Here is a 72,089-nt window from a genome sequence, read left to right on the forward strand (position 1 = left end):
CTGAAGAACACTCTACCTTTGCTGTTCTTACTCTCTGTTTATAAATAACTGTTTGGTGTTCTGCTTTTCCTTTTCATTCCCCTAAGATTACCTATTAAAAAAAAAAAAAAGTTTTTGAAATAATAAGAAAAATTATACTCAGAAACAGATTTTCAGAGACATGGCAGACTTTTAAAGAAGTTAAATATACACTTGTTTGGATCAGTAGTAAATTAGTCCTTATTTTAGGATAGAGGCATAAACCTTATGTTCCCTGATATTGTTTATCTGGGTTTTTTCCCCCCCTCCAACAGACCCCCCTAATCTAATAGAGTCTAAATGCAAGGGAAAAACACTGTAAAATTCCTTTCCTTTGGCATCACTCTGTATTTTCATCCCAATGCTTCTTTTTCTCTTCACATTTCTTCTACTGTTTGAATGTTATCTGAATGTCTTTAAGCATATGATTTTAATCTGTGGATCAAGGGAGTATTTACTCAGGTTTGTACACATATTCACAGTTAACAAAGGAGGCTTGGGATTTTTGGGAGGACAAATTTTACCCCAAGAATGTGCTTTTGTTTCATTAAGAGTTGTTTGCACACATTTTACATGGTTTAGACTACAGACAAATATACATAGATTACAGGGATCTAGAGAGACAGAAATAGATCTTTTCTAACCTATTCCTGGATGTACTTGCAGGTGCAGCTGCTGTAGCTGCCTTTGTTTATCTTGTGTCTGCATTAATTACCTTACACTGAGACAAAAGTTGCCTCACCTCTTAGTCTCTGGTTATTTAGCAACTAATTCAATGTTCTCCTCTTTGATGCCTGTTCCTCTACAGAACAGCTTTTTATTGTACTTACTTGTCAGGGTTGATCCCATACCAGAGTCACTTTTGTTGAGAGAGTACACACACCTAGATATCAAAGTACTTCTATTTTCTCTTATTCTTTGCAATAGAGCAATGGAATCCTAGGATAATTTAGATTGGAAGGAATCCTTTGAGGTTGTCTGGTTCCATCCGTTTTGCCATGGGCAGGCAAATCTCCTATTAGATCAGGTTTCCCAAGATACTATCCAACCCTTCTGTCTTGGGTTATGTAAACAAAAAATACGTATTCTATTTCATCTGCTGAAAGCTGTTGGGGAGATGTTTTTTCCTTATCTTTTGTAACTCCAGGGGGGAGAGGGGCAGATGCCTTCTGATAATGGCCCAGCCATTAAATCCAGCTGGGGCAGTGTTTCTTATCTCTTTCACCACCCCTCCATCCTCCAGGGGGAAATCTTCTGATAATGGAGCATTATGGCTTATCAATGGCACGACACATTCCATCATCCCATTGTGAGATGCTCCACCCAGTGTGGAGCTAGATAAAAACTGGAACTCAAGACCCGCAGGGATCCAGTTTTTCCACTGGATGCCTGGAGGAAGACCAGACCCATCTCATCACCACTGGACTTTCTACAGGACCATCTCTACTCCAAAGAACCACATCTGTTACTCCAGGAGGATTTATTTGGACTGCTTCCAACACCCTGACCAACAGGGGGGCAGGTTGTTTCCCTGACTCTGTCAGGGTTTTTCCAGTTTTGGGGTGTGTGTTTTTTGTTTGTTTGTTTGTTTGTTTGTTTGTTTGTTTGTTTTCCCTTGCTCGTTTCTTTGTTTTGGGGTGTTTTACTCTGTACTACTACATTTGTTTGTGTTTGTTTGTTTGTTTGTTTTTTAATATTCTTGGCAAAGAACTGGTACTTCTATTCCCATATCTTTGACTAAAAGCTTCTACTTGCAAAATTATAAAAATTTGGAGAGAAGGGGGTTTACATTCTCCATTCCAAGGGAGGGTGTAGCTTTCCTTGGCAGACAACTGTCTTTCAAATCCAAGACACTTTCTTAAGTGAATTATTTAAAAATTTATTGCCTGCCTGAGCTGGTGGATTTCTACACTGGAGTAACTACATTAGTGAAAGGGTTTGCTCTGTGGCCATAGAATTTAGGACTCTGCTCATACTAAGGTTAGAAGGACCCTGAAATGCTCCAGGATAAAGAAATTGTGAATTTTGGCCATGAGATTGGGGTGATGCCTTATCTCATGAGCCTTGTACATGGCGAACACTGATATTATCTGCATATGCATTCAGACTGCAGAAAATACATTCATTTCCAGCATTTGTGTATATGAAAGGTAATGAGTTAGATACCCAAACATGCTTTCAACAACAGCAAAATCATTACTAGACATTTTCTTTACAGTTGAGCCACTTATAGTTCTACTGGCATAGTTATTACTAATGAAATGTGAGGAATACAGAATGTCATTCTTTCATTTTTTAATAAATTTAAAGTGACAAATATCAGCTCAGCCTCAGAATTCATTATTCTAGAACTGAATAAAATTATTATGTCAAAATAGTCATAGTGCATAAAACCAAGATGTGAGATAAGCCTGTGTCTTCTCTACCAAAATGACTGGTCAGGCATATATGAGAAAAAAAAAAATAAATTAAAACAATATTTACAAGGATACATCCTCATTTAATCTATAAATCAGTAGTTCAACACATCTGTGATTAAGATTTCTTTTTAATATTCATAATTAATTTGTACTGATAGAATTCTGTTTTCAGGAGTTTATGTAATCTTGTTTGTCTTGGTGGGGGAAGGACAGGCAATGGTCTCTACAACAGTCGATCTCAGTGAGTCCTATAATTTATTTTTCCATTGATAAAACCCTGTGTTTGGTTTTGTTTCAAGCAGATGGCCTGACTATTCTTTGAACTTTTTGTCTTGCTGCTTGTTCAACTCTTCACTTACAGAAGTCAGTGGAAGGATATATATGCCTAATTTAGACAATTGACATTTATGCTTCTTCCCACTTGAAGATGCCATTGCAGCCACTACTGCATCACTGGCAAAACCTCTGTTGTCTCTAAATCAGACCTAATTTTGGTCCAGGAAAAATCTCACTGCAAGTCATGATCCTCTCTTTTCATACCTTTTGTAACCCAGGATAGGGTTAGCAATAGGGAATATTTCAGGGGTGAAAAATAAAAATAAAATAAAATAAAATAAATGATTAAAAAAAAAAAAAAAAAATCTCATTCCTTCCTGCAGGGTAGAAGTCCATTTAAAATCTGGCTAAAGTCAAAATTTTTGTCAGTCCATCAGATTTGTGTGTCCATGTCCAGAGCTGCCCTATGCAGAGCCCCTGGTCTTTATAGCTCCACAAGTTTGCAAGAACCTTGAGCAATCAGGTCTCAGTCAGTCCAGCTGTGACTTGATCTTGTTCACTTCCTTACTCGAGCACATTTCTCCCTCCATGCTACAGAGAAGTGTGTTTTGCATAAAGGGGAAATTGTGCTTGTAAAACAGGAGTTTTGAAGAAGGAATATAGAGCACCTGAGCCTAATTCCATTTTAAAATTTCTTTGAAATCAACACAGTGGTTTCTTATAAGCCAGAAAAATGTTCAACTCTTGAAGGGCTTCCAGATATCCAATGCATAGAGTATGAAATGTGTTGCAGCATTTGATCTTATGCTAATTATTATTGGTCCTAAGACTTCATGCCTCTAGGTCAGAAAAATGAAAAGGACTGATATACTCAGTAACAGGGACTTTCATATATCACTGTAAAACTGCAGTCTTATTAGGAAGAAACATTAGAAATATGTAAAATATATATTTATGTGTCTGGTTCCGTCCCACACTGTGCAGGAGATGACCCCTGGCTAGCTCAGGTCAACACAGCCACAGAAGATCCCAGTTCGTTTCGGCTTCTCAGCTTAGCAGCTGGACCCGATTGTGTCGTGACAGCAACAGCTGCAGAAGAGAAAAGGCTGGCTCTCAGCTTAGCAAGTTAAAAGATGTTTATTAGCTAAAGAGCTGAGGAGCAGAGAGCCTCAGAGCTCCGAGCTGAGAGGGTTTGAATCTCCCTCCTACCCCTTATAAGCGGGAAGGGGTTCAGGGGAGGATACAACAAGACAACAAATCAGGGGATTCAGGGGGTAACAAGGTGTGCCCACCCCCAAGCCTCGGACCACTAAAATCCAGAGCTAAAAGAATTCCCCCCAGGGGGCCCATCACCTGAAGCCCTCTCCCTGAGATTTCGCAACCTGGGAAGGCCCCTCAAAGTGATAGACAAGCTGCCCAGAGAGGGGCGTGGGGCAGAGGGGATGTTACAAGTCAGGTGAGGAGTAGGAGGACTAACACAAAACACCTTATTATACAGACAACACAAAAGGGATACAGAATTGGGGATACAGTGAAATGAACCATAACATAAACTTCTTATAAAAACCTAATAAAACACTTCTGCCCCACCACATATTTATCCATCCTTTATGTTGATAAATAATTAGATTGGATAGATAAACAGACGTAATTGCATTGAAATAATATTTTCTGCAAGAAAAGAAGAAGGAAGAGAGAAAACAGGAGAAACCTAACCCCTTAAAGTTGAACACGGGATAGACGTATGATTTTGTTAAATGCTGAGCTGAGCCCATCCCTGTAGTCTTGTAGTAAACAGACAAATAAAATGTGGGCAGGCATTACTTTTAGCAACCCAGAAAAATCCTCATGCACCTTGAACATACCTAGCTTATTTCATGCCAGTCTTTAAATTTGCTATACAGGTTTTAAAACAGAATTTATGTTTCTAAATGCAGTTATTAAAAATAAATCTGTGATAATCTCCTCAGATTTCTTTTCTGTACACACATTTTCTAAGGTGAGGGACTAGGGAGGAGGTAGTAGGTAGTGTCCTGAAGTAACGAATAACATTTTTTTGAATGCACAGACCCTGCTTTGTCTAAGTAGAAATACCTTCTAATTCTGGGTAAGGAATATTGTCTAGTGGTTTATGTAGTATTTTCATGTCTTTGCATATTTACTGATGAGGGAACAGTTGAAAACATAGCTACAAAAGGATTCCCACAGAGAAACCAATATGGAAAGGAAAAAAGAAAACAAACCAAACTTAAGTATACTACATACACAGTAAGGCATACGAGTAAAACATACTCCACAGAAGGGGAAACTGGACCAGTGGAGGTCATTTATTTTTCATTTTCTCATTAATTTTAATTATGGAATTCAAATGTATTACACTTGCTTTAAAATTTTATGTTATGAATGCATGCTGAGAGCTTTGCAAAAGCACATTTGAAACAATTCAATTTCCAAAATCTGTGCCTAACAAGGTACAGAGGAACTGGGACCATATCCCACCCAGGTTTAAATTATTAATATATTTCTTCATAATTCCCCATTATCCTTCCTGGAAAAAAGCACAATTCAAATATTCTCAAGTGATGACAGATTGTGTTTTTGTTGTTGTTGTTGTTTGTTTTTTGGTGGTGTTTTTTTTGTTTGTTTTGTTTTGTTTTTCTTTCCAGATTCTGCTTTTACTTCCAAGTCTTACTTTTTCCTCATTTCAGAAGTTTGTTGTTATTGTTGCTGTTTTCTGCTGCTGACATTAACAGAGTACATTATTAACGTATTTATATATTGAAAGTGGAATATCTTCCTGAAGTTAAGAACCATCTTGTTTTTCCTACATGTAAACAGAAGTGGACAAAAGTCAGGAGTGTGCAGCATTTAGTAACCCACTCATGCCTAGTGTGAGACAACCCATGCACCCACACTCTCATTCACACAAATGTGCTGGGAAGCTTCACCCCCTAAAAAAGGATGCCTGCATGCTCTTGAGCACCCAGCTCTGTTACATTAGTTTTAATAGTATACACAGCAAATGCACATTCATACATACCCTTAATCATACAGAAGAAGGGCCTCATTTGCATACCCTTCATAATTTAATTTAATTTTTTTTTTTTGTCAAGAGTTGTGAATGCTTCATGTTTGCTTTAATCAGAATGTTGACATTTGCACTGAAGCCAATTTCTCTTTTTCTATTCTATGTTTTGTTTAACCGTGACAAGTGACAGCAAACTGTAAGGAACAGACTTTTTAAATTGGCTCTTTGCCTGGAATGCATCATTTCTCTTATAGGTGTTTCCCCACCGCCCACGCCCTCCCTGCTAGGCACTGCAAAAAGAAATGTGAAAACATACTCGATGAACACAGGAGTGAGGTGTTAGTGCTTTTAGATAAAGATTTGTGTTGTATTTTAAAACTAGATTGCTGTATAGTTTCAAGCTATTAGCAAAACCTATTACACCATCACTTTGGGTCCTTGGAGAGACGTGCTTAGTGTATTTCAGTAATTCAAGGCAAATAGAAAACCTACATGAGAAAATATTTAATGGCAAAGGCACCAACGGCTCAAGGCTGCTGAAGAGAGGCAACATGCTTTCTGTTAACTCTTTCCTTGGGTTTTTCAAGGCAAGAGCTTCTGCTGCTCCCTCCAAGACTCTCTCTTCACCTACCCATAGAGCTTCACTCTGCTCTTAATCTCTATCAAAATTCAGAAATTTCAAGGCACATTCTGAATGGGGAAAAAGAAGAAAAAAATTTAATCATAAAAACAAAGATGAAAGAAATTAAATAACATTAACACACACCACAACTCCTTGCTTCAGCCCAGGGGTAAATTCAAAACTGAAGTCAAGTTTACTAGTTCTAGCAGCTATGTTAGTATGGGTTTACCCATGGTTCAATGCTTTAAGTTTTCTTTCATTGGAATAACATTCTAAATGTATCCAGGACCACTCAGAGACTGTAATACCAGCTCATTTACGCCACAGGACAACAGTTTTAATATTAGTGATCAAATTTCTGAAAGATAAACAGTATTTTTTTCCACAAATACTTTTTAATTTTTTTTCTTTATTTGTATTTCCTTTCTTCTTCCCCCCAAATGAAAATGGAGAAACAACCACATCCATGTAAAAAGTCCTCCCCAAACTGTAATTCGTCTCAGAGGCCTTGCATAGACCATGGAGAGATCTTCCATTGGACTGACTCTCACAAACTTCTAAGTATGGAGATAGCTATTGCACTGTAAAAAACCTGACTTTTTGAAGATGTAGAATCCAGCCTATCAATTCTCTGTTTCAGGGTGAGGTCTGGTCCTGCCATGAACCATGTGAAAAACCTCCTGAGGCACTGCTTCTGTCCACTGCCTGTTGTAATGCGATCCCAACATTCCAGGTACAAAACAGGAACAGAGCACATAGAGGATGTTTGAGATGGTAGAGAGAAGGGGTAAGATATGAGACAGAATCTTCTCTATAATGTGACTAAACGACTGATGGAAGAGTTTACAGTGGTTTGAACATCACTTTTCATTTGCTATGAGTATAAAAGGCATTGGGCATACATAGCCCTCTGTATTACAATCATTTCATATGTATCCATTCTCCTTTCCTAAAACATACCTATGTGTTTAGATTAAAAATATACATATATTTTCTTTAAAATCTCCTTATTGAATATTTCTAACAATCCTTACATGTAAAAAATAATGTACTTGACAGATTATGACAGAACTAGTAGGAAAAAAAGAGACTAGGGGAAAACATGCTGTCTGTTAATCAAAGGAAACACCTGAAACTGACAAAATAACAGCTAAGAAAACAAAATAAATATAAACAAAAACTAACAACAGCCAGGAAACAAGGAAGAAAAGTGATCTTTCTTACATTAGGTGTGAGTCAGGGGAACACAAGGCAATTATTCAGTATCTATCATTTATATTTGTTTTCATTTGCATGATACCTGTCTGAGCTATGTACAGTAAGTGGAATATTTGTTTCTGAGCCAAGATTTTACATGTACTGAAGCAGAGCTGGGAGATTTTGTGTAGCTCAGGAGTTGAATGAGAGAGAATTAAATACCTAATCACTCAATCTGTCTGTCTGCCTGTCAGCCTAAGTCTTGGGCTTCTATGCTGAGCCGAATTCTGCTCTAGACAAGACTAAACTCTTTGATCTTTAAAGGGAACCTAAATTCATGGTAGGGTCTAAGTCTCCAGAACCATTATCTGGGGGAAAAAAGAGCTTAGAATATTTTGGGTGAATATTGTTTTCATATTTAAGACTCTTTACTCTGGACATGCTGTACAAAATGTTAGTGAGGCCAAATTTTTCACAAAAGTGTAGGAAGCCTGCAGTTAAAAAAATATGTATCCAGATAAACAGAACAATAGAATAATGGATGGATCGAGGTGGGAAGGGTACTCTGGAGGTTATCTGTCCCAATCTCCCTGTTCAAGCAGGAATGATAATAGGGAGCTGCCCAATGATGTCTGGACAGCTTCTGTGTATCTCTGAGACTGGAGCTCCCTACAACATCCCTGGGCAACTTGTGCCAGCCCTCATTTATCCTCATGGAAAATAATATTTCCTTATATTCAGGATGAACCCCCTGCTTTTTCACTTTTACCCCTTACCTCTGGTTCTGACAACAAAAGAATCTATCCTTTCCACCTTTCCTGTAGGTATTTATATCCATTGATAAGATCCCTCTGAGCTGTCTCTTGAGGCTTAACAGTCCGAGTTACCCCAGCTTTTCCTCTTATGACAGATGCTCCAGCTCATTTTTACATGCCATCAGCAAACTTGCTGAGGGTGCATTCTGCTCCCTCCTTCAGACAACTGGATTCTTGTCTGTACAACATGGCTCTGAACTGCTCTATGACAAGAGAAAAATAAACCGGTACACTGGTTTCCATGGATAAATGCTCCTTCCTAAAACCCAGAGAACTTGTGGATGTTGTTCCATATGAATAACATAAAAACTAAGCTGCAGATCATTTCTGTGAGTTCCCTCAATGGATAATTTTATATGAAATGCAAAAAAATGAGGATGGATGGATCCAGGGTAAGAATATTTGCAGGGTTGTAATGATAAATCAAAAAAGCAGTTTAAAGTCACTTTATTTCGTAAACAGAAAGGAAGCACACACAATTACTTGCCATTCTAGGTAGAGCAGTGGGAAGCAGACAAACTGTTCTTCCCAGATTCGAAATAGGTGTGTGCCATTTATTTATCAGGCTTTATTCTCAAACATGTAGCTGGGCATTTGCCAGAAAAAAAAACCATTTAAGTCCATTCAGGCATTTTCCTGCTGGTGTAAATTCTACACTTCAAGTGAGGCCTGCAGATGACAGTTTGTTACAGCTGGGAGGAACCTCTGTTCTGGAACAAAGTAGTGTTCTCTTTTTTTAAAGATTAGCTTAAATTCAGAAAAAGGGATTAAAGCTTTTGGGAAACCTGAGTTTTTCAGGGTGATATGGGACTCAACCTTTTTTTTCAGCACCACCTGTGTAGGTCCTACCAGTCAGCATTGAACTTTGTGAATTTCCTTGCTGACTCACGGAGGATTAGTAGCACTTAAGTCTTGTCAGCCACACAAGTGAGGCCAGACAGCTAACTTCCCCTGTGGATTTAGTTTCAAGTAAACAATTTTCCATTCAGGAATTCCTTTCAGAAGGGAAACTGCTACTTCCATGTGAAAAGTTATGAATCTCATCAAGGAACCTGCTGTGGGGCAAGCTGAAAACATTCAGGCGCTCAGAGGACTCATAATTTTGTCCCTCTCCTTTGTTTCAAGGGTTCAGATTATTTCATGTAATTAGTTATTGGAGATTAATTATTGCCCATTAAATAAATACGTAAATAAATACTTGGAGTTTTTTCTTTCCCCTTAGATTTTTCAGCATTGAAGATCTTATGCAGAGCAATACTCTTTATGAGAAAATTGAGATGGTATGAAGTATATTTTTCGCATTTATTATCATTAAACAATATGTATTTTCACGAGAGATATTAGTAGCTTACTCTAATTTCTTGTACAAGTATGTGGTGCATGGTTTAACCATGTGTCATGGTTTAACCCAGCTGGCAGCTCTGGGCTATGCAGCCACTCACTCAGCCCCCACCATTCACCCAACAGGGAGGAAAATGACAAAGAAAAGGTAAATCTCGTGGCTTGAAATAAGAACACCTTAATAACTGAAACAACCCAAATATCATCATCACCGCGCCCCCCTCCCCCCCCCCCCCAAAAAAAAAAAAAAAAAAAAAAAAAAAAAAAAAAAAAAGGGAGGGAGAGGAATAAAACTGAAGAGAAACAAATGATTCACATCATGATTGCTTACATGATTGGGCACTGATCAATGACTAGCCTGTTTTCCAGCAGCGAGCAGTGGCTTCTAGCCAGTTCTGCCAAGTTTGTACATTGGAGTGATGTTCTATAGTAGGGAATATCCCTTTGACCAGTTCAGGTTTGCTGCCCTGTTTGTGCTGCCTCTTGTCTTCTTGTGCATCTGCTCATTGTAGGAGCACTGGAATCTGAGAAGTTCTTGATTTGGCAAGCTCTACTGAGCAGCGACTAAACCATCACTCTGTTATCAAGATTATTCTCATACTCAATACAAACAGCACCACTGTACCATATACTAAGAAACAAATTAACGCTATCTCACGAAAAAAACCTGACACCATGTGATGCAGCATGCACTCACTCACAGCCAGGCAAACTCACATCTAGCCTATTAGATACCAAGAATTCCATGTGGGAAAGCATTTTTCTTAGAATCTTGTCTCGTTTGGAGATATGAAATTTTTTCAAACCAAATACTTCTGCTGTATTCCTCTTCTGAACATATTTAAGGATGAGGGTTAGATAATGAGCACAGTGAGGAGATGTGACCCTTGTATGTCACTTGGTGCAGAGAAAAGATTCCAAAAGGAGTCCAATACAGCTTTCACTAAATGAGAAAATCTTGCATTGATAAACACACAAAAGTGAGTGCACAGAATGAATGAGTTAGCTAGATGAGTTTCTGTAATTGGCCACATATGTATTCTTAGCCTGTATGACATGAGATTAATCTTATTTTGGCTAAAATATTCTTCCTAGAAATGACAGTATTCTGAGAACAAACATGGTTAGTTATAGAGGTGGAGTTAATGAAGATAATTTCTGAAGTTACCAGACATGAACATATTTGATTGGTGCTCATCTTGAGAGATGAAAAATCATCTTTTTCCATGAGTTTTTAAAACATGTGGGGCTGCAGTTTCCTGTTCCAGTGTAAAAGAGCAATGAGTTTCATGCATAGGAGAATGCATGAAATACCAGCTCTTGCTGACATTACTTTCTAGCCTTTCAGAAAATGCTCAGCCCTTCACATTTACTCATGACCTAAAAATTAGCCCAAGTGGTGTAATTTTTCATCCTATTCTCACCATTGCCTGGGGTTATTGCTAGAATGTCAAGGCCTTATTCCTCTTGGCCCTGCAATTTGTGTCATCAGTGACATCTATGTGAAGAGAAATTCATTAATCTCTTAGTGGACAAGTCAGCGCAGCCACCAAGACATTTCAGCCTAAATCTTTGTTACAATTTCTTTGCTGGCATCATAAGAAAAAATGAGGAGTAGTAGCCAATGACATTGGTATCCTCTTTCTCTGTGTTAACAGGGTGTAGACTGTCTTCTTTCAAGATTTCTCAGTCTTCCTCTTCTAGAAGTTGCCAGCCTGAAATAGCAAAAACAACAGCTACTGAGGTAGAGATCTATTTGCCCTCGTTTTACATGACTCTTGATCCACTCATATTAAGCCTCTGAACTGCTCTCTATGAAGAAGTGCTAAGTTGAAGAGAGAGTAAGAGAAGCCTGCCCATGGAAACTAAGAGGAAAAGTTATAAAAAAACTTTTCTTATTATCTTAAGTTCTGCGTGTGGTTGTGATTCTTCAACCTTGACCTTGGTTTAAATAAAAATAAAATTAAAAAGAATCAGCTCTTTCTTTACAGCAGAGACTTATTATGTACTATCTATAATGCTTATACAGTTCATGAAAGTAAATTTGAAAGGGAATGAAGGAGACTTTAACAATGGAGAGCAGCTGAACAAATATATAACAATTCCTTGAATGAATGATTGGATGATACCTAATAGCAGGGAGTTTGCAATAGTACAAGATTATCCTCTGATAATTCTTCAATTCTGGCTGTGGCTGCCTGATAATCCCCGAAGCTTCTAATCTGCAGGATCTGAATCCATAAAGAATGACAAAAACCCCCAACTTTACAATCAATTACAGTAACTGCCACAGAGCCATTAGTGAGCAGGTGAAATAAGTATGACCTTTTTAACTTCAAAGTCATGTCAGAAAGAAAAAATATATACATAAAACCTTTCAACTGAAATAAAGTTTGTGGTGGCGCAAGAATTGTTTTATTAAGTTATTAAGTTATTTTTGTAAGATTTATAAGTTATTGTTGTAATGGTTTATTCCACTGTGCACCCCCCTGTGTTCTGTAATGGTTTCCCCCATGAGTTAGTTATATAACCAGACGTTTTATGCCAATCATTCCTCCCCTGCACCTGTCCCTGTCAATCCCACCTCTCTCCCTGGTTGCCCTGTCTGTCACTTCTAGACCCTTCCCTGGATTCTGGAAAGATCCAGGAGAGGCGTTGAGTGATAGGCTGGTTCCTGGGGAATCCCCTCCTCCCCTCTTGTGATTCGTTCTTTGTTCAGAAGTTGACACCCCCTGTTACACCCCCATGTTCCCTGGTTGGCTGACCCATTATCGCTGCCCCTAGATCCTCCCCTGTTTATAACTGGCCACAAGGCTTTGATCTGGGCTCTCTCTGGGCAGCAAGGGTCTGAGGCTGAGCTCCTTGCCAGACTCCCCTTAATAAACTACCTTTTACCCTGCTCAAAGAGAGTCGACACTTTTTCCGTCACCGCAGTCGTGACACCAACAGGTCCACCCACCAGTGTGGGGAACTAAGAACCCACCGGGAGGAGGTTACTCGTCCTGCCTGTAACCCCGACCGATCCACATTGCCGCAGCGCAGAACTGAGCTAGCCTGTGGTCAACACCTGCTAGGCGTGAAGGACACTGCAACAGTGTGTCGGTGCCCAACGTGTGGACCCCGCGGCATGGACTGGGGCTTCAAAGAGCCCCGAAGCAGTCCTTGGACGTTGTGCTACCTCTGGTAAGAGTGGTTTCTAAACTTGCTCCCAGGGGAAGAAGAAGGCAGGTTCAGAGCACCCCCCGAGTCTTCTTTGGCGACAGACTGACGACTCCAGGGCTTTCTAGGTTCCCTGGAGGGGTTGCGTGTCGTCCACAAGCGGTACTTGCTTTTGGTGGGGCTCCTCCAGAGTGAGACCTAATTTGGAGGAATATTCCTCAGGAATCCTGATAAAGGATTTAGGCTGCGCAGCCTGGGGGGTGTTGAGGTTAGTCTCAGCCCTCTGTTGGAAAGCTTCCTGAGAACCGTCTTTTGTTACTTTTGTTGTTTAATCTTTTAGTTTGGCACAAATTGGATTTGCGCCGTGGCATTTTCCGGGTTCTTGCAGCCACCAGTTTTGCTTTTGTGGCTCCCCGAGCAGGCAGAGAGACTGTGGCTTGGTTTTAGGAGATAAAAACCACGGTTGGGTTTTACTTTTGGTTTCAGTTTGCTTGGGTGTTAGTTGGCGATCAACACGTATCGGGAGAGATGGACGTAAAACTCTCTGTCGTTCAAAAGAGTATGTATTATACTTTTATTTCAGTTTCACAGAATGCTCGATTTAAATTTTCAAAAGGCAAATTAAAAGGGTTCGTTCATTGGCTTTATTTGTATTTTCCGCGAGTGTCCCCTGACCAGACTGGCAGCGCCGAATTTTGGGGCGCTGTAAGAAGGAAAATGACTCAGTTGGCTGGGCTGGGAGACAGAGACGCTCAGAAATACTTTAAGTTAGCCACGCAGCTCCGTTTGGCGATCAGGTCTCAGAAGGGAATGCAGAAATGGCCGAGTTGTGAACGGGCTCCCCCCGGCTCCCCCGCCCCCCTGCCCCGATCCCCTTGTCCGCGGAAAGGCATTCTGAAGGAAGCAGCAGGATCTCAGCCTGTTGGCTCAGTCTTCCCCGGATTCCTCCAATCCCCCAGCCCTTGCAGTCCACGTGGCTCCCGCGGCTCATACCGCCTGAGCAGCCTGCGCGGCTTGCCCGGCCAGCACAGCCCACACGGCCAACGCCGGGCTGCGCGGGATCTCTTGGGCAGCCCCGGCCAGGCAGCCCCAGAGCCTTCCCCATCCCCTCGTTTCCTGGTTCAAAAACCCCGAGTTTGTTTTTCTGTTGAAGGGGAAACAGAGCCCTGAGATGGTTTCCTCATCCCTTATCCACAAGACGGCAGTGACCACGCAGCGGGGCAGTCCCCATCCCCCAGCCTTTCTTCCCGCAGTCCCTTTGAATCCTCCCTTAATCCCTCCCAGCCCCTCACCCCACCCTATCCCAGTGACGCTGTGTCCCCACCGTGCCGCGCCACCCCACCCGCCTCCTCCATGCCGGTCGCCCTGCCCGATCCTGGTGACATCACTTTCCCCACCCTATCCCAGTGACGCTGTGTCCCCACCGTGCCGCGCCACCCTGCCCGCCTCCTCCATGCCGGTCGCCCTGCCCTATCCTGGTGACATCACTTTCCCCACCCTGTCTGCGTGGCTGCGGCCCGGCCCCCACCCCCCCGCCCCACATCGCAGCAGCCCAGTGCCAGCCCCCCTCTTTGCCACAGCCCCCCCTCTTCGCCGCAGCCCAACTCTGCCCCACTCGCTTCCCCGGGCCCCCCCATCATCCCTACCCCTGGATGACATCATCCCCTGAGCGAACCGCACCCCCCACCGGAAGGCGGATGTCCTGGGGTCCTGGTTCCCATGCCCCTCCTTCCAGTTCCCACAGTCCAAACCTGGAAGTTAGTGAGCCCGATGCCAGAACCAATGGAGCAGCCGGCTTCCCCCCCGTCCCTGCCTTAGCCCCTGTTACCTACTGAAATTCCCGCGGAGGCCAAAACATCAGAACGATTTTCCACCCATTCCCACAGGCCACCATAAGAGATCTATGTAAAGCCCATAAGGGATATGGAAAAGATAGTCCATACTTCCGGAGTCTTTTGCGGGCAGATCTCTCAGGGGCAAAAGCACTCCCTGCTGATTTAAAGCAGCTGTTTTCTTGCTTGCTTAACTCCACAGAATATAGGCTCTGGGATGGAGCATGGAAGCAGCTGCTCAGGGATGCCCTGCCCGGTCTCCTGAACAACACGGACACTAGAGTGGATGGTGACAGGAACCCCCTCCCTCTTGAACACCTCGCTGGTGAGGCGCGGTGGACGGGGGCAGCTGATCAAGTTGCTATTCCCCAGAAGTGCCTCCATGTAGTGAAAGAGGGAGCCTTAACAGCATTTTTTGGGATGCAGCCTCATGGTCCAGCGTTTCCTTATTCAAAAATAAGACAGGGCCAAAGTGAATCTTTCACAGATTTTGTGGAAAGGCTCTCCAGGGCCATTGAGGTCCAAGTCAAAAGTGAAGCGGCACAAGAGGGCATTTTAGGGGAGACTGCATTTTCAAATTCAATTGATTTATGTTGCACTGCAATCTTGAGTCTTCCCCTAGACCTTCCACCCACTCTGCAGGACATGCTTCGGGTATGTCAGGTAAATGTCCCATTATGAGCACCTCCACAGGACAGCAGCCCAAATTACACCATGCTGCGACCATCGAAGCTGAAGGCTCTTGAGAAATGTCAAACACCAGGAAGGAGCGTTCTGATCAAGGCTCACAAAAATGTTTTCTATGCGGGAAATTAGGGCACTGGTCCACCCTATGCCCCCTTAAGAAAGAATTTGAGGAATTTAAAAACAAAAAAGGGGGAGGAGAAGGGGAAAAAGGGAGAGGGTTTAAACTCTCACAGAAAAACTAAGGGGGGAGCGCAGGTCCACCCTGTGTGATGACAAAAATGGGGTGGACCGGGCAGAAGGGGAACAGGGAGGGAGCCAAGGGAAAAAGAAGGAAAAGCTGCCTTGCCCCATTTGGGGTGACAGCACAAAGAACTTACCGGATATGACTCACACGGACCATGACAATGCAAAACCAATTTTGACAACTGACTCTAACTATACACCCTACAGGTTACGGCACATAGAGGGTTTGCACCTGAAAGCCGACGGTTGGAAATGGGTGTTGGTTGACAGCAGTGAGCAGGGCAATTGGCCAAGGGTCAAAGGTAAGCTCATTGTTGTAGGGGATTGCAAACACACTCCACAAGAGATCTAAATCCTTCTGGGAACACTTGACAACAATCCTGGGAGATTCGTTCTCTGGCTAAACTGCACCCACCCACCAACATTCTTACCAAAAGGACAAATAGTTGCCCAGTTCATACCCACCTGGGAGCGCCCGGAAGACAACATACTAACAGCTTGTCCAGTGTTTAACATCACAGAGACAAAGCCCCACGTGGCGTGTGAGTTGAGTGTGGGTGGGGAGGCCCTTAACATCACAGGCCTCCTAGACACGGGGGCAGACGTGACGATCGCGCCTGCCAAGCATTGGCCATCACACTGGGCCTTGGAAAACGTGGCCGGACATGTGCAAGGTATAGGGGGAATGCAATTGGCTAAGCAATCAAAGAGCGTGGTGCAAATTAAGGGGCCAAAAGGGCAATTGGCCAGTTTACGTCCTTTTGTTTTGGATTATAAGGAACCTTTGTTAGGGAGAGACCTGATGGCCCAGTGGGGGGTCACAATTGACATCCCAGACACCTCACAGGATTTTTGGGTGGCGACCACTGAGGAGTGCCCTACCCGCAAGCTGAATTGGAAAACAGATTCACCAGTGTGGGTAGAAGAGTGGCCGCTCTCAAAACAAAAATTAAAGGCGCTTGAAGAGCTCGTGGAGGAGCAGTTAGCCAAAGGCCACATTGCAGAGAAAACAGAGAAAACAAGCCCTTGTAACTCCCCGATTTTCATCATCCAGAAGCTGGGGAAGGACAAGTGGAGGCTCCTCCAGGATCTCAGACAAATTAACAGTGTGATTGAAGACATGGGCTCTCTCCAACCTGGGATGCCTTCCCCTACTATGCTCCCACAAAATTGGAAACTGGCAGTAATAGATATAAAAGATTGTTTCTTCCAAATTCCCCTACACCCTGACGATGCCCCGTGTTTTGCATTCTCGGTTCCCACCATTAACCAAGAGGCCCCAAGGAAACGCTACCATTGGCAAGTTTTAACCCAAGGGATGAAAGTGTCTCCATTCATCTGCCAGTGGTATGTGGCTTCCTTGCTGTCCCCGGTCCACGTAGCTGTGGAGAAAGCAATCATCCATCATTATATGGATGATGTGTTTGTGTGTGCCCCCACCAATGATGTCTTGTCCCACGCGCTTGACCTGACAATCAATGCCTTGGTTGTTGCAGGGTTTGAGCTGCAAGAAGACAAAGTGCAAAGGATGCCACCTTGGAGGTACCTTGAGCTGGAAATTGGCAAGCGGACCATTGTGCTGCAAAAATTGGAAATTAAGGCCAAAATCAAGACCCTCGCAGATGTCCACCAACTGTGTGTGGGGCATTGAACTGGGTGAGACCCTGGCTAGGTCTGACCACCAAGGACCTGGCCCCTCTTTTCAATTTATTGAAAGGGGGAGAGGAACTGAGTTCTCCTAGGGAATTCGCCCCGGAAGCAAAAAAGGCGCTGGAAAAGGTACAGCATCTCATGTCCACTCGGCAGGCTCACAGGTGTGATCCAGACCTGCCTTTCAAATTTATAATAATGGGAAAATTGACACACTTTCATGGGGTCATTTTCCAATGGAGAAATAACATCAAAAAGGACCAGGGCAGAGAGGACCCACTCTTAATCATAGAATGGGTCTTTCTCAGTCATCAAAGTTCCAAAAGAATGACACGTCCACAAGAACTGGTGGCTGAACTGATCCGGAAGGCTAGAGTCCAGATCAGGGAATTGGCTGGATGTGATTTCGAATGCATTCACATTCCAATTAGATTAAGATTGGACCAAGTTACAAAGGCGATGTTAGAACACCTGCTTCAGGAGAATGAAGCACTGCAGTTTGTTCTGTATTCCTTCACCGGACAAATTTCCATTCATCGGCCAGCCCACAAAATTTTTAATCAGGATGCCAAATTCACATTAAGTTTGAAAAGTGTTTGGAGTAGGAAGCCTCTAGAGGCCTTGACAGTTTTCACTGACGTGTCCGGAAGGTCCCACAAGTCAGTCATGACTTGGAAGGACCCTCAGACTCAGCACTGGGAGGCAGAAGTTGCTGAGGTGGAGGGATCACCGCAAGTTGCTGAGTTGGCCGCTGTCGTCAGGGCTTTCGAAAGGTTCCCTGAACCCTTCAATTTAGTGATGGACTCATCTTATGTGGTGGGAGTGGTATCCAGAGCAGATCAGGCCATACTGCAGGAAGTGTCTAACACCGCACTGTTTGAGCTGCTTTCTAAGCTTGTCAAACTTGTCTCCCACAGGGAGCAGCCGTTCTTTGTGATGCATACAAGATCACATACTGATTTGCCAGGGTTCATTGCTGAGGGAAACAGAAGGGCTGATGCTCTTGCTGCTCCTGCAGCGATGGCCCCACTGCCCAGTATTTTTGATCAGGCAAAGCTCAGCCATCAGCTTTACCATCAAAACGTGCCTGGCCTTGTTTGCCGGTTTCACATCTTCTGGGAACAGGCTAAGGCAATTGTAGCTACGTGTCCCTCCTGCAACCACCATGCACTTCCCACCTTGAGTGCAGGAGTGAACCCCAGAGGCCTAAGAAGCTGTGAGCTGTGGCAGACTGACCTGACACATATCCCCCAATTAGGCCGATCTAAATATGTGCACTTCTCAGTGGACACCTTCTCCGGTGCAGTCTTCACTTCCGGCCACATAGGGGAGAAGACCTCGGATGTAATAAAACACCTCATCCAGGCTTCCTCCTTCATGGGCATGCTGAGGGAGTTAAAAACTGATGATGGCCCAGCGTACCGTTCCAGGGAGTTCAGCAGCTTCCTGCAACAATAGGGAGTGGGACATAAGACTGGTATCCCCCATTCCCCGACAGTCCAAGCTGTGGTGGAGAGGACCCACAGGGAAATCAAAAGGGTCCTCAACCAACAACAACAGGTTTTAAAAATTGAAACACCACAGACCTGATTGGCCAGGGCTCTGTTCATGATGAATTTTTTAAATTGCACCTTTGAATTTTTGAACCCTCCAATCGTTCACCATTTCGGGGCAAACCCACAATTAAACATCAAGGAGAGGCCACCGGTCATGGTCTGGGACCCTGAGACTGGAAGGACAGAGGGACCTCATGATTTGGTCACGTGGGGTCGTGGATACGCTTGCATGTCCACCCCCACGGGGCTGAAATGGTTACGATCCAAATGGGTGAGGCCCTATGTCCCAAAGGTCTCGGGGGAGAAGAAAAAGCTACCTCAAGTAACAGAGGCAGCATTTAGGCAGAGAAGGAGGGAAGGTCTTTCCCGGGATGGGCTCCTTTTCCTAAATGATCCTCTGTTCGAACACTAATTGTTTGTTTCAGTCATTTTAGTTACAATGGAACCCGTCCAGCGCCGGTCCCCAGTGCTGAAGAAATTCCACCTGCTTCTAAGCATCCTCCTGCTCACCAGACTAGCTGCACCTGTCTCCGGATGGCTGGTGCCCCAGCCCAAAGCCAGCGTTTGGGCGACTATTGCCAGGGCAATGGGGCAGGACCACATTTGCCTCTCAGCCACGTCGGCAGAAAACCCACTCATGACCTGCCTTGTGGGGATCCTATACGGACGCAAGGAGTTACCCTCCAAGCTCTTGGAGATCACAGAGCAGACTAATAGAGAGGGTGCCTCTAAGGGTCAATCTGTATCCCAGCTATCCCCACGTGATTCCTTTCTTGACGCTGAAGTTACGTTACCCGTTAGAAATCAGTTTTTGTTATGGAAAAAATATATATCCACCCTTTCAACCTTAAGTTCTCCCCTCAATGAGTTGGAAATTTTAGGTTCCTCAAATGCTCCTTTCTGTGTTCATTTTATGTTTACCCCCCCTTCAGGGTCAGGAGAGGTCTTATCGGTTTGTCTATCAGACCAAGGATGTTTACACAGCCAGAATATGGTGCGGCCGGATCGCCCATGTGGAGATGGCTTCGACAACTGATAGGAAACCCCTGGCCCTTCCTAAAGGTGTGTAAAGGAGCATGGGCAGGCATCCCCCGTCACCTTGTAGGAGGACGATGTACTTTTGGCCGGTTGGGCTCGTTTTCCCCCAGCAAGACCACTCTCATGAATTGGCAGTGAAAAAACTCCACCAGCAAAAAAGTCCAAAAAAGAGATTTGGCTTCACTCTATGCCAACTGTGACTCGGAAATCATCCATTGGTCAAAAGTAAAGGGAGTGGCAGTCACAGTCTTTTTACCCTGGGTATCGATTGCAAAGTCTCTAGGTGAGCTGGCTCACCTAGAGTGTTGGGTGGCTAAACAAGCAAATTTAACTTCCAACACGCTGGCCAGCCTCCTATCAGACAAGAAGATAACAAGCAGGCAACGCTGCAAAACCCAGCAGCAATTGACTACCTCCTCCTTCTCCACGGACATCGTTGTGAGGAGTTCGAGGGGTTGTGCTGTTTCAACCTGGTGATGAAGGCTGAGGATGTCCACAAAGCCATCCAGAGTATCTGGGGCATGATAGATGACATCAAGAAAGAGACTGGTGACTGGCTGAGTGGGATGTTTAAGAACTGGGGCATTTCAGGCTGGGTAGGCTCAATTACAAAATCAGTTCTAATAGTTTTATTTATTATTGTATTAATTTTAGTTACGATTGGTATTGTCAAAAGAATGTTAAATAGGTTCATTTCTAGCACCACACACTCCCCCTCCATAAACCAAGTTGCTGTGCCATCCGTTCCTGAATGGGAGGAGGGCGTGGAACTGGAGGAAGACTCGGAGGAAGACAGAAACCTTGAAGAAGAAGAAGAACCTCAGATGGAGTGAGAAGAAGAACCTCAGATGGAGTGGCCCGTTCAACTGGAGTGGTTCGCTGAGGCATATCCAGACTCAGAGTACCGTCCTCCCCCGTGCCAGTTCTCCTCTTAAAAAACAAAAAAGGGGGAGATGTGGTGGTGCAAGAGTGTTTTATTAAGTTATTAAGTTATTTTTGTAAGATTTATAAGTTATTGTTGTAATGGTTTATTCCACTGTGCACCCCCCTGTGTTCTGTAATGGTTTTCCCCCATGAGTTAGTTATATAACCAGACGTTTTATGCCAATCATTCCTCCCCTGCACCTGTCCCTGTCAATCCCACCTCTCTCCCTGGTTGCCCTGTCTGTCACTTCTAGACCCTTCCCTGGATTCTGGAAAGATCCAGGAGAGGCGTCGAGTGATAGGCTGGTTCCCGGGGAATCCCCTCCTCCCCTCTTGTGATTCGTTCTTTGTTCAGAAGTTGACACCCCCTGTTACACCCCCATGTTCCCTGGTTGGCTGACCCATTGTCGCCACCCCTAGATCCTCACCCATTTATAAGTTTGTGCTCAGCTTTGATCTGGGCTCTCTCTGGGCAGCAAGGGTCTGAGGCTGAGCTCCTTGCCAGACTCCCCTTAATAAACTACCTTTTACCCTGCTCAAAGAGAGTTGACCCTTTTTCTGTCACCACAGTTGTGACACCAACAGGTCCACTCACCAGTGTGGGGAACTAAGAACCCACCGGGAGGAGGTTACTCGTCCTGCCTGTAACCCCGACCGATCCACACTGCCGCAGTGCAGAACTGAGCTAGCCTGTGGTCAACACCTGCTAGGCATGAGGGACACTGGGACAAATGTGTCAGTTTTTAATGTAAAGTTTTGTATAGCAGTGTCCTCTCATGCCTCCAGGCGTGCAGGCTAGCTCAGTTCTGCACTGCTAATACGAGGATTGGTCAGGGTTACAGGTAGGGCGAGTAACCTCCTCCTGGTAGGTTCTTGGTTCCCCACACCATCGAGTGGACCTGATGGAGTTGCGACGGCGGCGACGGAAAAAGGGTCGACTCTCTTTAGGCAGGGTAGAATGTAGTTTATTAAGGGGAGTCCGGCAAGGAGCTCCGCCTCAGACCACGGCTGCCCAGAGAGAGCAGAGATCAAAGCTTGACAGCCACTTATAACTGGGGGAGGGCTGACAACGGGTCAGCCAACCAGGGAACACGGGGGTGGTAAAAGGGGTGTCAACTTCTGAACCATTAACAAATCACAGGAGGGTAGGAGGGGATTCCCCGGGCACCAGCCCATCACTCGACGCCTCTCCTGGATCTTTCCAGAATCCAGGGAAGGGTCTCGAAGTGACAGACAGGGCGACCACGAGGAGAGGGGGGGGATTGACAGGGACAGGTGCAGGGAAGGAATGACTGACATAAAACATCTGGTTAAACAACCAACTTATAAGGGGGGAAACTATTACAGAACACGGGGGGGGGGGGGGGGGGTATAGTGGACTAAACCATTACAAAAATAACTCAAAAATCTTACAAAAATAACTTAATAACTTAATAAAACAATTCTCACACCACTACAAAGTTTATTGCTTTTTTGAGTTCAGAAGATGGTTCTCTTTTTTTATATATCTTTTCCAGTCTGTTTGTTTCTTTTAATCAGACAATCATATTAATGCCAAGCCTCCAACCAGAATCTGTTAATTTAATTGAAAGGTGGATGAACAATTTCTAGCAAAATGGTGGGTGGCAGAGTGAAAGAGTCTTTTCCCTGTGTTTTGAACGCCCTTCTAAATCCATTTGTCTCAGTAACTTTTTCCAAATTGAAATTCAGCATTTCAAACCTTTTCTTGAGGTGATAGTTTTCCAGAATATACTTTCAATTATCTAACTTGCTTTTGTCATATGAATGGCATTTGTTTTCTTTTTTCTACTTTCAAAGTGTTTTATAGTAGGAGTATTTTCTCTGTTAATTTTGTAGTAGTGAAAATGGTGGGAAGAATGTCACCTCTAGTGGACTTTGGAAAACAAATCTAGAGTCATATAAACTGCAGCTATTACCCTCTGGTTCACTTTTCCATTTAAGGTGGACACAGTTTTATAAACCATTGGAGGTGCCAGCAAGGCATTAAGGATTCTTAGCTTGGGGCTTGACATTGAGAACTGAAACTTCAGAATTCAGGAATTTAGTCTGTGCCTGCCTCAAAATAACAAATACAGAATTGTATGGCAATTTAGCTTACTTGCTTAGTGTTTTTTTTTGTTATATATGTTTGTTATATATTTATCAACAAATGTCTGAATATCAATTTAAATGACATATTGTTCAGTAGAAACACCAGTTTCACATGCAGAGCTGCATCACAAGACAAAAAATACCTAAGAAATTACTGGGAGATTAACATTTCCATAAAGTCAGTGAGAAGACCTAAATGACTTGCTCAAAATAAAATGAGAGACCTATGGCTAACAAAGTAAAATCCCCACTTTTGAGGTGTTACATGAGCATCCAAAGACACTGATTCTACCACAGCTAGCTGTATCTAAATAAAGCATCTCAGTGTCAGGATAAGAAAACCTGTATTGTGGGACATTTCCTTTCAGCTGTTACCTAGCAGGTTCCATTTTTTATTCTCACTCTTAATGTGGGAATTGAGAAACTCATACACTCACATTATTCACTACCACAGTTTGGTTGCACGAATACTGTGTCCGTGTCAATGTTACAAACAGCTCTGCATTACTATAGCCTCACGGAGACACACACCAGAAAGATGATGGACATTTTATCCAACACACATCATTGCCTTGATTTGTATTCTGGCAGAGAATGAGTAAGAAACAGGAGATGGAGGAAAAAAGGACAAGGATAGAACAAAAGCTAACCCCTGGCCACCTCCCTGACTAGATGAGATAATCGTGCTGTCCACAAGAAAAGCCCTTCAAATGAACAATAATTTAAGTGCATTTCCTCCTTGAAGTCACCTTGACATGCTGAAATACTCAACTTTAAGAAGAAAAAGACATCAAAGGGCACTCATTAGAAAATGTGACTTTTGATGGATAATTTAAGTGACAAAGTAAAGTTAAGTGTTTGAAGCAGAGAGGTCTTGCCAACATAATGTTTTTCATAGCTGCAATAAAACTGGGGACTATTTTTTCAGAAATCTGTTTGTGACAGTTGGTCAATTCATTGCAGGCGCTGTATAAAAGAATATGCACTAGGAAAAGAATAAAAAAATCTCAGTAAGTTTTAGCTATATTTTCATCATTAAATGCTCCATGGGACGGGGACTGGGTCAAATGTGGAAAGGTTCTTTCAAGCTCTCTGGTGCTCATGACAAGTGATGATCTTTTAGTTCCATCGGAATAAAAGGTTTCCTTCAGTCCTTAAAAAAAAAAATACAATAAAACAAAATTTTATGGAGGATAATATAACAATTATTTTACATCTCTTTGAATGTAATAATTTTAACTCCATCTGTAGATATTGAAAAGAAAATCAGCTTTGTATAATATTTTACTCTGTACTGGCCATGATACTTTGAAAATAGATGTGTGACCTTATAGAAATGCCTTTTTTACTGATGGCACTACAGGGATTCTGGACAGTTACCTGGAAAGCTAATACATATGAACAAAGCCTCAGTTAGTAAATTAGTTTCATGTACCTGTATGACAATATTTCCCCTCTTATATTCTGTTTAATGTCATTGAATGTGCTTTGGTTTAGGTCATTAATGACTTGTTGTGCTGTGAACTTATCTAAGTTTTTATGGGATAATTGGAAAGTGAAATTATTCACTGACAGAAACTGAAATACACACAATAATTATTTTTTTTTCTCTGCCTCCACTCAAGAAGCATGCTGGTAGCACTCTCCAAAAGTAAGTGATACTCACACCTACTGCTGTTTGTAGAGGATCCCATCCTTGGTTTCTTGATCTGAATGACAGTCCATTGATTTTCAAACAGAGCTGCCCACTGATGGCAAAAAGCCCCAGGCCAGTCTTCAGAGTCAGCATGGTCTTTCAGTAGGACTGCTTGTACTCTTCTATTCTGCTTCACCTGGCTTTTCCTGCACAAGAAACTTTACCATGCTAAGCTCTGCACTCAAGAAACCTACAGATAAATTTGAATAAAATAAGCTCAGGAAATAAAACTGACCTTTCTACTTTTAATATGTGTAAGTGAAAAAAAATGCAAAACAATGAAACAACATTCAAAATTTATAGTTGAAGTTCACATTATTAGGTTAAAAAAAATGGATAAGTATTCAGTGATTCTTTAAATTATGACAATAACATCATTAAATCAGTTGGAATTGCAGATTAATTACACTCAGAAAATTGCTATCCATCATTCTGAGAATGTTTCAATATGTTGGAGCTCCAAAGCTGCAAGTTGTTTTAAAAAATAGCATTTTTGTCCATAAACCTGAAAAGGCTTCTTAAATACAGGAAAAAACTGCACAAAAATAAACTGAATATGGAATAAGAATGGAAATTAAAAAAAAGAGAAAACCTGTAGCTAAATTAATTTCATAGACCCTAAATCAAAGGAATATACACAGATCCTTATGGGGAAATAAACAATTCAACCAAACCTGCCAAACCCCCTTCAAAACAATGACGTTTAAAATTCCTTGTTTAAATGACTACTTGCACAGACACATAAAGATGTAGTTTTAACATGTCAGCCAAACTGGAGAAGTGGAAAACGAAAAAACCCTTCTATACCTGAGCAGAAAAGTCTGGCACATTGTGCTGAGAATGTTCAAGTTTTTATTGCTTTGAAATAAATAAATAAATAAACCCTAAGATGGGGGCGGGGGGGGGGGGGGGTGGGGGGGGAAGATGGAAACACTAGTGCCAATAAAATTTACAAACTCAAATGAAGGATTTCTCCGTCTTTTTAAATATCCTACAATAAACTCATAAATGCCCAGTTTCTTAAACAAGAGGAAAATGCTTTCATTTATCATACTCACTATGTAAAAGTCATTGTTTCAGACTACACTCTTTGCTTCTGATAAGGTTATACTATTACTTTCCAGCTCAAGTCTTACCTGAGGCCCACGGTAATGATTATTACATATACAATAGAGGCAAGGAATGAGTGAATTGCTTCAGTAATACCTGAATGGACTAGCTCAAGCCTTTAGACAAAGTTTTAGATATACCAGATGTCACTGCTCTTTCTCCTTATTGAAACTTTTTGCACTTCCAAGTTCCAGAAAGCAGAAAATATTAAAAGATGTTCTCTCAATATGAAAACTCCATCATCTCTTTTTACCACACTACCATGATTTTTCTAAGTATCTTTATAAGAAAAGAATGCCAAAGAATTCATTCACTTAGCAGAACAGGCTAGATAACACCAAACCCAAAAGGTGAAATCAGGTGAAATAAAATAAAAAATAAGTACATAATTCTAATGAAGAAGGAAAACTATGCACAAAATTGTCTTATTCACCACTTTTTGTCCTCAGATAAATAAAAAATGGGATATATCACATATTTTTGGAAAATATGTTCTCATCAAAGACAAGCTACTAGGCTCAATCCTGGAGTCAAACATGAAATTCTCTGACTAGTGCTACAGAGAAAATTAAGCTGAACTGCTGTCATTAATTTTTGTTGATGATGGTGAATGTCCAAGCTAAGAGAGATGTGGTTTTGGATCCACTATTCAGATAAAGCAAAACTGGGCAGGAATCTGAGACTTGGAGCCTCTGCCACAGTGACCATGGGTTTGCATTGAGGGGGAAAAAAGGAAGGTATTACCAATGTAAAGATCCTGTGTATCAGGAGAGTTGGTTTAGCTAGTCAGCATGTGTGAAATCTTGAAGTCTGCCCTGGAAGATAAAATCCTCAAGGGCAGCTTCCTCAAAGCACCAGAATGATCCATCTTGATCTACACAAAACAGGCTGGCATGGCCAGGAGCCAGGCTAGCTCAATGTGGAACTGTGAGTAATAACTGTGTAACACTGTCCAGGCATCCAAGGATTGAAGTAAGAAGGCCATATCCCAGCTGGAGTTAAAACTGTAAGGAATGTCAAGGGCAACACTTAGAGAAAAGAATACTTTCAGAAAGAAGACCAAGACCAAGACAGGACTCGTCTTAAAGGCTGCAGGAAAAGCTTAGATGCTCAATATTTGCCTCAGTTTCTATTGGCAAAGACTAATTACAGACTTCCATGACTTGATATGTTGGAGAGTTGGGCATAGAGAAACCTAATGAGGTTTAACAAAGGAAAGTGTAGGGTCCTGCACCTGGGGAGGAATAACCTCAAGCACCAGCAGAGGATGAGGGCCGATTCACCAGACAGCAGATCTGATGAGAAGGACCTGAGAGCTTTGGTGGGTTACAAGTTGGCCATGAGTGAGCATTGTGACCTTGCAACCAGGAGGGCCAGCGGTATCCTGGGATGCAATAGGAAGAGTGTAGCCAGCAGGTTGAGTGGGGAGATCCTGTCCCTCTACTCAGCCCTGGTGAGGCACATATGGAGTGCAGTGTCCAGTTTTGAGTTCCTCAATAAAAGAAACACATGGAGCTACTGGAGCAGGAGGACACAAAGATGATTTGGGGTCTGGTGCATCACTTTTATTAGGAGAGACCGCAGGAGTTTGGCCTATTTATTCTGGATCAGAGACGTCTGAGAGGGGATCTCATTAATGTGTAAAAATATCTTAATGGAGGGTGACAAGAAGATGGTGCCAAACTCTTGTCTTAATGGTGCTCTGTGACAGGAGAGGTAGTATTGACCATAAACTGAAACACAAGGAGTTTCACTGCAACAGGAGGAAGAACTTCTTTATGTTGAAGGCAGCAGAGCACTGGAACAGTTTCCAATGGAGAGTGCAGAGTCTCCCTATCTGGATACATCAAAAAAGCACTTAGATACGTTCCTGCATTACTTTCTCCAGGTGACCCTGCCTTGGCATAGTGGTTGGACAGCAAGATATCCAGAGGTCCCTTCCAGCTGTAAGGATTCTGTGATTCTGTGAAGTCAGAAATACAAATGCTTAAAGAGGAGCTTCCCTGGGATCAGTATTAGTAGATTAAAACCTTTGCCAGCAATCTGAAATATAGGATAAACCAAGCCCTCCTCAAAGCAAAATAACAGCATGCACTAATACAGGCTGGAGAATGGCTACGTAGCAGCTCTGCAGAAAAAGGCCAAGACTGTTGCTGATACATGGTGGTCATCCTGCTAACCCAGGATAACCAAACCCTGATCCTCATTAACAAATAAGTAACCACCATGTTTTAGGGATGACTCTTTATCTGCCACACTCATATGCAAGAATCATATGAGGTAGTATCGTCTTATGTCCAGTTTTGGCCTTCAAGTACAAGAAAACCCAAATGATGGAAAACCAGTGGGTTTGGGAGATGACCAAGACAGAAGGTTGGGATATATCACATATATATTATTCTGGAAAAGACAAATATAAGTATTATTTCAGCTTCCATCTACACCACAATAGAGCTGATAGAACTTGACTACTCTCAGAGATACACAGAACAGACAGAAGGCCATAGTTCCAGTATGTGGCAAGAGAATTTTTCATTGCACAAAAGGGAACAATAAACAACATAATGATCAAAATTTGTTGAGCACCGGAGCAGGTTGCTAAGAGAGATGAGAAAGGCCTTCGTCTTTGGACATCCTCAAAATTTGTCTTAAAAAAACCTGACCAACATGATTGAGATCTGCATCATTCTGTATTCAGCATATATTTGGATGGTCTTCAAAGGTTGCTTCAAGCCTAATTTTTTCTGTGAGTTCTTTTGACTTTAAAATCCATGAATTTGTGGGGTTTTTTATGGAATAGTGAAGAGTTTGAAGCGCATTCCACTGTTTTTCTGGGGAAGGATTTTGCATGTAAATGTCAACATTTTCTGTTCTCACTCTTAACAGACAAAATGGATGTACATATTCATTGCACTTTGGTAAAATCAGTTTTTACGAGTCCCTACATCCATCAACAGTGTCAGTTAGATAATAAAAGGGCTTTTTGCCTGCTGTAAAGAGTCTCAGTTTAGTGGAAATCTTAGTTACAAGCTTAAGTTTAGTTCTGATAGATCACACAAGCTGAAAGCTGAACTAAGTTATAGTGAGGAAATAATTTTCAGAATAACTGCTTGAGCACAAGAGTTTGACTAAGAAATGGAGACTGTAGAATCATACAAATAAAATTATATATGATAAAATAAGATAAAAATTAAAAATATTTCCTTTTAATGATAGCTAATTTTTCTTTCATTCACTCATTTATAAACTGAGATCTAAAAAGGACTTTGCAACCTCTGTGTTCTGAGTAGCTGTATAGAAATTATTTTTTTAAATAATTTTTGAAATAGAATCCACAATCATATATCAGGTGTTTATGCTCCTATGTGCCTTGAGAGGAGTGTATCTCAGCATGATATTCACAAAAAAACCCCAACTGTTAAATGACTTCCTTGAATCTTATATTTTGCTATGATTTGAACCTTGCTCATTTCATATCTTCCCTAATGCAGGACTGTATGTTAGAAGTCTCTATAGGTGTTGCAAAGGGCTCATTCAAAGCTGATTTTATGCAGCAGCTCAAATATTTGAGCATTTGTGGAGAATAAAACAGACTCCTAAAAGAGGTACAAGCTGATAGCTTTCTTGTGTCCTTACGATATCCAGCTTCTGAATTATAGATAACACAACACTTTTTTCCACTTCTTCCTCTTTCACCTGTATTAATTTCATTCATAATGTTGTGAATTAAAAACTAGGAGTACAAATTAAAAAAAAAAAAAGTTAGTGTGTATATATATATATATATATATAAACATAAAGAATTAATATATAGTCAGTATGCCACAAAGAACCCTGTGTTCTTTAAGGATTCATTTTCACTTCAGAGTGATAAAATTAAATATATTTCTTTAAAGTTGTGGATCAAGGAACATACACATAAAGAACTTCCTTCTAGCAAAGAAGCTAAAGCGATCCTCATTTTCCTTTGTTCTCTTCCTTAGTCTTTAGTTAAACTTGAATTTTCTCATACATGATAAAATGTTAAAGGTGAGAATATAAGTCTTCTCATGATGTTTATTTTTTTCCCCTCAGGAATACTGACTATGTGGCAGAGAAGGGTAGCAATAGGATTCCTACAGCCAAAGCTCCATGTTGCTGTCCCAAGATGATTCACAGGATACGGATTGTTTACCCTCTTGACATTTGCATTTGAATGATCCCCACACCAATTGCAGATTTAGTCAAAGAAGTTTGGAAAGCACATCAACAAGCTGAATGCGAGTTTCTGCTTTTCTGGTGGTGCTTGATATCACTGTTTACCGACACAAGCCTTCATTCAACTGTCCACACTGGGCCAAGGCCATCTGACATTTAGTTCCATAATTGTCCAGAAGGGAATGGTGTCCTTTGTGAATGGAGTATTTTAAAGTCATCAGATACATACAAACGGGTCTACAAATCTTCACTCTACAAGCTCAGCCCCCATTAGAGTTGTCTTTAGAGTTTAGAATAGAGTTGTCTTTTATTTATTTAATTTTCCAACATACACTACTACTACTACTACTGCTGCAATGCATTAATTGGGTTTATATTTATTGGATTTGTAATGTTTTTTCTATGTATCTGTCCTATGATCTGCCCATCCCCCATGCTGAAATGTAACCCAGCCCTGTTCCCTCCTGCTTCTCCCTGATTGTGTGCTGCCTCTGGGCCCTGCCTCTGGGCTCTGCCCCCTGGGGGAAAAGCCCCAAAGGGGGCGGGGTGAGGGCTCTCTGCCTGAGAAGCGATTGGGGAAGTCCTCCAGCAAAGCAGGGCAGGACTTGAGAATAAAAGCTGTAAAATTCCATCTAAGCCCGGGAGCAGACTCTTTCCCTTTTGCCATCGGCAGCCGTCTAGTCTCGTGGGGAAATACTACATACTGCTACTACTACTACTACTGCTACTACTACTACTACTTGCCACACTTACCATTACTGTTTGAGCAGAATAATCCCATGCAGTCAGTTTACAGTGTGATACACTTCTGATATAAATGACAGAACACTGGAATGGTAATTAGGAGTTCTGGGTTATATTTATGGCTCTACCCTAACGTGCTCTATGATCCTTAATATATTATTACAACACCTTTTGTTATCCTATTTCCCAGTTCATATTTATCTGATGTTCATTCAGAAGGCAAGTGTCTTGTTCGAGGGATCTTCCTTGTTAGTATTCCTTGTTGCTTATTTAGATATCTTCTTAATTATTTTAATTGTATTATTGTTAAGAAATAGTACTTTGGAGTGTATAGCCTATATAAATCTGGGACAGAGATGGGGCTATTATTTTTTGCTAATGTAACATTTCTGTAAAATGTTAATAAGCTGTAGGAATGCAGAAAAAAATTGAGAATAAAAAGCAATATTGTACCTTCAGCTAAAACCAACCATACAGACTCAGGAATCACTAATAAATCCATTAATTTTAGAAAATTCTACAGTGACTGTGCTGAGACGATAGCTTAATAGTCAGGTCAGGGAAAAGGAGATAATTTCACTTTGAATACAGTTTACTGAAGGAGCCATAACCACTTAGGGGATTTTAGCTGTATCTGAATTTCAAATACTTCTAAATTTCAGCTCTGGTTCTATACAGCACAGGCTTCAGCATGACCCCACCTTCAGCTTTATTATATCAGGCATTCTTTTGATCTGATTCTTCATCCCCATCTTGTTATAGGTGTTTATGCAAGAAGCAATTATATACAATGAATTTAAACCATGACCTAAGCATAAATAGCATATTTTGTGTCTGAAATTTGTATCATATTTACCTTGCACTGAAGCAATTGGCAGCCTAACATAAAGTAAATATAAAGAGAAAGCATGACTATGGGACTAGTTCTAGAAGAGTCAAATGGAGTAAGTAAAAGCAATGTCCACTAAAAAACCTGAGAAGTTTGCCTAATTTTATCAACCCAGATTTCAGTTCAGTCCTAGGTATTATGTTAGGTTTTCACTTCTAAAGATACAATCGAATAGATCACAAATATATTTCATGGATCTTTCAACTTTCTTCCTATTCTGTTCATCATAACAGCAATACTCAAATCCAGTCTGTAAATTAAAAACATAATTCAAATATAGCAGTGAGTAGAGGGGTTACAGATCAGTATTGATTTAAATGGATTGATGAAAATGCACCTTCATCATGTCCTGATTCAGCAAAGTACTTGAACAAATGCATATCATTTAGTACTTGACCAGTCCCAGCCAGTGCTTACTCCTACTACCAGAGAACGAGCCATTCATAAACATTAGCTGAGGTTTACTCTTGCACAAAGTGGACTGGCAACTTCTGAAGTAAAAAGCTGGACTGTGGACTGTAAATGTGAAGCAGATGACATTGAGAGGATGTGATAGGATGTTTTGTAAAAGGGGGGAAATTGCAACATGTCAGGCAGGGCAGTCTGCTAATCTGTCTGGCACTGGAAGTTTTTAAAAAAAAAGATTCTACAACAAAGAAATTCATATACCACAACTGTTGCTGTGTGGTTGTTGGTTGTGGTGGTTTTTTTTTGTTTGTTTGTTTTTTGTTTTTTTCATGTTATATTTCATTTTTATATTGGGTTTTATAATGATTTGTTCTGTAATCCCCTGTTCTCCTGGAAAATGTTATATCCTGAGGTTTGTCCCTGCCCTTTTTTTTCCCCTGTCCATCCTTCCACACTCTTCCCAGTCTGCTCCTACAGGTCCTGTCTGTCATTTGGCTGTTCCTCCCAGCTTCTGGAGAGTTCAGTTAAAGGACATTGAATTATAAGGCAAGAGCCAAGGAGCGAGTTCCCCATTGGTTTCTTTAAATGTCCCTCCAACCCTGTTCCGCTCCCACCTTATCCTTCACTGGGTGTTGGTTTGTCCCCTCCTTTAGCCCCTTCTCTGGATATAAGCCCAGACCATGTGGTCTCAGGCATGAGTTGGTCTGAGCTGCGGTCCGAGGCAGATGTCCGAACAGGATGGGACAAAGGCTGGAATAAAGACCTTGGATTCACCCTCAGATCAAGTCTGACTCCTTTCCTCCGCCACAGATGGGGTCTCTCTCATGATAAGGGGAAAAAACCCTCCGCCTCCTCCCGGGTTTTTAGGGCCCAGGAGAGTTTTCCTGTCTTGTTGCAGTCTCAAGCTAGCCTGAGCAGAACAGAGCCAGCAGCTCCAAAAGAGACAAATGACACACAACAGGGAGGACAGAATTAAATACAAACAAACAAATAAACAAAAAACCTCAAGAAATTAGAAAGGAAATTATATCAGAAAAATATTTTGTTTAGGTTTTTGGTTGCTTGCTTGTTTGTTGAACTGGTTGTTTTTCCTCCAGGATCCACTAAAATTATTTTTTTTCATCATGATCTAAATTTCTCAGAAGTTGAGTGCCTGGTACCACAAGATCAAGACTTCCAGAAGTTCTGAAAGAAATGGTGGAAGTAAAAGATACTATCAGTTTAAATTTGGGATCAACACACTATGTAGGATCATAGAATCATAGAATAGCCTAGGCTGCAAGGCACAATAAAGATCATCCCATTCCAACTCCACTGTCATGAGCAGGTACAATTTGCACTGTCCTAGGTTACTCAGAACCCCATCCAACCTGGTCTTGAACCCTTCCAGGGACTGGGCATCCACAGCTTCTCTGGGCAACTTGTGCCAGGGCGTCAGCACCCTCACAGTAAGGATTTTTTTTTTTTTTTCCCCCCCCAAATATCCAATTTAACCTACTGTCTTTCAGCTTGAAGCCATTGGCCCTTGTCCTGTCACTACCTGCTCTTGAAAAACATCCCTCTCCATCTTTCTTGTCTGGTCCCTTCAGGTACTGGAAGGTTACAATAAGTTCATCTCAAAGGCTTCTCTTTTCAGGCCTGAACAGTATCAGTTCTCTCAGTCTTTCATCGTAGGAGAGGTGTTTTTGTCTCTGCTTCAACACAAAGCAATCAGTGCTTCTTAAATTTTAAGTCACTGTTGAGAGCACTGGGTTACAAAGGCAAAGACTTTCACAGCAGTCAGTATGTCTACACTGGGCTCAGCAGTACACTCAGAGCTCCTGGTCCCTCTTGATATAATCTGAGGGATCAGGGGCATACCATCTCCCAGGTCTTTCTAGGTACCAAAGCAAGAAATGCATCATCTTCCACATGGCTGGGGTGGGCATCTGAGAACTTTGACTGTGGGCCATATCACAAGTACATCTCTTCTGCCATGAAGACACAGTTCATCTCCTTCTGCTAAACCTGAACAGAGTGACAACCTCAACTCAAGCTGGAGGTAGGTTCTGAAAATTGCAGTAAGAAAAGGTTCTGCATGTAACAAAAACAGTGAAACTCTTCATCTCTGAATGCAGACCATAAATATGGACATAAGTTGGACCTGTGTAACAGAACCAAGCAATGAAATCCTGGGATGTCTTATGGCTACATCTGGTACCTTTGATCAGTGCTGCTGTCCATGACGAATCTGTAACTCAACAGAATGGACAACTTGTAGAGTTTAGCAAACACAGCAGTAATTTTACATTATCAAGGATCATCTATTCCACTGTGCCACTCAAGATGAGTGCCACTCAAGATGAGTGGCATAGTGGAATGAGCCTTTTTATTTGTATAATTAAACAATAATAATGTTTTAAAAAAATGTGGGAACATCCCCTGGCACGGTTTAATTCACTAGGGTAAATATAATCAAAGTGAGAGTAGATAGAAGCCTTGAGGTCTGTATTGTTAAAATTTAAACAAAATGCTTCAGTTCTCTTGCTGCTTCAGTCCTCCATCTCTGTACATGCCTCATGATGAAGTTCAAACTTTTCTCATGTTGACCCATAGCTTTCATGAAGAATAAGGTGTGATTTTTAGGAGAAGAAGACTATCCTCTACCACCATTTTTGTCAAGTCAAGTGCATATCAGTCCTCAAGGTGGACAGGATGTGCACACTGGTTGGGAGATTTTTCTCACTAGACTTCATGTGGCTAAAGACAGGTGTTTAGCCACCTAAACCAAGTTAGAGGTATTATGTGCTAAAGTTGCCCATCACTCACTACTGATTCAGGTGAGGGCTTAAGACAGTGAGTTTACACATCTATGTTAAGTTCTTTGCAGGGAATTTTATCTGTGCTTAACTGGTAGCTCTCTTTATCTTCTTTATTCTCTGGAAGTCTCTCCCAAACAGGAAAATTCTCCAAAGTGAACCCCAGCATTGCCTGTCTCAGTTTTTTGTCCCGAGATTCAGGTGGTTTGAGAGCCTTTTTGCCTCCTGCAAAGCCCTGAGCCAGATGCAAGAAAGAGACGGAGTCTTCAGGTTCTGATTTTCAAGGTTGCACACTCTGTTTATTGTTTCTTATCTTACAATTTTCTCAGTGCCCAACTAAGATCTGTGCAGCTGCTCGGGCATCTGACAACTCCTCCCCACTGGCCTGTGGCGTTATCTTTTATACTAATTGTTACATGTTCTTTATTTATTATTATTTGCCAATACCTATCACTTATACTAAAGAGGTCATCCCTACTTTGACCCAGTCTCCTTAAACTACTTTGTGCCGTTGTCACTACAGAAAATGGAGTGAGGGAAGAAGAAAGAAGAAGCAAGAGACAACTCCCAAAATCCTCCTACTGCTGAACAGTATTTACACAACATCAAGGCCTTCTCTCTCACATCCCAATAATTACACTTAAGGCGAATAGATGGTGGAACATGCCGCCACCAGGCAGAGGAGTCAGACTTGCCAGTGACAGATTCGATGCTGTACATTATCATGCTCAAAAATAAAGCAGAGGTAGGAGGATTGAGCAGCTCTTTTCCTGGTGGGGCATTGTCTGTGATTTCATCTAAAGATGGGACATGGTGAGTTACTGTCATTGCATGAAGTTTTTCGGTTTGTGTTTTCTCTCTCTTCTTCCACTCTTCTCCTTATTAAGCTATTTTTATCCTGACCCATGTATTTCTTTGGTTTTACTCTTTCATTCCTCATCCTCTGTCCCACTGTGGGGAGAAGGGAACAGTGAAGGACTCTTTATGGAATGCTTACCTGCTTAACACACAGCAGCATGGATGCGCTGTTGAGTAAATGTCCTGGGCAGTACAGATATTCTCTCGAAGTAGCCACCTACCATCTTGCACTAAAAGCTCTCTCTATAACTTAATGACATTCACAGCCTCCAGTTACACCCACAACATCTGCTTACAGTGCAATTAGTGCTTACATATACCCTTTCTGTATTTAACCTTTTATCTTAAATGGTGATGGGTCACAATTTAGCCAGAGCATTTTGCACTATGGAAGATATTCTTGGCCTAGAAAGTACCATCATTGCAAACTATATCCTGCATCAGAAATAAGAACACTATAATTCCCCTCTTCTGCTGTTGCAAATAATAATGCCAGGACTTGAAATCAATGCTTTACAAAAACATTTCTGTAATAACTAAAAAGAAATGGAAGGAAAAATTATATTAATTTATTTGAACTATGATGAATATGCCACATCATTATGCTGTCTTTTCTCTTTCTTTCCTTTCTCTCTTTCTTTACAGATTATTTTTTCCTGATTCTCTCTCTTTTTTTTTTTTTTTAATTTTTTTGTTTCTTCCTAAAGGGACGCTTGAATAGAACTATCTGGTTTAGAAGATGAGGCTGACTGATTACTGTAATTCATAGGGCCTTAATTAGCTGCACAAACCATTAGCTACAATTAGACTATTATAAAACACTTGATGCGCTGTGTCAACCATGGGGGCTCATTTATTCTTGTGGCAGGGAAGGGAGGGGGGAAGAGGAAAAGAGAGCACTGTACAGCCAAGCATGCTAATAAAGAATGATTTTTGATTTAAGATGTTGCCGATAGTCCCTCAAAATTAATCTCAATAGCTGTCTAATTTGTGTCGGTGGATGGTATATTTATTGTAAAATGACACCAAAGCTAAATGAGTTACCTGAAGCAGGACTGCTAATGTCAGCGCCTGGAGACGCAACTCCATATGCCGTAATACAGCAAGGCACTGGGGCTGAATACTCCCAGTGGAGCACTTGGCTTCATCTGTCTCCAAAAATGCAGCAACCCGACTTACACTTTATGATCCTTAAATAATAATAATTAAAAAAAAAAAAAAAAAAAAAAGGAAGAAAATAGAAAAAGAAAAAGAAAAAGAAAAAGAAAAAGAAAAAGAAAAAGAAAAAGAAAAAGAAAAAGAAAAAGAAAAAGAAAAAGAAAAAGAAAAAGAAAAAGAAAAAGAAAAAGAAAAAGAAAAAGAAAAAGAAAAAATAATAGATATAGATATAGATATAGATATAGATATAGATATAGATATAGATAGATATAGATACAGATATAGATAGATATAGATATAGACATAGATATAGATTAGATATAGATATGAGAAAAAAATCCAGAACAGCTTTCAAAGGTCGGGGGGGGGGGGATGGGGGGGGTGTGGGGGGGGGAGGGGGCGGCGCTTACAAGGGAATGGTCCAGGCAGAAGAAACGTTATTGAAATTGGTTTGGGTGTTGGCATATGAAAAAGTAGAAATTATGAGATTTCTCTTTAAAATGAAAGAGAGAAGAAATAATACAGATAAGGTAGATTTTTCTAAAGGGCTTAGCAGAGTGGGAATGTAAGTATGACATTCTTTAACTTAGAGGCCTTTTTTGTTTGTTTTCCTATTGTATTTTCTGATTCATATTGTATTGATCTAACTTTCTAGTTTCAAATTGCTGGAAATACATTTATAGATTCCGTTAATTTTTTTTTTTTTTTTCTTTTTCCCTTGATTAATTTCCTGCTAAGCACCTTTGCAACAGAAAGTCAGGAGCTTAAAACAGGAGAGATTGGTTCAATAATACATGGCACTTGGTCTTTGCTGTACCATGCATGAAAATATAAAAGCACAGAGGGGAAGCAAGTGGAATCTGTAGTTAATATGTTGGATTGGGACTCAGAGACCTGAATTCTGTTCCTGTTGTGCCCTACATGACCTTGAGCAAATCCATTTCTCTGTGCTTTTGTGCAACATGGGGACAGTCACACTTTGTCTCCTATTATGCTTTGTTTCTTTCAACTATGGGGCCCAGATTCACAAAGGTAAATCAAGGTAATTTATCTTGATGGACTAGAAAGTAAGAGCTGAATTACCTATGTGGATCAGGGCCTAAGCTTTTTGGGACAGGGATTGCCAATTGGTTTGGGAAAATACAGCACTTGGCATGCAGGACCAAATGTCATTTAGAAACTCTAAATCTTCTTGCAAAAAAATCCCACAACATGCTGCTAATAGGATGGAGTTGTTACACTGCATACACTGTGATTAACTAACTGATGATCTTTAGCAATGCTGCAGCTGCCAATACACTTTGTACTATCCTCGGCCATTAATATCTCAGCAGAAACAGAGCTCGGAGTGTCCAGTCCCAAAATTACTAGCCTCTGTCTCCAGAGCCGAAGGAAGGTGAGTCACTGATAATTGCAGCTGAATATCCTGTGTCACACTTGTGATGCTTAGCACTATATCTAGTCCAGTAATCAGAGACAAAAATTTGGAGCATGACCCTCATCACTCTAGTTGGCTGCCCTAACCTATCTCCCTTACTGCAGTCTTGAAAACTAAGATTTCTTCATTGCACATCTAACAGCCAAAGAATAATGTTGACATAACTTTAACAAAAATTACCATGAAATTAATGACTGTTTATAACATATACATTCATTTAAGCTAAAACATTACATTTCATGTGGAAATTTTGTTTCTCTTGAAAGGAAAAAAACAAACACTCACCCTCCCACCCCTCCAAGATATTATGGCATGCAAAAATGTAACAGCAGCAAAACAAAACTAATTAAAAAATACCAATCTGTAAACAAAGCATTTTGTCCTACATGGTTATGGGAGTGCCTGTACCTATGTGCATGTATGCATGCAAATAACAGCAATACACATTTTGGTGAATCTAGGCATTTATCAAGAAAAAAATCATACAATTTTTTTTCCATTCAAAAATCTAAAGAAAAAAATCCTGCTGCACTTTACAGTCAGCCTGTCAATAATAAAATAATTTACACATAGGCATGGAGCTGTGGTAAGGACTGGTGTCAGAGAGAATTCAATAATTAGTAGTTAATTGTAAAATGAACTAAGTTAGATAGGGTTGCCATATTATAATTACAGTGGAAGATGAAGAAGGATTTTCTGGCTGATGAAGGAAAGATCAGTCAAGGATGACCAAGAGCTCAGTTCGATCTAGTATCATGATTGCAATTAAAAACCACAGTCATAAACAGTACTCCATTGGGATTTGAAGAAATACCCTGTCCTTACAGGGGGAAAAAAAAAAAAAAAAAAAAAAAAGGGGTAAGTTCTGCTGCAGACTGATGAGATGGGACAGCTGGTATTTGCAAAAGCAAGAAATTTATTCTTTTGCTTTAGGACTAATTATCAGCATATCTTCAAAAGAATTCATGGTCCACACATATGACTGAATGGAAATTCTAAATAAATTACATCAAAATTTTTATTAGATGATATTAGAAAACAGCCTGGAGGAAATAAGTGGGGTGGGTGGCTCCTCTGACAGAAAAAAAAAACAACCCTGCTTATAAGATGGAAAAGTATATTTAAAGTTTGTGGTCTTACAAGGTTTATTAAACATTTATTCAGTGATTATTGAACAATCACTGTTCAAGCAGCAGTTTGTTCAGTTTCCAGGCAGGCACAGCACAGTAATGATGACAGAAGACATGGATGCCTTGGGAGATGTTCCTTGGGGAGCTTTTCTCAAACCCCCTTAAGCAGGATGCTTCAGTGGCAGCAAGTCTGCCAGCACGGTGCGGAGCCTTTGTGTTCTGAATAGTGACAGAACAGTGAATAAAGCCAGGAGCAAAATCACAGAATCACAGAACAACCTGAGTTGGAAGGGCCCCACAAGGATCATCAAGTCCAAATCTTAACGCTGCACAGGACTTTTCCCAAGAGTCACAACCTGACCCTGAGAGCATTGTTCAAAACCTTCTTGAATTCTCTCAGGTTTGGTGCTGTGACCACTGCTGCTCTAGGGAGCCTGTTCCAGTGACCAGCCACCCTCTGGGGGAAGAACTTTTTCCTCATATCCAGCCCCAACCTCCTCTTGCACAAATGCATCTCCTTTGGGTCCTGTCAGTGGTCCCCAGAGAGATCATTGTGTGTTCTCCCTCTTGCCCTCACAAGGAAATTGAAGATTGTGATGAGGTTTCCCCTCAGTCTCCTCTTCACCTCACTTGCTGTTTTTCAGCCCCACATGAAATTACTCAACGTTTTCTCTAAGCATTTAGACTCCTTGCCATGATTCCTCAGGTTTTGGATTTCCATTTTTGAAGCAGTGCCTTCTTTGACTTTCTACATAGTGATCTACATTTGCCTCACTCTTTCCTTCCCTGTTAAAGGGTGTGCAGGCCTTCCATGACTGTTATGGATATGGCCCATCTACATGAAAAAGAGATTAATGATTTCAGGAAGGTGTTTTCAAAAGTTCAAGTGGCAGGCAGGCACAATATTTCTATTAAGGCTCTGTGTGTACTGAGAGACTTTAAAAGTCATGCATTTAATTTCCTGTCTTCGGGAGCTAGCATCACCCTGATTTCTGTATTTTTTTCCTTTTTCTCCCAACTTTCTATTCAATAGTTTAAACTTACAATGTTATTTTCAGTAGTTTGGTTGGTAGGTTGCTTTTTTATTCCTTTTTTTCACTCCCCTGGGAAGTCAAACTGTAGACAGTATTACTTAGTGATTCATCTATATTTCCTTCTTGAATGAATTCTTGCTTGTTGCTTAGGACTTACAGATGTTTTGTAGACATACTGTAAAATGCAAACAGTTCTCAGCCTCCAGCAATACAGGTTTTAAAATTATAAACTCTCCAGTTTCTGAAAAAATAATAGAAAACTCACACAAAGAGAGGAGGTGGGAAGGGGACAGATTAAGAAGAGGCAGAAAAATACCACCATTTTATTTACTGGGTTTGACTTAGATCTCACAATTTTTCTTTAATGTAATGATGTTATTTTTTCTTGCTCCAAAGGAAAAAAAATCTTTCAGCTCAAAATTTATCACAGTCTAAATAATAAAAAAAAAGCAACAAACCAGCATAAAACATTTAACAGCAACACTTAATAATGTATTCAATAAAATATTGCACTAATATATTGACAAATAAAGCAATAAAGTATTAATGTGATTATGCTTCATCAGTGCAACAGCCCTTCCTCCCTGTCTTCCAAACAGTTTGAATAAAGTCTTTCCCCTCTAATCAACCGTTTCACTATAATCCTATAAAAACAAACAAATAGCATGCTAGAATTAAAAAAAAAAAAAAAAAAAAAAAAAAAAAAAAATCAAACTAATTTTCTTGTGACAATATGTACAGCTACAAACTAAGGTAGCTGTAATTTATTTCTGGTTTATACCAGAATAAGTGAAATAACAGCTCAATTAGGAAGATATTGTAACTGAAAATTTTTTTATATTTATTTTCACCACTCCTGGGGAAAAAAAAAAAAAAAAAAATGCAAGTGTTACATGCCACTTTCCAGATGCTGACTGAGGCACAGGAATTGTCCCACCTATGAATGAGATCTGCTCTTGAGGTGGCAATGTCCAGTTCATTGCTGCAATGTCTGATGGCAGTCAGTCACAAAAGATGGTCACAGGGTCTTGTGGACATGGATAAAAGTGAGGCACCTAAAACTGCAGTTCATGACAGACGATATCCAGAAACCTCTTCAAATCCATTTCAGAGACAGAAGCTGACTCTGGGCTGCTGGAGGTGTCTCTCAGCTCCAACTTCGCTCACAAAATTAAACAAGCCAGGTCAGTTCTTTCTCATACTAACAAGGGAGGGTTCATAAGGCTAAAGCACTTTCACAGTCCATTTCAGCTCATGATTCAAGCCTCTTTTTTCTCTGAACATCTAAGAAATCATCTGCATATAAGAGATTCTATTTAATGGCTGGAACATAAAGGGTAAAGCAGATAACTGAGTGAGAAACCCTTCTTTCAAGCATTTTAATTATTATTTTCATATGAGCTCTCTGTCACCAGATCTTATCAGCAGCTACTTCATATATCCTAGCTGTCTTATGGAATTGAAATGTTCTGGGAGGATAAGGCCACTTAAAAGTTTGTTGTTTGCTGTTTTTTTTTGTTTTTTTTTTTTTTTTTTTTTTTTTTTTTTGTTTTTTTTTTGTTTTTTTTTTGTTTTTTTCCCAATATGATGTTTTCTTCAGTCACATTTCCTTCTTAGAATTGAGAAGATGTTTTTCTGGATGGATGAAACAAATGGAAACTGGTGCCACAATTACACCTATACATGTGTTCTGGTGCCCTTAGTGTGCTCACAGACATGTCATTGCCAAAGCCAGTTTGGGCTCGTCAGTACAGAAATCCAGATATTTAATTCACATATAATAAAATATTGCATCACCACAGGCTTTTTGAAAAGCACACTTCAGAAATCTCACCTGAGAAAATATATAAGAATTCAGTTTTGTGTTTCCAAAAAGTCGGTGACTGCTTAAGCAATAGAAAAGTTGAATGTAGCAGAAATAACAATCTTCTCTTCAGGTTTGTAGGAGAAGCTCAGATAGCACTGTTAACGCCTTTCAGACGTGTTTGGAATTAATCCCTTGCATCTGTTTGTCATTTTTTTCAGATTTAATGACTTGATGCTTTTCTAAGTAAACGAAGAGGCTCTCTTACTCATACGTGCTACTTAGAGTAGTGTGCACACCTGTAAAATGAAAATGTGGCTAGATTGAAAATATCATTTGCTGTGACTTTGTTATGACCTTTATTCAAGCCAAATTCCAGTCCCACATGAGTCACAGCAGTCTGATGGATGGAGGTGCAGCTGTTGAGTCTGCTCCTGCACAGGCCAGGAAGGAGACAGGCAAGCTTGCAGCTAAATCTGGACATCAGTGGTATAGAAATCAGTGTCTTACCAACTCACTCATCTTCCATTATACTTGGTGAAGAACAATAGACACTTCCAGGTCACAATTCATCTGATCTCTTTAAAATCTCTACTTTGGTATAAGATGAATTGCATCCTAGAAATGCCCACTAACTTTGCAGAACCTCTATGGTGATATCTGCATTGTAGACATCTACAATTAATCATGTGAATTTCTGTATAGGTTTAAAGATGGCGGAAAACCAAAGTTAGTATTGAAAGTCCCTATCTATTCCTTATGTTAAAGTCACTGTAACCCTGCTGCTTTACAAGAAATAAAACCTTTCCTGATAATTGCAACAAAGAACTCCTTTTATATGTGAAGGGGACCATTTTTATGGGCGGGGGGAAATCTTACAAGAGTGAAACAAATGCAGGAAACAAAACAGACTGAATTGCTAATGATTGAAATTTATTCTATTCTTCCATTCTTCTTTTTATACTTGATACTGGCTGCTGAAAAATTAGGTGTGACACCAGATCTTAGTCAAAATCACTAGTTTTGGAAATGCCTTCTATGTTACCAACAACAGAGATTTGCTCGGCTTTTGTGTTTCACTGGAATCCTCCAAGTGAAGGAGGCAGAGTCATAAAACTTCACATTTTCTAGCTCAGAAACCAGAAACCAGTTGTTGATGAACAACGGCAGCCATCAAGCTGAGCTTCTTTCCCAGCTCCTGGTGCTGTGTGGACAGCTCCCATGAACGACACACATATGTAGCTGTGTTTTTCTGTCCCTGCCTTTGCAGGTTCAGCCTGGAGATCTGGGTCAGTCCCCTCACAATGCTATGGCCGTGAAGCTGGAACTATGTTTCTTATTTCCAAACTATCCAGAAGCCTCACAGGCTGCACAAAGGCTTTCCATAATGTTTTTTCCAGCTTGTGTTCCCACCTTCCTTGCACTGAAAAACAACTGGGTTACCAGATCAGGGAAAATGTCTATACATAGCACAAAATGCATGTCAGTGATGAAAATTCAAATAATAATTTCAGAGTGTAAAATATATTCAGAATATATTCATAATTCTGAACTTTCCATTACTATTCCCAAAAAACAATAAATCAAAATTGCTATAAAATTAATTCTGTCTTTGGAATGCTTTGGGGGCTTTTTTGGTGATTTTTGGGGTTTGTTTGTGTGCTTTTTTTTTTTTTTTTTTCCCCTTGTGTCTTGGTTTGAAAATACATGTATCTGCTAGGGAGAGGCAGGGCCTCTCTAGGAATGGAGAATTCCAATCCCTTCCCTCCGTGTTATTATAATTTAGAAGATTAAAAAAAAAAAAAAAAAAATTCAGTCAGAGCTATGGGAGAAGAAATAACAGTCCTTTACTAGTAAATATGAAAACAACAACAGCAATAATAATAATAATAATAATAATAATAATAATAATAATAATAAGAAGAAGAAGAAGAAGAAGAAGAAGAAGAAGAAGAAGAAGAAGAAGAAGAAGAAGAAGAAGAACCCCGAGGGGCTTTGTCTCACAAGTCCCGGGCAGTCTGATCTCTTGGGACCCGAAGAGCACCAAACCGAAATGCTGGAAACTCGGCGCTGATGGCTGGAAACGGCAGGTTGTCCCCAGCAGGCAGGGAGGCGATCGGCAGGCGAAGTGAGCAGCACTGGAGAAGCCGCGACGGCTGGACCCGGGCTGACCCAGCTCCAGCAGGGCAGGTGAAAAACTTCAAATCCCTGGGCACTCCAACAGATGATAGAATTCTCAGGACTGAACCCCTCCGTTAACCGTGGAATCCACGCAGCTACCCCTAAACTAAGTTATCAACTTCTTTTGTACGGGGCAAGCACCCTCTAAGCATCAGTATTTAGTCTCCTAGCAACTTATGGGGGGAAAAATTCCACAGGAAAACCTAACCCCCAACACCTTGGTGCCGTTGTGGAGGGTTTTTATGTTTCAGTTTTTTTGTTCTTTTTTTTTGGTGGTTTTTTTAAAAGATCTTTCTGGTATATTTCATTTGGTTGGTTGACTTTGGTTTTGTTTTATTGAGGGGTTGTTGTTGTTTGTTTTTTTGGCTGGTTGTTTTTTGGATTTCAGGGGGAGGGGGTGATGGTGGGGTATTTTTTTTGTCTCTACCTCAGGTTTAAAGCTGTCCCTCAGGACAGGTTTACAGGATCATGATGACCATATTGGCTCACGTCCTTGCAGAGAAAAAAAAAAAAAAAAAAAGAAGTATTCCTAGTACAATAAAAAATATTGGCTGTATTATTTCTACTTTATCAGGTAAATATGCATATGTGCAGTTATTTTAAAACATTTAATTATTTACTCAAGAGACCAGAACAGCTGTTCTGCCGCGTAAATACATTTTGAGACGGCTTTTTAAGATGTGTATTATCTTAGATCTATTTGGACTTAAATGCATTTTTTTTGGTAATGCAAATTCTTTTAAAAGGCAAAATCTATTACCTTCAGAGACATTCTCTTCTATCACGTAAACACAGATTTGGGGGTCATGCTTTGTGTAATAAAACAGAGTCAGTAAGAGACTTTGAAGAGGCTTTTTTTTTGATTGTGTGGGCCAGAGTCTGACGTGTCCATTTGTAAGTGGAACAAAGTTAATTGATTTTAGTAGAAGTTTCTTTACTTATGTAGCAAAGCAGATTCCTGTGTAAGATGCATAAGCAGTATAACACACAAAAGTTAATCATGAGAAACATGAGTGGACAGAACAGAGAGGAGCCCTTACTCCAGGGGAAAAAAAAAAAAAAAAAAAAGGAATTTGCTGAAAAACTGTTTGTGTTTCAGCATTCAGTTTACCTTCCAAGCAGAAAAGCCAGAAAGTGATTACTTGATCACAGCACTTCTACCACCTGTTCTAGAGCTGGAAATGTCTTTGAATCTAGGGCTGTCTTTTTCAGTTTTATGTTTTCAACATTTCTAGGGGGGGAAAAAAAGAAAAAAAAAAGTTGTTTCCTTGATGAGTTAGTTCATCAAATAGGGTGATATGTCTGGCTTTGGAAGGTGATTTTCCCCTTAATTGCTTTGTGAAAAGCCATTTCTAAAATTCAGATTTTCTAAGTTACTTTCTTGTTCATTTTCTTTAAAAGTAACAGGGGACTATCACCATGGCTATCCATATGAAACGTATGGCAGCTTCTTTAGGAGTAATGGTATCCTTGTGCTTGTGGTAGTCAAGGATTTGTAGCAAAAGAAATCAATTTTATTACACCAACATGTGTCGTTCTTCTCCAGAACTCATGTGCTCAAAGGCTTACACTTCCTTTTCTTTTCTCTGTTTTCCTAATCAAAATATTTGTTCAGCCTTCTTTTCCAATGGACTTTAACTTTTATGGTACTGTAACTTTGACCTTTGACTTTGGCCTTACTTTATTAGAGGTTGCACAAAGGGATTCCAAAAAGAGAAAATTTTTTGGCCTTACTTTATTAGAGGTTGCACAAAGGGATTCCAAAAAGGGAAAATTTTTTGAACCACCTTGTAAGCACTGATCACTTGATTCTGATTTTATTAACCATTCATTAACCAATTAATTTGATATATTACAAGGTCTTTAATTTACTAACCATTTTACACTAATCTAAATTCTGCAAGAAAAAGGTGTGGGATATAAGGATAGGGACACTTATTTGGTTGAACTGCAAGTGAATGCTGAAGAAAATAATGTGATAGCTACCATGGAATGAAGTCCTGAAAGCTCTTTATTTTCAAAACTGGTTAGGATGAATCTGAGAAAATGTGATTCCTCCCTCTCCATCGGTTCTTGCTATGCTTAAATAAGAAGTACTTTATGGATATCTGATTAAGATGGTATAACTCCAGTGATGTTAGTGAAGGCATCTGACATTTATGTTTTATTTAAAGTAAATGTGTCTGACTGTGAGCAAGTAAGTGGATGTCAACAGATAAACAAATTAAAACTGTTGAACTCCATAACTAATAGCATATTAAAAAAAAAAAGAAAAAAAAAAATCCACAACCTAATGCTGTTTAACATTTTCTAATTTCACCCAGAATGTTGAATGTCTGTCTAAAAGTTGAACAATGTTTGATATATTCCTCCTTCCATTTGAAGTACCTTGCTAATCCTTTTTAACAACTTTAATAATAACTCAGCATGATGTCTTTTGCATTTCCTCCTCCACTTTTTCTCTTTTTTCTCTTGGGCAACTATCAGAACTTTAATAATCCAATAAACTTGTCTTCTGTCCACTGAGAATGCTGCAAATTTTATTTGGTGGAATCGTGGCACTGGAAAGATACTCTAAGTGACACACCAGGACAAACTGGTACTCCTCAAATATGTTACCTTCAAGATGGCTTTCCCAAACTAGCAGTCATTTCCCACCCAAAAAACAGGCTTAGGATCACCAAGCCATTGCTTGTCTTCAGCGAGTACAGTTTAAAATTTTTTATCTTTTCACCAACATCAGTGACTCTTTAATGATGTGTGTGTTTCTATTTTTTCCTAATCCTACTGTTTTATTGTCCTGGTTTAGGGAGAAAATTGGGAGAAAACCCCTGAATAGGAACCCTCCAGGAAGCAAACCCAAGCAACCCTCCCTCCAACCAGTCTGGCAAAAAACTTCTTTGGAGAAAAGTGGAAAAAACTATTTTACTTAACAAAGTGCACACAAGTATAAAGAATGAATAATATGAAACAATAAAACCTCTCCTTCTGAAGTGAGATGGCAAATTGAGAAAGTCCTTGCCGTGGGTGGAGCTCGGCTCTCTCTCAGTCTCTCCTCAGTCCCAGTCCCTCCGGCGCGGCTGGAAAATGCCGAGGTCCCGGCCCCGGTGGGCCGCAGGTGCAGCCCCCAGTGCTCCCCTGGGTTTTCTGTCCAGAGCAGGTTTAAACAGTTCCAAGAAAAAGGAAAAAAAAAACAGTCCAGAGAACTTCTCTGCCCTAGCTAGCTGAAACTAACTAAAAGCAAAAAAGATCTCTGTCCTGCAGTCTCTCCAAGCCTCCGCCGAACACCCCGTCTGCAGAAGAATGTGGAGGAGTTGGGCAGTTTTCTCAAAACAAACTCCGAGCTTCTCCTTGCTCTTAGAACCAGTCTTAAAGGCACAGAGCTCAATATACAGCACAAACAGAACAGACAATTGGGGATACAAGCATCATAAATTTACCCTAGGACATTTATGCACTGGAACATCTTAGTCTATGTGTCGGATTTGGAGATATATTTAGATGTCTAAGCTTCCATTAGTTTCAGTGGAAACTTGGTAAAATAAATAAAGGTTATGTGTGTGAAATTCATTGAGGAACTTCTATTTCCACCACATTCCTGTCCCATTGAATTTAATTTTGTGGGGGTTTTTTGCACATAAAATATATGAAGACTCTATGAGGTGAGATCTTCAAATCTTTGTTCCACTGGTTTCAGATGTTACTACTTCTTGCTGTCTGTCCCTCTGGATGTCTTGCCTGCACCCAGACTATAGGAACACTGGCAAAAGATTAAGTGTGATGAGACTTCAGCTGCACCATTGGAAGCATCTTCATTCAAATTAGAAGAAACTCTTCCAATCTGGAACATTTCAAGGAAGAGTGTGTTTTTCTTTTACTGAATCTGTTTTAGTGCTCTGGTTGCTTAGTGGGGGCAAAGTGAACTTCCAAGCGGGGCAGAGCCATAAACACTGAGAGATTTCCCAGAGAAAATTTGTCAGCATCCTAAGGTTTTCCTGAAGCTTTGCTTCCCAAGGATGTATAGGGGTGTATATAGAGAGATATTTTCTTTAATATTATTTCCTGAAGAGAGATAGAAATCATAACAATACACTTGAGGAATTATTTTTATGTCTACAGGGTTGAATGTAAAGTATACTATCTACTTTGTAAGAAAAATAATATTTATGGACATGAATGAATAAAAAGTGTTTAAAAATAAGAATACAATGATGCTGTTGTTTTGTTTGTCTGTGTTTGTTTGTTTAGTTTGGTTTGACTGTGGTTTTGTTTGTTTTTTTTTTTAAGGAAGGAATAAATTTCTATTCAATATTCATGTTAAATATTCATGTTGCATTGTTTCTTATTCCTAGTGTTTAAAAAATGGCTGCCATAAATTTTTATATTCCTGTCCCTAAAATGTTTATGATTAAAAATAAGCCAGTCAGCAGGGTTAAGAAACAACCTTTTAATTTAGGTAAGGATTGCTTTTGTAGAAACAGGGACTTTTTTTTATCATACAAAAAGAATTCAGGATTAGAGACAAGCACATGTTAAAAATAATTTGTAAGTCCAGATAGAGAAAGCCTGAGTGATTCATATAGTTTCAATTCTTCCTGTGAATTTGTCCTTTGCTTTCAGTTGTTCTTATTTACATATAGCCTAGTTTCAGAGCAGAGACCTTTTAAACACATCAATAGGTCAATAAATCTATGCTTTTAATAGGGATGTACTTTTGTCCATTCTTTATTTTGGAGCTTTTCATTATGCACTGTCCTGCATGACTATACACTACTGAACATGAAATGTTTATGTTGAATTGATTGGTTATTTCAACACATTTGATTATTAGAAAGTTCAAAAGGGATGCTTTCAAGGTTTATAAAAGCATATGTTGACCTCTCTTTGAGACGATATAAGGCTGATTCTATTGCCATTACACTCTCTGCAGAGGGGATGCGATGGAATACCTGGGAACACATAAACTGTCACAGAAGAATGGAGAAGCTAAATTTTCAAGGACACAAGACTTAAGGACACTCTTCTGTTATGGATGTAGACTTTTCTTCTACTTTCTTATGCCTTCTTCCAGTTGCCCTTGCAAATCATACACGGACCTGAGAACATGTTCAAGAGTCTGTCATCTAATAACATGAAGCCCTGCTTAAACACAGAATAACTGTCTGAACTTTGAGACACTGCTTTCAGAAAGGAGTCTGAGGCATATTTCCTATGGGCATGGCTCACTTTGCCTCCTGCCTTATTGTGTGTGTAAGGGATCCCAGAAGTGTATCTGCATGTGTGCCAAGAAAACAGGTTGCCTTACGCCCTAGGGGTCATGTTCCTTTCAACCAGGAATGCAATTTGAGGGTTACTTCCTGGGAGTCCAGTGGGCTTACAGGGGTTTTGTGGTGTTAGCAAGCTCAAAACCTATCAGGTCAAGACTCTCAGGTGTGTTAAGACACCAGCTTCTGCTGAAACAAACAAACAAACAAACAAACAAACAAACAAACAAACAAACAAACACAAACCACCACCACCAAATCAACAAACACAAACAAAAACCCAAACCCATTTAAAGATTTGTCTTTAAATCTGATGAGGAAATTAATGTCCAGTGGTACCTTACAGATACTACAAATTTCCCTTGTTCTTCTTATGGCTATCCCTATACATAAGGGAAATATTCTTTATGACTAAAGTGTGACCAATGGCAGAAAATTCTTCAAACTATAAAAAATAGTTTCTAAACACTCCAACAGAAGAGCCAAAAGAGGGGGGAAGGGATGAATCTATGGAGTTCCCAGTATTTTTGCCCCACAGCTGAAAGGATGCAGCAAACTTCTAGAACAAACAGCACAGAATACATAACAGATTATCCTCATGATCTTATTCATTCTGCCCTTTATTTATATCCAAAGGCAGATTCACAGTGACTGTAACTTCCCTTCGGCTTCCCACTGCTTGACACGGACACTGTGCATGACAGCCAGTGCAGTCTGGGTTTGAATCAATGACCTAGCCACAGCTCAGAGTCCATAATGTTAAAGTTTGCAGCCACTTTGTACCCCTAATGATAGCAAGATTTAGTGTGAAGGATTCTGGAAGGACCTCTCCTACTCTATTCTGCTGGGTCATATCTGCACCATGAAGATGCAATTGAGAAGTTTCTGTTTTCTTGTAAGGGAAGATGTGGATAAGAACCCTAATTATTAAGAAGCATAGCAAAGCAAAGCAGAACACCATGAAAAGTGCTTCTAAAACACCACTGTTTTCCTGAAAACTTCCATAATTTGAAATTATATTCTTTTTTAATACCTGGGACTGATATGGGAAAATCAGTATAGGAATCACTTTCTGATGGATTGCAGCAAATAAATAAACAAAATCAGAGTCTGCACATTGAAGATGCACAAGCTCTAAATCTTTCCTAAATAGGGATGAAAGGCAGGACAACAGACAATATCTCTTTGGGGGCAAAAAATTCTGGTTTGCCTTCTGCATTGTAGATCTTCTTAGTCAGGTTGGCACCCTCTTTCTCTCTATTTCTTACAGTTTTCAGGTTCCCTGTACTACTAAAAGCTGGACAATTATAATGTTACCTATGTAATGCCGTAGCACAGTAGAACTTCAGCAGGTCAAAGGAGTTCTCCTGTCTTTGGTATTATCATTGTCCCATTTCTCTCAAAAGTGTTATAGAGTATTTTCTGGGATACTGCTCCTCAGTCAATCTATTCTCCTACATTTATTTTTATATCAGATCATCATCAAGTGGTCTCCATTGTACAAAGCACTATTCTCAAAAGTGGCTATTATAATTCAGCTTACAGTGATGAACACAATTACCTTTAGGTTCATTTAAAGAAGATGAAGAAAAGAAGAAGAGAAAATAAGAAAATCATCTGAACAAAGAAAGTCTTTGTAGGAAGGTCAGTTGTGTAAAGGGGCAGATGTTTAAAAGGAAAGACATTGGTCTAAGCTTCAGAAGTAGTAAAAATATTTTTTTAAAAATTAATAACTCAGACTCTCATTTAAATGAAGGCAGAGAAAATAATTTACTGAAAAGTTTTAAGTCTAATACAGTATCAGTAGCTAATACTGTTCTAAATAAATTATCTGATTTTTTAAAGGAATAAAACTGGACAAGGTCTCATGCTTTTCAGTGATTGGGATTTTAAAGAGGAATTCACAATAAGTAAAAAATTGAGTACTTTTTACCCTGTTAATTAGGCTGAATTGCCACACGTGGTGTAGAAAAGCAGTACCTCCATTTCACAGATGACCGATAGAGTCATTCAAGTTATTTTCACAAAGTTGCAGGCAAGTGTATTTATAGGAAATTGGTGCTCAGAGCACTGGATCATATGATTTCTGTTCCCCTTAGGGAGGTCAAACAAGATGGATTGAAGTTGAGCTGTAGGATCAGTTTTCCTATTCAACCCTATGCAAATAAATAAATTAAGTAAGAAAAATCTAGGTCAGCCAAGCCAATTCAGCCCAATGAGTGAGTAAAAATGTGCTCTAATAGCTTGAAGAAAAGTACAGCAATATTTCCCCCACAGCTGAAATACCAGAGTTTGGAAAATCCTGAGATCCTGGTCCTCCAGGAATTTTAAATTTCTCACACAATTATATAATAGTCCATTCACCCCAAGAGTTTTTGAACAAAGAGGACCAATTTCACTGGAAATCTTTTAGCTTCCTCTATCCTGTTATCCTTACACCTGCATTTTCATTCCAAGCAGAAAAACACTGCATTCTGTTTTGCAGAAATCTCAGTCTAGAAGGATGGGGTGTCTGTTCCTGTTGTTTTTTATATCTTTCCTCATTTTTATTGGTAAACTATCAAGCAGGATGTTCCCCCCTCCTGTTTTTAAACAGCTTAAACAGATTGTATTTCAAAAAACTGCAGATGCTTATATCTTTTATAGGAGAAAAGTCATTAAATTTTGTAAATGTTAGAAAAAAAGAAACTATGAATGATATTCTGGAAAGTGACGGCATCATAAAATATGCACAATCTGGTCAAGTTCCAATTAAAAAAAAAAAAAAGTGTTAGCATAAACAACCTTTACAAATAGCAAGGTAAAATTTACAAGTGCAGAGTGAATTTGGAAGTTGTCGCCACACCCAACCACATTTTCAGTTCTCATCAACCTGGTTTCTAATTCTTCATACATTTTAGATTTGCTGACATTTTCATATAGAGAGAAACTTTCTGCAACTGATGTGAAAATTGTCAAGGCCTGCACAGAACTGAAAAGGGTTTCTTTGGATGTGGAAAAACATTGTGTTGACAACTCCATCTTCATCTGTCAAATATTTCCTTTCACTTTTGTTAGTTTTTGTTGCTGCCTCTTCAAACTCGTCTGAAATTATACAGGATCATAAATTAATTAAAATTGAAAAATGTCTCTAAAATCATCAAGTCCAGCCATTGACCCACCACTGCCAGGTTCACCACTATGTCCCTAAGTGCTATATCTACCTGTTTTTTAAATACCTCCAAGCATGTTGATTTCACCACTTCCTTAGGTAGCTTGTTCCAATACCTGATAATCCTTTCGGTGACAAAGCTTTTCCTAATATCCAATCTAAACCTCCCCTGAAGTTTAACATTGAGTTGAGTTTTGCATTTACCAGCAGAGAGTGTTTAATTATTCATGTTTAAATACCTAACAAAGGGAAGCTAGGGAAAGCATCTACCAAACCCAGCACTTCTGATCAACACATCTTCCTTATCTTCTGCTCTCCTGTGAGCATTTTTTGAGGCAAAAACTATCTAAGCCTTCAGGAGCTGGTGGATTTCTTTTCAGTCCAATTAAGTGTCGCGAAAGTTCTCAATCACTTTAATTCAAATCCTCAAATTAATGTCTGTGACTATAATTAAATTTAACTAGCTTTTAATTATTAAAATCTTTGTCTACTGTTGCATACTCCTGAAGATCCTTAGAGCATACAGATTTCTAGCTTATGAACTCTTGAGTTTTTCTGGTTCCTGAAGTTGTGATTCTGGGTGTCTGTGGGCAGTCAAATGTTAACAATGTTTCAATTGCCATTTACCAGCATAGTCATTAATTGCCCAGGCGTTCTAGAATGCTTTTCCTACCCTAAGATGGGTTACACCTAATGCCATCAAAAAAATTTGTATAACTAAAATTAAGCCTTTACTTAAATGTATTTAACATAATGTGGAAAGTCTAAAGTTCTGTCATTTATCCAGAGAAAGGGATTATAAGTAAGAAAACTATGACAACATATCTCCCAAACATTAGACCACTCATCTGAGAGGGCAAAATACCTGAGTCCTGAACTAAATATTTGAATTTTACATGAAGCAGTGACTGAGAAAAAACTGTTAGTGACTCAAACGTGGACTGCAATCTATGACCTCCTTCCCAGATGAGTGCAATACAATAACTTACTATTAGTCTTTTGCCTTATATTTTGACTCTAATGAACTATTAAAACTTGTTAACAAAACTATAATTCTCCACAGTGCTGGTTCTGTTCTTAATCTTGAGAGATGAGTCTCAATGTTCGTTCCTATTTTTCTCCCAGTTTGTGTAAGTACAGCAACAGATGGACTGGTTTCTGCTCTCCCTAGCGGAAAGATACTCAAATACTGAAAGATGTTCAAATACTTTACAAATGTCTATCAATGTCTATGAGGCACTGACAGAAAAAAAAGGTTTTACTGAAAGAGAAAAGAGGAAGATAATCCCAGGTCTGATTGCCAGGTCATGGCAACCAGATTTTTATTTCATCTGAAATTGGACATTGATTTCTTTCCAGAATATTTCAGCTCCTCACTCCTAAGAAAACTAAGCCCAAATATGTTGATTTTTCATTTCAGCACATGATTATGAACTTGTTTTGCTGACCCATATTTTTATGTTCTGTCAAATCAGCTATTAATTAGAGAAATATGTGACTCTTTTCTAGCCAAACAAACTCAGTACCTGCCCCTACTTTGTTATTCATAGTGGGTGACAAAAGCAAAGAAATAAACAAAACTGCTAAATAGAAACTGTTATTCAAATGATTCACCTTTCCTGCTAGAGTTATGCTCCTTCTTCACCCCAAGAATCCCGCTTTTTTCTCTGTTTTCATTCACCTCATTACCTAATACACTGTCTTATCTTTTTATCTACCTCTTCCCTGAAAGACTAAAAATTCAGAGAACATTGCCAACCAAGAGATTTGTGTTTATAACTAAAAAATGAAGATTCCAAGGAGAGCCTGCTAGGAAATACTACAGCTCTCAGTGGTGCAATGTTTTGCTGCTTCTTCACGTGATGAGAGAAATCACATTTTGAAGAATACTTTCCACACAAGACATTTTTCTTCCTATCCTCTTCATTCGCAACACCTGCTTCAGGAAATATATATTTTCCACATACTGCTCAAATGAACTAATCTATTTTCACTATGTGTCCTTTTTGGCAAAATATCTACAGTATTTTCTTTCATAAAGACAAATTCTTCTCTTTTGGTATTTTTCTATTTCCTCTTTTTATTAATAAAAAAATATGATCCCTTATTTCCTCCTTGTAGAGAAAAGAAAAAAGAAAAAAAAAAGAAAAAAAAAAGAAAAAAAAAAAAAAAAAAAAAAAAAAAGGCAAGAAAAAAAAGCAATAGAAAGACCTAGGAAAAAGTAAGTAAAAAAAACTAAACAGAAGCCTGATAAAATTAAAAAGTTAGGGCTAGTACCCCAACTATCAATGAGGCTTAACCTCATTGAAAATCTGTCTGTGAATATTTAGTTGTTTAGTGTTTCTGCAATGACATTTCTGCAGAGAGCAGCATGAACAAAAAATTGTCATTTTTTTATCATCTGGACTAAAACTGCCAATATTGTGTCAGCTAGGAAAGATGAATTATTCCATTCAGCTTCTACAGAAGGTACTTAAGTAGAGTTAGGTTCATGGGAGACCAAGTTTCCCAAATAAAACTACATTTCTTACCAATGCACAAGGTATTTTGCGACAAGACCTACTATAACTTCTCTATCAGCATTTGCACTTACCTATCCATCTTCCTGAGCATGCTTGTTGTTGTTGTTGTTGTTGTTGTTGTTGTTGTTGTTGTTGTTTTGTTTTGTTTTATTTTCCCCCTGGGGAAAAAATATCCTTCCTGGTGATGAATCTGTTTGCAGCATCCAAGGCCGATTTTAGTCTTTCTAAAAATTTATTTATTTTAAATTTAAGACCTCTCCTTTCTCCAAGTTTTATATCATTTTTGGTCTCCTTCTTATTGATTTCTGGTGTAAATGAGAGAAGAATGCCTTAGTTGCCTTAGTATTCTACCACTTCTCTGCACTTTGTGATTTCAGCTCTTCCATACACTTCGTGATTTTCATCAGAGTATCTAATACAAAATTCTAAAGGCTATTAGTAAAGAAGTGTATCTGTGAGGGTTTTCTTTGTTGGGGTGTTTTCAGTTTTCAGTTTTGAGCCAGAGAACAAAAGAGACCTTTAAAAGACTTATAACTTCCTAAAGTATTTTATTTTGTTTGTCAAAGTAATCGGTGAATATTTAATATTTATTTTCACGGTGTGGTCCCTGATATACTCTGCATAATATGGAGAAGACACCAAAATTGGAATTCATAGTGATCTGAAAATATGTATGTAAAAGACAAAATGGCATAAGCTTTTCATCACTCAAGAAGAAACTGCATGCCATAATTACACTAAGAACATCATCTGACATTAAAATGTCACAGGTATTAGTACCAAATACAGAGAGTCAACTTCTATTAAGTGCTGCACTCATGATTTTGTCTTTCAAGGTTTGAATTGATATATACTTGGGATTGCCATGCCCATATCTTTACTGTCTTGGTATCTACTGGTAGCAAAATTTGATCTTGCCCACATTTAAGAAGCAAAGACTAGGATTTCATCCTGCTAAATTAAATTTCTGCTACCTTTATCTTCATTTAAGTCCTTCATTTTGTTCCAGCTATCATTTATTTTATTCATGTTTGGAATAGCAACAGAGAGAAGATACAGATTGAAAATGTTGCTTGATTTTCTTTCTAAATAGGTGTGTTCCCATAAGATAGTTCTGTTAAAATGGAAGCATGGCAGAGCAATGATAGCATATAAGGTGAAAAAGCCCAAAGGTGTCACTATCCATAGAGAATGGTCAATTGTTGTAAGAATGGATTTGTAATTTTGTACATTTAAGTTAATTTTCTTGTGGAAAAAAACACTGGCAACAGTTAACGTGTGAGCTGGATCCAGTTTAATACACTGCAGACACCTTTTCAGACAGCATCTGTCTTCCCCTGCAGGATGCCAGTAAAGCAGGTAGACAGTCTCACTTCTGAAGTAAAAGCAGCCCTTGGTATTTTTGGCTAATGCTTTCAGTAAGACAGATCTTCTGACACTGGAATTTACCCAGGTAAAAATGATATTGGAAAAGCTATGACTTTGTCGAGCACTGAATTTAATACTGTTGATTGTGACTGTTGGTCATTACCAGTGCCTGAGCACCTCCAAAGAAAAAATACAGGAATAAATATGACAAGGGAATTCTAAAATGATAATGTTTTCTTGTTTAGTGAACAAAATGGTACTATGCTTCTCAAAATCTTCGGGGATTCTAGTTTGTCTGGGTTGTGATTACAAATGTGTATCCGTATTTATAATATTTTTATAGAGTATGGATTGGGGTTGTTGTTTTTTCTGTCATAAAGACACAATTTTTAATGTTAATGACTTGTTCCAGGTCTGTGAAGGCTAAGTCAAGATCAATGGACGATGAGAGCAAAAGACACAGTGCTCCACATCTGATATCTTCTAAAACTCTAGTTCTTTGACATGACAGTCAAGGAACACTGAAGATGAAGAGATCATCCTCAGCATGTAAAGTTCACCAATGGACAACTTTCCTCTTTTTCAGCACAGGTCTCAGTGAAAGCAAAATAAAATCCATGAGAGACTTTCTCTTGCCTTCAGTTCTTGGGGTGCTTGAGGGTATGCCTTCAAATATTATTGATGACACAAATGGGCCTAAAATAATTTCCTCACATGAGTCATTAAATAGACTGGGTAAGATCAAGGACAGCTAATATAATGAGAAATGTTTATTTTCTTTCAAATAAGAACAATGGGAATGTCTGTCATGGGTTACATAAGTCTCTGAAGACAGAATTATCAGATGGACACCCTCAAGCCTATATAATGGTAATAAACTGTAAGGCACAGATAAAATCAACTTCTTCCACCTCCATACACTAGTCCTTTCCTCCTTCCAATCTATTTCCAACTCCCACAATCTTTGCTTCAAAATGAGATGTTAGAAATGGGCGAAGACATCTGAACCAGTAAGGAGAGGATGTCATGATCACAGATCTTCTGGGCAATGAGCAGTACAATGGGTTATTACACCAGCCAAAGGTTGAATGGAACATTGGATTTCATACTGATACAGGGCAGAACAAAAGCTTGGCAATGCAGATGCAGCTCACAGGAACACCAAGGATGGGACTATCTTGGATCTAGCTCAACAAAGCAGATGAAGAATTGTGACTGTATTTGCTTGTGAAAAAGCTTGTATGGCTTTAGGAAAAAATGGTTATTCTTACTGGTTTGAGAAGGAAGAAAACCTGCCAGTCAAATCAGTGTTATAGAAGAAGTAAAGCAGAAAATTTCCAGAAACTGGGGTTTTGTTTGTTTTATAGTTACCTGTTAGGGTTTGCTCAGTACTGGTGTAAATACTTTTTTATGCATTAAATAAATAAATAAACAAATAAACAAACAAATAAATAAATCCAACATGTTTCATATTTAAACTGTTGATGAAGATGATTTTTTTTTCCCTGGGAAATTCAGTGATGAAAGCAAAAACGTCTGAAAAATCTGTGATTATCTGTGTTATTTCTGTGAAAATAGATTCTGTGACCTCGCTCAAAAAAAAGATATTTGATATATTTGGCAGAGGATTATAAACAATGCATATCCCTCCATTAAGCAATGTGAGTCATACCAGACTTGGATGTGACATGATTCTGGTCCTTCTGAATGGACTATCTCCTGCAAAATTTTTGACAATGATGTGCTGTTGTTCATTTTTTGGAAAGAAATGGAAATCTCATTTTAATCAGGTTTGGGAGTAATAGAGAAAAAAACACAGATGCAGGGGTATTAATCTGCTGTGGATAACTTATATATTCCAGGGTCCATATTTTAAAAAAAATGTTCACTGCACCATTAAACGGGCACTTTCAGCAAGCATCAAAATTAGAAACTTTGTTCAGTCAGAGAAGGCAATGGTTTGCAGGGCATTGTATGAAATGGCACAATTCCACTGATTTCCATGGAGATGAAGAAATTTACATCAGCCTGGACTGTGGCCCACAATGTCCTCAACAAGAAAAAATAAAGTCGCACTGTGAATATGGAAAAGCAGGAATCTGCCTAACTTCTGACTTTGAGAAAGTTACAGACAAGGTTGACAATGTCATTGTATACAGCATGATTCATCTGGAGTTTCAGAAAGCCTTCAGTGGAGTTCCACATGACAGGCACCTGTTTATGTTAAAAGCTACTGGGATCCTGGATAAGACATGGAAGAAATAGTTAAAAAACAGAACACAAAGGCTACACAAAGCCTACCTGCATGATGAGCTAGATTGATGCCTGGGCAAATCTGGTAACAACAATGATTTTGACATAATTGTGTCATTTTAGTTTCAGGAGATGTTTGAAAATGTTTTTTGAAAAAAGGTAAAAAAAAAAAAAAAAGAAAATAAAATGAAGAAAGGGGAAGAGAAAACTACTCCCAGTCTTGCTATAGTTTCACAGATTTTTGCAGTGCATGATCAAGGAGGATAGTAGAAAATAAACACTTGCAATGAATCAGGAAACCAGATCTCCATCAGCTGAGTGGAATGCAGCTGCTTAAATACACCCAAGCCACAAACAGCTCCAGATTGAGAGCTTGTTCTAGTGGAGGGAGGGGGATACGATCAGGCTGGAGCTGTATGGAGAGCAGACTCCCCTTTGATCTTCTTTCAGCTTTCATGCATGTATAAAAAATGCAAATAAAATAGACCTAGCATTTTCTGTAAATTAAAGGAGTGTTCCCCCCCCCCCTCAAATTATCCAGACATATATTTCCATGTGCTTTCAAACAAATTAAAACAGCTTGAAAAATAGGGACTTCAATATATTGAATGCACAAAAGTGGGACTTCTGCATAATCAGTCTCCCAGAGTTCTTAAATCTCTGTATATAAACTGTTTAAAAGTAAATTAAAATTATTCCTTAATGAAATACAAATCTGAAGTCACTTGAATAACTAATCATTTTATGACCCATGCAGTGAATTTTTAATGCCTGCCTCTACCTGATTATTTTAGATATGTCTGCGCTGTAAAGTAAAAGCTACATAAATCATTAATGTGTTGATACAGATCAGTGAGCTGACTACACTGTATCTGAATACTCAGGACATACAGTGTGTGATTCACCTCACTTCTATTTTATGGAGTCCAGATTTATTCCACATTTGTTCTTATATAAAACCTATTTTGAAGACTTGGAACAGATTCTTCATCGGATTTACAGGACTGAGATTTCCTACACTCTATACACAAATAGTGTGCAAAAATCTACCACAGGTAAAGTGGATACTACTTGTAAAACAATTAATGAAAAACAGCTTGTAAAACAATTGCAGAAAAGCCTTTTATCCATGGCACTCAAATTGTTTTGCAACCATTAATTAAGTCTTACAGTGCACAAAATATTTTTGAGGTAGTAACTACTAAAATTTCTAGCTACAGTCTGGTTAACAAGGACATAGCCTTTGTCAGCTTGAAAGAGGAATAGATTTGGGAATAAAAGTCAAGTGTCCTTACTTTCAGTTACCTGCTTTAATAGTTAGAAAACAAAGCAAAATAAAACAAAAGAAATCCCGTATGAATAAAAATAACATCTTAAAAGTACAAAATGAGTCCCTGTAGTTGAGGAGAAAAAACATGAAATCTTCAAAATATTTAAAACTCATAGATTATTGAAATTGGCACAAATTTGTTTTGTAGGAGGGAATTTGCTAAAAGGAGAAAAAACACAGTGGAATAGCATTTTACCTTTTCCCTGGATTTGTAATGGGGGAGCTGGCCTTTCTTTTTGGGTTCCAGGACTCACTTGTATTAGCAAGCACCCTTTTTCCAGTGGAAGTGCTGTTCCTACTGTTTTGCTTTAACAGCTGTCGTGATCACTCGCCTTGAACCATGAAAATGCAGCTTCTAAATCATATGTGCTTGTTTTGTTTTCTTTGATCTTTCCTTTCAAGTTCCATAAATGAGTTTTGTTTCTTGACAAAAGTACTCCATTTGCTGAGTACAGTTAAACACCCACAGTTTGACAGAAAACCTGATATTGATATTCAGGCGCATTTTTTGCTTTTTAACAGTATGTGCCTCTGGGCTAATATAAGGACCCCAATATAATGAATGTTTCTGATAGAATAGGGTGCTATCAAACAATCCCATTGATATGTGGAAGAGAGTTTATGTGTGATCTTACTACCAGATAAAGTTTTTACAAGACCAAATCCTTTTGTCATTGAAATACAGCATAAATGAAAATAAGTAATTTTGCAGCGTGTGAAGATATTCCTTGTGAACGTTAAAAGATACAGTTGTATAGAAAAGGGTCACACACATGACCCTTTGGCTTTTTCTGTACTGATAATTTAAAAATGGGGAGAGAAAATACCAAGGATATTTTAGAATAGATGAAAGGATAAAAACTGCAATCAGGTCAAAATATGTATTCACTTCCCTTCCACCTGTGTAAATCCAGAATAACTTCACTGGAGTCAACAGTGTTAGCCTGGATTTTAGGAGAGTTATTGCGAGTGGAATCTGTCCATTATATTATCAATATGGAAACAAGCATTTACCTGTCTAAAAGATAACAAAGAACCTGTCAATCCTCTTTCTTTACCTTTGTTTGATCTGGATTGCTGATGTGCTGAGGGTTTTTTTCAGCATCTGATGTATGTTAATTTACCGAGTATGTTTGTGACTTCTCTTGATAAGGACTCATTTTTTGTTTGGCTCCTTGTAAACTGACCGAGGGGGAAAAGCCACTTTAACCCATTTCTCACATGCCTTGTACAGTCTGTTAATGGGGTATTGAAATAAAAAGCAAGCCATAAAGACTTTCAGACAGAAGAAAATAGTCTTGAATGTGGTTGAAGTGTATTGTTGATGGGGGAAACACGCTTGTACCAGGTAATTACGCTGAAGCCCATGAAAGTGCCTACTGATTTAAGTAAGAGAAGGAACACATTACTTTGAAAAGCAGAAGGGATAGTTAAATGGTCTGCTTTAACCTCCTGGATAAAACGAACTACAGAATTTTACCCCATGATCCTTGCAAAGGAGAAAGCATGTTCAGCTTGGATTTATAAGTGAGTGCAGTAAGCTGAGCTATATGTGGTGCAACCAAGGTCTTTCTCAGCACGAGCTCTTAACAAGAACAGTATTAATTGTTCTGGCAGTCAATGGCTAGTGGAGCTTGTTTTTTCAGTAAATACCATTTAAAAAAAAAAAAAAAAATCATCTGTTCTTCAGAATTCAGATGTAGGTTATTGAGTCTTATTATAAGTTGCCCTGAAGCTAATAATCTGAAAACATATATATGCCACAAATTAGCCGGCAAAGCTGTATTTCATTTTCCCTGGAATTTATTATTCACTTTCTAGTTTTGTTTTTTACTATTAGTGTGTTTTTAGTCCTTCTTCTGGTCCAGAGCATATCAAATTTTTCACAGTTCACCTCAGGATATAGGACTCTTTCCCTTGTGTTTTTTTTTTTTTTTTTTGTTTGTTTGTTTGCTTGGTGAGGGGGAGTGGTGGTGGTGGGGTTTGGGGGTTATCTACAATACATCTCACATATAGATTTGCTGATGTGCATCCTGTCTTTCCTGCTGGGAATAGCAATGTATAAACTTGTCTATTTGCAGCAGCAAATTATTTTTTTAAGTTTTAAATCTTCCTAGTCACCTCATTGAAGAGTGTCTCTCCATTAATTATGGAAGGAATCTTTGGTGAGTAGGGACCACATTAAATTCTTCAAAGTTAGATTGGATGGATCCAATTCCTAATCTCCCATCAATTAGTTAATATAAATAATTAAAACTATAACATTTCTCTGGGTCCCCAGCAGGTGTAATGGTGGTGGGAATTAAGGAACAGAGCTAATGCAAGCCAGACAATGATTTTAACTGATTTTATATTTCGGTCACCTGCTCCTCTAAGGAAATCATCTATAAAACTAAAATGAATTTCTTGTCCCCCAACACAAATAAGATCAGAAGGAGTAGATCTTCCTCAGAGGCTCATAACTAACAAAACCCCACCCCTCTCTGCTCAGAACTTATATTTTTTGAGAAACAAATTTACACTCCTTATGTGCCTTTTTCTAGTTAAAATGTGCATATATTTATTATTTTCAAAGGTATTAAAAGACAAGACACTTTTAAAATATTCTTATTAACAACAGCTCCCAAATTATATCTTTCAGAACTATTTTGTAGCATCTCCAATGAAGCTACACTGTGATTTGTCTTATAATAGTACCAGTAATTTTTAAGACCCTTTTTAAAAATCTTTTTCTAAATAATCAAGGTGTCCCTAAAGAGTTTCTATTCCCCTTCCACATGCACGTGAAGTCCCTTCAAGCACCAAGCACTTATTCATTCAGAGTGTTTTGTCATGTTTTCTTTCTCAGTGAAGCACTGGCAAGCCTGCTAAAAGCAGCATCACACAATGTTCTTTCACACAAGAAGGTGGCATAGAGGATGCTACAAAAACAGAGTTATGAGTTTAAAGGAAAGCTTACACAAAGCAAGTCTGACAGGAATACATATTTCATGGTGCTAACTGAAACCTTGAAATGTTTGGTGTTGATGCTACATATAGGGTAAAATTTCAGCAGCATTTAATTCACTCCATGTAAACTAGATTATTTCTGTGAACAAGTCCAGTATGAACTTCTGCTTGAATTCAACATCCTTTCAAATACATCTTTATGGCAATTTCAGACATGTCTTGCTCCTAGTAATATAGTCCCTGCTTGGTGTTTTAAGGCCTTGGTCCTTAAATGGCAGAAGTCAGTGTAGCTTAATTGAAATAATTTTTCTTCAGCTATAGAGCTGACATCCAGTCAATAGTACTCTTGAAAGCTCCTGGTGAATATTGGTGAAGTCTTTTATCAAACTTTTTTGGGATAAGTAGCTGTTGGGGGAAATTTCTAAAAGGTAAATTTCAAATCCTAATTCCCCTTGACTTTTACTGAATGTCAATGAGAATTTGAGTCGTAAATTCAGAAATAACTAAATACTGAAATAAAAGAATAGGTAGTTAGTGACATTATGGTAAAAAAAAAAAAAAAAAAAAAAAAAAAAGAAAAGAAAAAAAAAAAAAAAAAGGAAGGAAGGAAGGAAGGAAGAGAAGAGACACACATACATAACCACAGCCTATGCAGCTGTCCAAAGTCAAAATTAAGGTACTCCTGTAGCTTTTTAACATGAGTAGTGTCAAACTGTCATGACAACATTCTCTAAAAAGGATAAAATTATTTTTTGAGGCTGTTTTAATATTTCTGAACAGTTTAAAACTTATGTTAGGCCTGAACTAAGCTGGAATGCTTAAAAAACTGAGAATTTATCTCAGCTGAGCACCCTGTTATGATGCTTTCTCAAACTACAATTAATGTTCAAGGCACTGATGTCTGTCTCAGGTGATTCAGTCATGGCATCTGGATGTTCAACAAAATCCCTATGCCTTTCAGGTGTAATATATTCATGCACCAAGATACTCAGGTGTCATGGCCTATTCAAGACATTCCAGGGCACAGAATGTTTAATCATTGCCATCTCTCTCTCTCTCGGAGCCCCGGCTCCATTTTTGCCTCAGAAAGCTTGAGAGAGAAACCACAGCTGGAAGGGTTTTTTCCTCAGGGCCTTAAAGATCCCAGAGAGGCTGTGAACCTTTTCCTTTCAAGAGAGCAGGACCCCATTGATGGCAAAAGGAAAGAGTCTGCCCTTGGTCCGGGGCGTAATTATGACTTTATTCTGGGGTCCCACCCCTGCAGAGTCTGGAGCCCACTCCAGTCCCCATCCCAAGAGCCAACAGAGATTTTTTCCAGGTTGTCTCCTTGCTTTTATCCAGGAGGAAGGGGCTAGAGGCAGGGACAAGCCACTACCCTATCAGGGTTAAGGTGGGAGTGGAACAGAGTTGGATTACATCCCAGTATGGGAGGATAGGCGGGGAGAAGGAGCAGGGACAAACCACGTGATACATTTTCCATGGGAAAAGAGTGGTACAGAAGAAATAATTATAAAACCCAATATAAAAATGAAATATAAATATAAACCCAAATAATGCACAACAATAAATCATTAATTGAAGCAGAGATTTGCCAGTTTCTAGACTAGCCAGCTGATACACCTGTGAGTTGTCTCCAAAAAAGAACATCAATACGGTCATCAGTCATCCCTGCAGCTGTTTTTACAAGCAGGTTTCCATTTTAACAAAGTTTTCAGTTTAACAAAGACAAGTGACAGATTCTGCTCCTGCGATGGGGCAACCCTGGATGTACACACAGACTGGGGAATGAAAGGCAGAAAGCAGTGCCAGGGAAAGGGACCTGAGGGTCCTGGTTGATGAGAAGTTGGTCATGAGCCAGCAGTGCCCTGACAGCCAGAAGGGAGATCCCTGTCCTGGGGGGCATCAGGTCCAGCACTGCCAGCCGGGCAAGGGAGGGGCTTGTCCTGCTCTTCTCTGCACTGGGGTGGCCTCACCTCGAGCGCTGGGGGCAGTTTTGGGTGCCACAGCATAAAAAGGATATACGGCTATTAGAGAGTGTCCAAAGAAGGGAAGGGCCTGGAAGGGAAGATGTGTGAGGAGGGGATGTAGGCCCTTGGTCTGTTCATCCTAGAGGAGACTGAGGGGAGACTTCATCATAGTCTACAATTTCTTTTGAGAGCAAGAGGAGGGGCAGGAACTGATCTCTCTCCGTGACCAGTGACAGGACCTGAGGCAAGGGCCTGCAGTAGAGCTGGGGGAGGTTTAGCTTGGATATCAGGAAAAGGTTCTTCACCCAGATGGTAGCTGGGCACTGGTTCACCAGGGCACTGGTCACAGCACCAAGGCTGGCAGAGTTCAAGGTATATTTGGGCAGTGCCCTCAGGCACAGGGTGGGATTGTTGAGGCTGAGTTTGCAGAGCCAGGGTTGTACTATGAGGATCATGATGGGTCCCTTTCAACTCAGGACATTCTATGACATTATGATAACCACATCATAATTGACATCTGTACAGAGGTCAGTTGTGTAAGGGAGAGGCTCAGACTGGGTGGTGGATCTAGGGTTGTTGGTTGCTGCATCACATTTTGTGAAAGAAGTCCCTCTAAGCATTGTTTTCAACTCCCAGGACAGAACTCCTGATCCAGCTGATGAAGACAGAGGAAGCTGAGATGTTGTCTTCATCAGAATCCAAAGAGATCAGCTGTTCTAGGACGTGGGTTAAGGGAAAAAATCTGATCCACAAGATATAGTTGTATTTATTGTTTGGAACAATTAATGTATTTGCAATTACCTTTCCATAATATATTTTTGTGTAACGTAACTTTTCAAAATTATTTCAAATCACTTTGGAAAGGTTTGTGTGACATTGTCACTGAAATCTACTCTAGCCTCTAGAATCTTCACAGTTTTTTGATAACCTTCGAGATAGTACTTAATATATAGCATACTGTGTAATTCATATTTTTGGTTGTAAGCAGACCTAATCCTTTATTCAAAGCTTTTATTTACAGAATTTCTAAAGCAAGTTCCGATTCACTCCAGGTGAGAGAATATTATGCTTAGATTATTAGATATGAATGACCACTTAACAACTGTAAGCACTGGAGGATGAATTTCAGTAAAACCTATAAAAATTACAAAGTGTTTATAATTTAGATCATTTTCCTGAAGAAATTTCAATAATAATTAATTTGAATTAGTAACAAAGAAACCATGAACAAAATTTGAATTTGAAGAGAAACACAAGTAATAATAATACTGAAAGCGGATGATACAAATACTGACATTTAAGCATTAATCCTTACCACTGAAGGCATAGCAATGAGAAAACGAAATATAACATCAGTTACATAACTAAATGAAAGCTAAGGTGTACGATGGCAACACATCCTTTCTGCAGTATTGCAGTTAGATAAAGAGAAATTATAATAAAAAGTGGTTTGTGTGTCTAGTTCTATTTATTTATTTACTCTTTGGGTTTTTTTGTTTAATGCAAGATATTTATGTATCCTCTCTCTTTTTTCAAGTCTTTCAAGTAAAGCAAAAACTTTAAAGATTTCATTAGGCTCTAAAACAAGCTTTGGTGGGTGTGAATATCAAAATTTTCTGCATAGTTTCAGAAACTGAATGTGTTGTATCACAAAGTGAGAACATTTTTTGGTGCTTCTTATTTTGATGGGAAAACTTGAGGAACTTATTTTCACAGTAAAGGTAGCCATCAGAAACACACTAACAAGAAATTACCCTCACGACCACTAACAGTAACACAATCCAGTTAATGAAACACTAAAAAATTAAAGAGAAAGGGGGAAAAAAAACAACAAACCAAACAAAGCAAAACAAAACAAAACAAACACCCCAAAGAAACAAAAGAAGAGAAAACAGACCAAAGCAACAATAAAAAACCTTACAAATGAGGTTAGGTTTATGTTCTTAAGAACTAGGTTATGAAATCCTTAATCACACTTAGAGTCACTCCTTAGGCAAGGATAGCTACTCCAGAAACAGAAAAATTACTTTTGTGAATAAGTGATTTTCAGTGTAGATTAGGAATTCACAGTTTTGCCCAGAGACAATTTATTAGAATTATGACCTCTGAGTGTCAGATGTGATTCTTCACAATGAGTTATATATACAATGGCCCAGGCAGCAGAACAGCAAAGCTGCATTTTTAAGCCTCTGCCTAAAAATCAAAAACAGTAGTCAGTGTTAAAATCATGAAAGATATTTGAGACTAACATACAAATACTCAGAATTCACCTAATTTCAGTTGTGCATGACACATTTTATGTTAATGACATTTTTCTACCTTCTACATACAAAAATGTTCATCAGCTCTGAATAGAGGTTTTGTTTCATATTTTGTGGTATGTTTTGTCTAAAACATGCTTTGGGCAGAAACAGTAGAAACTAATTTGATTTGTGACCTTAAGGGAAATGAATGGATTGTGTATCTTTCTTCCTATCAGAGTAGCTGGAACATCTCTTGCTTTTCTAGTGAGGTGACTTCAGGCTGTATTTAGTGACCATGCCAGGAATGACACAGTGGGAATGATTGACTGCTGTGAGATGGGAGGTGCTGTCATGGATGCTGTCCTGTTCTTTAGCTCTCAGACAAACCCACATGGAAAAAAACCTCCTAACTGGCTGCTCAGAAATCAGAAGTGTTTTCCACTCTCCATTTGTTGTGTGTAAGGTACTGCTTATAACATAACCCTGTGTTTGGAAGGAGGTTTATACATTTAAAATAAAACCCCTTCCAAGGAGCTGGTTAATTTTCAGAAGATTTGTTTTTCTGACAGTAGAGGGCCAAATGACAGCTGAGAAACATTTATTTTGTTTGAGTAAGAGAAAAACAAACAAACAAACAACCCCCCCAAAATCGCCCCAATCACTAGATATTGGTAATTCACTTTCAAGATTTCTTAATATATATTTGTAGCCCTGACTTTCAACAATTTGGAGTGTTTCTTAATTTAAACATGGTAAGTATTTATTTTCAAAATGTGTTTCTAAAAAGTAAAGAACAATTATTCTGTGCTATATTTTCACACATTTTGTGAAAATATTTCAGGACAAATATGTGTTTATTGCAAGTGAAAATAATTGGCAATTTCTTGAAGTAGGTTTTTTTTAATGTTTCTTAATTAATTATTTTCAAAATATGCTTAAGTAAGCTTCTAATAATAATAATAATAATAATAAATACATAAACTCTGAAACGGGAATAATAATAATAAATACATAAACTCTGAAACTCTGAAACTCTGTTAGAAAATCTGGAAGGAAAATTATATGTGTGTGTGTGTGTGTGTGTGTGTGTGTGTGTGTGTGTATAGATGTATAGACACACACAGACACACACAGACGTGACATTTCCTCACCCATAGTCCCTATTCCCATTCTAATATTTGGTGTGCATGTGTGTAGCAATGGTCATTTATGGAGTTAAATTGCACAGATTTTTACAGCCTTCAATTTTATCACAGGAAAAGAATATGTATGTGAGTTGCAGATTGGGAGGGGTGGAAAATAATGACAACATTTATTTCTACTCAGTAAGATATGCAGTCTTTCCAAGAAGAAGCAAATTAACACCTTGCAAAAGCCAGCTCACAGTTTTGTCACTTTTCTGCTTTTTTCTCCCATCTCACACTTTTCAGAACTTCATCCTACATGGCATTCTTGAATGTACTACACAAAGCCATTTTCCAAATCTCTGGGAGATCCTTGGACGTATTAATCTTTATCTTAATCTTAATCTTAATCTTAATCTTAATCTTAATCTTAATCTTAATCTTAATCTTAATCAATTAATCTTTATCTAATGAAATGTAGAAGGTCTGCAGAAGTTATGTCTTTACTGGATTAATTTCATCAGAAGAACAGAGGGGAAGCAATAAACAACAACAGAAAATACTCTAGGGTCTTGCAGATAGAACAAACAAAAATTCAAAAGAGCAGCAGCATCTCATTGAGGTGGCATTATTTAATACAGAAAAATATTTTTAGTCTCTTAATTAAAAATAAAAGATTTACAAGGATCTGGTGCATCATATATATATATATATATAAATAAAATCATAAGTAATTTATGGGCTAATGCTCATAACAAATTAGAAATCCCTTGAATCTTTGAGGTGCTCTAATCCCCAAGTTGTTTCAAAAGCTCAGTGGTTGTTTTTATTATTTGAAAAAACTGTCAATTTCTGTTATGTGTGTTTATAGAATTAACTCACAGGAATCTCAGTCAGTTGAAGAAGTTATCACAATTTGGGACAATAACAAGTCTTTTGGTAGCTGAAAAGATGAACATTGGGAAAAAAATAAGAAATTTAGGCATACCTCTAAAAGATGACTTTTAGTCACACTACTCAGTTATCTAAATTAAATATATATGGGGTTTTGTTTTTCTTTTCCCCTAGACTCACTGATAGTCAATGGAGAGAGATTGGGATGTCTTAATATTAATTTGTCATACCTGTCACTTAAAATGTCATCTTGAAATTGTTTTGCTCTCAGTGTTCATCACCAAGAAGACCTACAAAAATTATGTTCTTAACTTAAATATCTGTTAGGTGCCTAATGTTAGATGGAGTGAATCTGGCTTCATTTCTGCAGTTCACCCCTTTTTCATAATGACATTGCCCACCTGGTCAAGAAGGTGTTGGATGGGAAGATATTTCAAGAAGTTTGCTCTGTCTGCAGGTAAATAACCAGACATCAGGATTTTTTTTTTTTTTTTTTTTCCTTTTCCCCTCTCTTGGTGTAGGTTTTGTTTGTTTGCTTGGGAGGGTTAGCTTGTTTTCGTTTTTGTGGTTTGGTTTTTTTTTTTTTTTTGGTGTTGGGGGGAGGAATTATTCTGCTGGGATTAAAAGTAAAATAAAATTATTCAGATTTCTACTCCTTACATAGATGCAGACAGTTCGAATATATTCTTTTTCCCCTCTATAGTTGTCTGAGATGTCTTATCTTATACAATGATATTACGCAAGTTTTGCTACAGTTCCTTTTTTAAAGATAGGTGTAGTGAAATATCAACCATATGGTTATGCTAAAGTTTCCCTGGCATCTCTTTCAACTTTTGTCTAATATAAGATAAAACACAGGACAAGTTCAGATAATGGCAGAGCACATTATGGCAGTTTTTTTACTGTGAACAAATGTTATTTCTTATTATCCAGCCAATCTTTAGATGACTGGGACTTCATGAATGAACTTTGTTAAGGAGGAAAAAAAGACAAAAAAAGAAAAGGCATTGGTGTGTATACAAAGTGTATGGTCCACTTTAAAATCTAATTCAGAAAAAGTTCCCTGTGATTCATCCTTTCCAGTTCCAAGGCAAAGAATGATATTGGTAACAAATTCATAATTCAACATGGTTAAATGCCAAGGGCGAACAGAGAGCACTCTCCCGGCCAGTACAAGCAGAATGACATTCATGGTTGAATCAGCTCCTTGCAGCAAGCTGTGTAATTGGAAAAACCAAGGGAAATGTCCCCAGTCTTTGTGTCCTGCTAATGTCAAAATGCATTCGTATGACTCTAACAAGTGGCCGGTTTGGAGGCTTCCTTAGAATGGGAGTCTGAGAAGAAAGACAGGAGGCATCAGAAATAGATCCAGCACAGGTAGGGTGTGCAGTACAGAGCAGCTGAATCTGTGCCTTGGTGTTGAAAGAGATTGAGGAAAACAGGCTCAGAAGAGGACATCTGTTTAGCATAATTTCGTATCTTAATTACAGCACATGATATGCACCAATGTGCTTAATGACACTCGTACTTAATAAATGTGTAGGCACTGCTGTAAAGCTGATCAGTTCAATCAATAGAAATGGATAGAATATTTGAAGATGCTGACACTGTATTCAAGCTGAAAAATCTATGATCTGTAATTTATCTGGTCTGGAAAGAAGGGGACATTATAATCTAAGACAGGAGTGAATGGGAAGTTCTAAAGCTGTCATTTGGGGCATTCAGATCCCTTCAAGGGGGCAGAAAGTTGTCCTGAGTTAATGCTATCCATAATATATATTTTTGCTCTTAGATCAGTAGCATAAAATTTGGCTTTAGTCATAGCTAAACAATGTGTAGTCAGGATGTTAAAAAGTGGTATTATTGCGTTAGTTATCATCATTGATAATATAATGTTATTAGTAAAAATTAATATAATAATATTTGTAATAATATTTTATTAATATATGCACACAGTCTTGCTCAACTCAATTTTTCCATCAGTTAAAAGAAAAAAAAAAAAAACAACAAAACAAAACAACAACAACAAACAGCATTGAGCAAATGGTTTTTGACAAAGAACATGGCTTTTATCAATTTCTTCTGAGCTATGGACTGTCACTTCCAGAGTGAGTTGTGGAATAAGGGTCAAGTGCATTTATGGATCATTTAAACTGTTTGGATATTACTGGGGGAAGATGGGGTGGTTATCAAATGATGTTATTCAGTACATTTCTACTACCCAGTAAAATTTTTTTCAGATTTTTTTTTTTTTTTTTTTTAATGAAAAGTCTCCCTATGTTAACCTAAAGGACAACATTTCTTTTTACTAAGCTTGGCTTGTTACAAGTACAAAAATCACTTTTTGAGGGGATATTTTGGTTACCTTGTTAATAACTTTTACTATATCCAGAGCATGCAAACACTTATATTTGAATATAAGGTGATATATGGCCTTATGCTTTGTTTATCAGTTGTAATGCTAATTGTAAGCAATAAATGCCTAATATATTTTTTAGATTACTTTCCATTTGTTTTATATTAGTTTTGCTGCAGTATTATAGTTTGTTCCATTGGTCAGTGTCCTGGGATGACAGTTGTCTGTTCTGTGTTGGATATTGTTTTCTGTACCTTTAAGACTGGTTCTGAGAGTGAAGCAGGGAGATGGAAAAGTGCAAAGTT

Source organism: Hirundo rustica, chromosome Z (genome assembly GCF_015227805.2).
Source record: "Hirundo rustica isolate bHirRus1 chromosome Z, bHirRus1.pri.v3, whole genome shotgun sequence".
In the NCBI taxonomy this organism is placed as follows: Eukaryota; Metazoa; Chordata; class Aves; order Passeriformes; family Hirundinidae; genus Hirundo; species Hirundo rustica.